Source organism: Balaenoptera physalus (assembly GCF_965194825.1).
Source record: "Balaenoptera physalus genome assembly, chromosome: 16".
Lineage (NCBI taxonomy): Eukaryota > Metazoa > Chordata > Mammalia > Artiodactyla > Balaenopteridae > Balaenoptera > Balaenoptera physalus.
In genome coordinates, this window is record NC_138898.1 from 62845451 (window position 1) to 62916699 (window position 71249).

Here is a 71249-nt window from a genome sequence, read left to right on the forward strand (position 1 = left end):
ACCTCTGCCAGTGATTGGGTTAAGCGTGAAAACTGGAATCCTCAAGCCAATGACACCAGGGAGAGTTTGCTAAAGGGCTTCTGGGAAATCTCTTCTTGTTCCAAAAAAAAGACCTAGAAAAAAGACAGTTCCTTCTTACCTGATTAAACCAGGGGATGGATGGCAACATTTTCTACTAGCCAGAGAGTACTGAAGGCTTTGCAGGCCATGTGAATTGTGTGGTAACTCTGCCACTATAGCGTGAAGCCATCCATACCCCGTATCTAAACAAACAGGCGCGTCTGTGTTCCAACAAAACCTTCTTTATGGACACTGACATTTCAATTGCATATAATTTTCATGTGTCACCAACTACTATTTTTCTTGTCACTTTTTTGGGGGGGAAATTGGGACTAAAATAGTCTAGATCAGAGCAGGGACTAAGTTTATCACGATGTACCTGACAACTAGCCCAGTGCTTATGCCATAATTTGTACACAAATGTTTGGTGAATAAATATTTACAAAATCCTTGTGATGAATTGACCCCTTTATCATTATAAATATTTATGTACCCAACATCGAAGCACCTATACAAAGCCAATATTAATAGATGTGAAGGGAGAAATTAGACAGCAATACAGTAACAGTAGGGGGCTTCCATACCCCACTTTCAACAATGGATAGATCATCTAGACAGAAAATCAGTATGGAAACATTGGATTTGAGCTACACTTGAGAGCAAATGGACCTGATAGAACATTCCATCCCACAGCAGCAGGATACACTTTCCTCTCGAGTGTACATGGAACATTCTCCTGGATAAACCATATGTTATGCCACGAATATTTGGTGAATGAATGATAGGTTGATTTCCTGACTGGAAGAAACATAAAACTGAGTGCTCTGGGGTGAACACTATCCACTTGCCACATGGAAAAAAAACAAAAAAATCTAGAAACACGAAGAATATAGACAGCAACCCCTGTGGGGAGACAAGGAAATGTGGGTTCCCGAGATAGAGCGCTCTTACTACTTTGGGCATTCCTTAGGTTAAAATGAAAGCGCTCTCTCTCTGGTTGAATTTTTCTTCCTTCCTTCCTTCCTTCCTTCCTTCCTCTCTCTCTCTTTCTTTCTTTCTTTTTTTCTGGAGAGTGCGCTATTACAATAATCTTATTTTCATCATCACCAAACTCTTTAAAGCAAAAGTCTTATTAAATACAAACTGAAGAACAGGACCGGCTACATAACGTGCGGAGACCATCACAAAATGAAAATGTGGGGCTGTTTTTGTCCAAATATCATTAAGAATTTTAAGACAGGGCTAGCAGATCATTAACCAAGCATGGGGGCCCTTCAAGGTGTTGGCTCCTGTGCCACTGCCACTCATTCGTCCAGGAAGCTGGCCCATGAAAACCGCAGAGGGAGTGGGAAATTGTCCTATGACCAATCGTCAGACATCCCTGGCTCACTGTAAAAGCCACATGTTACGATCTTGAGGAGAAATCAAATGACCCCTTGCCACTCCAGACAGCAGCTTCTTCCTCTAGACACTGGCACCGCTGGGAACATTAGAGTCTGTTGCTCCGGGCAATTTGGTTTTAAACTTTATTTTTCAATGTACAGTTTCAGATTATACAAAACATAGAAAATGGACTACTTTAAAGGCACATTAAGTAGAAAGTATCTAACTACCCTAAAATCACATTTGTCCCCCGACCAAGATTCAAACTTAATCTCTACGCCTTTCCCTAGCATCTCCCCATCACCACTGCCCCCCAGTATACAAAACTATCCAACTTGCTGTATTGCAAGTAACCTTTCAACTATTAGCAAGTTTAGTAATTCCCACCCAGGCAGATTTTAAATGATGCTACAGTTTCTATTCAAGCTACCGTGTTTAGTGTGCTTACGTATGGGCTTGGGGGTCTAGGTTTCTTCATCACCAGTGAATATAGAGCATCCTAGGACTTCAGCCTGATTAGGGATGCGCACAGGCACACAACCTATAGCACAGAGTGTGTGGCAAGGTGGGGGGATGTCTCCAATTTCCCTGTATTCGGGTATGCGCAACATTCACGCAGAGCAACAAATCAAGCATTCTCCAAACTCATTTGAACAGAGACCCGAAGTAATTTTAATGCAAGTAACAAAAATGAGTTAGTCTGTCTCCATCCATAGCCCCATCCATGAACGAATTACAGTACTTTATAAAAATGTCCTAAAATATGCAAACTATAGTTCCCTCAAATGCAGTTGTTACCAGTAATATATTTGGTCCTAATATTTGCTTCTTGGATGTCTTAGCTAATTGTCTTTGTTGTTGTCTGTGAATAACTGATCATAAGCACCAAGTAAGGGCTGAACCTACTGACGGGTAAGAAGGCTGGGTACTTTCTCACTCATGCCATCCCCTCTTTCCCACCTCCCCAGGGCACGTCACACCACAGGCGGAAAGGCAGCACTCCTGTTTCGCAAAAAGCCCCGGCATCACAGATGGACGTGGGCACTGAATGCTAAACGGTAGTGGAGACCAGCCAGGAAAATCCACGGGTCATTTCAGATACCCACTCCTGAAGTTTTTTGGGGAAGGAAATTCATGCATTGCTTGGGGATAAGGCTTTCCAGATTTCTGGTTCTAAGGGGTTTTGTTTGTTTCCATTGTGACTACCAGGGAATTATAGAAAAGCCGCCTGAGCAGAAAGCTTGGGGCACTTAGACCCACCTTCCTCCACGAGGTATACGAAGCATCCTGCCAACCCCAGGGGTGTGACCCGCACTCCTACCCAAAACAGGACTAATGACAGTTTTCCATTGAGGCAAGAAGTGACCATTTGTCCTGCCTCTGGCCCCATGTCCCCCTGTACTGTGCTGGTGGCCTCTCTGTGGGAGGGGCCCTGTCTCAGGCAAGATGTCTGGATTTGCTTGCCCCTGTGTTTTCAGAGCCTTGCACTGTGCTTGGAACACAGTAAGCATTTAATATTCTGTTGAAGCCGAATGAATGAATGAGTGAATGGGTAGATGGAGAGAAAACCCAATCCTGCACTAAAGAGGTATCCACGGTGGCCCTAAACGACTCAAAGCAGGCATTTCCCCAGCTCCACTGGAACTGCACTGAGGGCAAACCACTGCCCCACGTAGCAGAAGGTCATTTACATGGTGCCAGTGCTGACATGCGCAGACGGGTCCCAGGCGCACCTCCCCGCAGCAGGCTCACGACACACAAGGGAAAAGACAGTGAGGTGCAAAGAGCTTCTCCCGTAGGCACTTCCCAAGGTCCCCGCATTGCCACACACCTCACAGCACTGAGGACCAGCTCCCCAGAGCCCTACCCCTCAGTACAGTCTCTGAATCCCTGGCAGCACTTACCCAGACCCTAGCAGGCAGCATCCCCCGAGAGGCACTTGTACCCACTGAAGTTTGAGAACCACGGCAATCTGGGACCCTCCCAGGGCTTCGTTCGCTGTCAGGACCCTGGGCCCCTCCAGGGAAGGAAGTGTTCTCCGGGTGTAACGCACACAGCACCGCCGAATCAGTGCCACCTTGCTCGGGCTGAGTGGACTGATATTTAGGCTGCTCTAAATCCTAAATGCTTTTAACAGGCAGGCATAGGGCAGGTTCCCTCCCGCCCACCCCACGGGCCTCTCTTCTGAATCCTTGGTTGTGTTCTCTGCAGCCTTCACTGCTCTTTGTAATTCGTTTTCCTAATTGGTTTTTAATCTGTCTCCTCCGCTAGACAATGAGCCCCACGAGGAGAGAGACTGTCTCGACATGGTTTCCCCTGTGCCTGGCACAAGCATCCCATCATTTATGTTGACAGATGAACGAAGGAATGGTGAATGGTCCTCTGAGGCTCCAGAAATGGGGGTTAGTAGAGGCCAGGCAGTCTTGAAGGCAGGCCAGGGAGAGAAGGAAAAGGCCTTCTGAATTCGGGTAGGGAGGAGGCTGCACCCCCATCCCAGGGTGTCTGGCTATCGGGATCAAGGCCTGGGACTGGAGTTTGGGTGGTCCAGATGTGAGCAGCTGTGCAAGAGACAGTGAAGAATGAATAGCTGATGGAGGCCAAGGTTTGGGCCTCCAGTGGCGTCTAGACCCACCTCCCCACCTCGACACGATGAGATCTTTAACATTTGTGAGGCAGCTCTGCTCACCTGGCCCTGGGACCGTGGCCCTCAATCTTGAGGCACCTGAGCATCACCAAGGAGCTTGTTAGAAATGCAGGTTCCCCGGCCCCATCCCTGAAGACTCTGATTCTGTAGGTCTAGGGAGGGACCGTGATGGCCTGCATTTTACAAGGTGCCCTAGGGGTCACATGCTGAGATTAGGGTGAGCCTAAATCTGAAACCCAGGTTAAAGCTCACCTTCCCTAAGGCAAGCAGGTGAGAAGCCAGCAAGTCTGGGTGGCACTTTCTGGACCCAGCCCATTACAGGAGGGTCGGGGCTCTGGTCTGGATGTAGACAGAACACCAGGGGCTATACCTGTTTCTCATGTAGAACATGGCTAAACATCTGAGGAGGTTTCCTCCCTTACCTGGACCCCCCTCACTCCACCTTCTACCACTAACACAGAGAGATTCAGGAAGGGAAGCTGAGGTGAGGGGGGCTCAGCGTAGCCCAAACCTAGGGGAAGATGTCCCCCGAGACCTGGCTTTCTTGGCCTCTTGTCACATCACATGACATCCCCATGGTTAAGAAAGATCCTGCTGAACACTTTTGGATTTGAGCATTGCTGGATTTTTGGCTTTGTTGTGTTGAGTCTTTCGGATGGGCAGGATTTCTGAATTCCAGCCTTCATAGTCTATTCTCTGATCTCAAGAATGCAAAAATTCTTCTCTTCTTTTGGCTTTTAAAGGAAACAATGTGTTTGCTAGAAAAACCACAAAAAAAATTGATTATATACAAAACGGTTATCTGAACGTGGATTCTGTACGCAGCGAAAGCGACCCAGCTCCTGGGCTCTATTTGCGCTTCCTCAGTATCAGGTACATGAGGCCGCTGATGAAGGTGAAAGCAAATGCCACCCAGGCCAGGATGAAGGAGTAGCCGTAGCTGCCGTCCGAGGTCAGGGCGTACAGTCTTGAGTTGTTCTTGTGAATGTCTTCGCGCCGGTCTGTATAAATGGAAGCTGCAATCATGACACACAGGCCTGTCGGAAGAAAGCCAGGGTCCAAATAAATCACAGACCACAGCATGCACCAGGGACCTGAGGGGACTATGGTCAGAGCTGAAGACAAACTTCAGTTTTTGTTATTAGTAGGTATTTATTTTAGTCTCTTGGAAAGATTACAACTAATATTTTGTAGCAGAATATTGCTGCCTACCCTGTAGCCATTTTGCTTCCCATTCTTGCTAGCTGAACTCAGTGTTGTTTGGGCAGCCAGCTACCCAGCCCAGAGGGTCATAATTGGTCCAAGCCATCGGTCAGCCAGGCAGGAAGTAGTCTGCTTTGCAGGCCACGTACGGTCTCTGTTGCAACTACTCAACTCTGCTGTCGCAGCGTGAAAGCAGCTATAGGTGATACATAAATGAGTGGGCGGGGCTGTGTTCCAATAACATTTTATTTGCGAAAACAGGCAGTGGGCCAGATTTGGCCCATGGGCCATAGTCTGCCAACCCCTCTTGGCAATCCTGTTCCTGTTTACTTGCTATAGTTTATGGTTCCATGTGTCCCAGTTCTGGCCACAGAAAATCCTTCAGTGAAAAATATAATACCCTTGGTGTCCATATGTCCATGGACACCAAGGGGGGAAAACTGCGGTGGGGTGGGGATGGTGGTGTGCTGAATTGGGCGATTGGGATTGACATGTATACACTGATGTGTATAAAATTGATGCCTAATAAGAACCTGCAGTATAAAAAAACAAACAAACAAAACAACTAATACTAAACTTTCATTGGGTTATTTGTATGGAAATATGTTAATATAAATGTTTCAGACATTACATGAAATTTCTAAAAATCTAAAAAAAAGAAAAAGATAATACCCTGAAAAGAGGGAGATGTGGGAGGAGAAAGCATTTTTTTTGTTGCTGTATTTTCCCTTGCTTACTGTTTTAGAAACTGTTAGGCCAGGATGAATGTCTGGAGCTGCAGCAGCCTTTTGGGGGCCATGAGGTCATCACTGACACTCTGAAGATGACAGCATGGAAGGATGGAAGGAGTGGGGCTTCTTGACGATGATGCTGAGCTGCCAAACCAACTCTGACACCTTCCACCTTTAAGCGATTTGTTATATAAAAAAAGTAAAGGTTTTTGTGGCAGAAGTCATTGTTATTGGATTTTTCTCTTACTTGCAGCCAAAAGCATCCTCACTGAATCACCAACACTCACAGATATTAGTGGTAGGATGAGGTTAAGTACCCAGATTTTCCTTGGGGGACCTATGCTTCTCTGTACCAAGACAGCAACTCCTACTTACACTAGAGATCCCAGCTCAGGCTTCATGTCTTCAGGACGCCTTTCTTGACCCCCTAACTAAATCTGAAGTCTGAAGTATAAAACATCCCACCGTGGCACAGCTGCCAACCTCTCCTTTCCAAGTCCTCACCTGCCACACTCCTCCCGGCTTCTACTCATGATTGGCTGGGAAGAGAGTGTTTACTCCAGGAAGTCCATCATTTTACTTACATGACATAAGCTGGATGATGGAGGTTAAAACAAATCTCTCTCCCTGCTTGAGGCGGAAGAGCTGGAGCACGAAGATCAGAAAGGCAATGCAGCAGAGAATGGTGGACAGGATCATGGTGGCCTGGACCGCCTGCACTGTGGAGAATTCTGTGGGGAAAGGGCAAGAGCTCATGACTGAGGACCACAGACCACCCGGGCCCCTGGGGTGCACAGTGACAGCTCCAGAGCAGGGATGATGGGAAGCAAAAGGGCACCAGGCTTTCATCTGCACAGAATGAGCACAAGGGCAGCCAAGGAGTCTTCCTGACACCCCCTCCCTCCAGTGTCCATTTGTGCAATTGACCAGATGATCTCCAACATCCTTATCTGGAAAATGGAGCAAGAACCACCCCCTCTGCAGTCTTCCTGGTGTGGGTATTGCCCCCAAGTGCCTGGCTCATGGTCAGGTTTTTTATTTAAAGTACAAATCCTCAGGTTCCAACCTGGCAGATTCTGGATCAAGAGGCTGGAATGGGATGGGTTGCGTCAGGATTGGGGGTCTGCATCGTATAAAGACCTCCAAAGGGATTCTTGGAGATACAGGGCTCACGGGGCTGAGGGACCTTCTGGAAGTGTTCTGTGGACACAAAATACCCTCTAAGAGAGTGAGCCTTGTGATTGTTATTTAGGAAAAGGGAAAGTGAGGGCTTTTTCAGATTAGCCTTAGTGAGTGGGGCATGAGAGCTTGGGGCTCAGGACCGGGAATTTTCAGGGAAGAAAGGAGCTGGTCTTGGGTGGAGGGCACTGCATGTGGGAAGGACACAGGTGAGGCTATGAAGGGGTCAAGTGCAGGGACTGAAGCCACCTTGTGTTGGTGGTGGTTTTGGTTTTTAACCAGGAAAGAACCAGAAACAGATTCAAAGCCATCAAAAGGCAAGTGCATCTGTTCAGAATTTAATAACATCATTTGGTTTTCAATGTAGTTTTTTTTTTTTTTATGTTTTCTTTCTTTTATGGTAAGTCATACCAGTGTATCACTTACAATAGGCAGATAAAGTTCCCTTTAAAATAAATTTATGTAGGGAAAAAGTGAACTGTTTTAAAGCAGGTGTTGGCATGGTTTTTCTGTAAAGGCCAGACAGTAAATATTCTAGGCTTTGTGGCCATACAGTCCCTTGTTCATTGTCTTATTTTTGGGGTTTTTTGCTTGTTTCTTTTTACAATGCTTTAAAAATATAAAAACCATTCTTAGCTCATTGGACTGAATCTGGCTGGTAGTTTGCCAGCTAGTTATTTTAAAGGAAAATAAGGGAATTCCCTGGTGGTCCAGTGGTTAGGACTCCGCGCTTCCACTGCAGGGGGCCCAGGTTCAACCCCTGGTCAGGGAACTGCAAGCCGCATGGTGCAGCCAAAAAAAAATTTTTTTCAATTTAAAAAAATAAAGAAAAATAAGAGGTAAGAAATGCACATAGGGGATGTTGTATGCAAACGACAGAAGCTTGGAAACATGGCCTCAGAGCACAGCCAGTGCTCCCAGCTGACCAGGCACCCTGGCAACGATGGGGCTCCAACAGGGAAGAATGGCTGTTTCCAGGGTCAAGGGTTAGCACAGCAGAGAAACAGACCCAGAGCGGAGGTGGCGTGGATTGCATTATGTGTTTTAGAATGCAGGCTTCAGAGTTGGTCATGTCTAGACTGGAATCCTTACTCCATCATTTACTCTTGACTTTGTGAACTTGGGTTTCTTCTCTGTGTCTCAGTTTCCCCATCTTAAAACAGGGCCAACAGTCACTTACGTAAAGGACTTAGCCCAATGCCTCCCAGTAAACCTTCAATAAATGATGCCTTCTATTGGTATTTTTGCTTTTATTATGAATGTTGACATTGTTATTGATGGAATAGCGAGACTTTAGGACCCAGTGATCAAGGTCCCTTGCTCTCTAAATAGGATTCCAGGAAAAAATACGTAAAAACAGGATGCTCGTTAAATTTGAATATCAGGTAAACAAAAACAATTTTTTTAGTATAAGTATGTCCCATGTAATATTGGGGACATACTTATACTAAATTATTAGTTGTTTATGTGAGATATCAAATTTAACTGGGCATCCAGTATTTTATCAGGCACTGGGAGCCAAAATGCGTCTTCTATCAGTTCTACAACAGAAAACCAACCCATTCACTCCACAGTGAAGGAGAGGGGTTGGCATGTTTTTAGGTGCGATTTTCTGTATTTGCAAAGCCCTTTTGTCTACTGTGGCTCCTGTACAGGGGCAGGCATGGCAGGTGCATTGCTGTCACCTGCATGTACAGCTGAGGCTACTGAGAGTCTGAGCACTCCCATGACCTGCCCAAGGTAAGGTCACACAGCTCTTAAAGGAGCCAGCTCTCAGGTTTCTGCCCATTAGGCTGCTCAGATGCAGGGAAGTAACACAGATGTCTCTGAGCCTATTTAGAGGTGTGGGGAGAAGATTTTAGATGAGGGCAGAAGCTGAGAAGGGGTGAGGGGGGGAAGCTCTGCTTGGCCAAGAAAGAGAGAAGAGAAGGGTGGGGCCCAGCATTCCTGGAGTTGGTGCCCTCTGGCCTCTGGCTTCCCCACCCCGTCCTGTCCCCGGCTTATGCTGACCCCTGCTCAGCGTGCCCTGAGCAGCAGCCAGGCCCCTCTCTGCACAGGCTGTGATGGAGGGGTGAGGAGTCAGACAACAGAGAAGCCTTTCTCCCAAGGGATCTTTTGTCACTCAGTGCTTTCCCATCAGCTTCACACCCACCTTGAATGGAGTCATCGATTTCTGTACAATTCGTGTTGTTGACGCATACTCTCCAGATATCTGCAAAAAACTCCTCTCCTACCCACCAGGCCTGTAACACGAAATGGAAACACAGGGAAAGGCTGTTCGTTCATCATGAAAACACGGGCCCCTAATCAGGTGAGGCACAGGAGTAAATGAAAATTCGGGACCGGTGCTTCTCAACCTGCGGTGTGCACGCAGGTCACCTGGGGATCTGGTTAGAATGCGGATTCTGATTCAAGAGGTCTGGCATGGGGCCTGAGAGTCTGCATTTCTAACAGGCTCCCAGGTGATGCCCATTCCACTAGTCTGCTGAAAGGGAAGGTCCAGGCCCTCCCAGGACGTGGGCGAGGAGGTGAGGCTCAGCTGGTGGTGATAAGAGCAGCCGGTGGTGAATTCCACCAGAACTGCAGGGGCGATGCCGGAGGGGAGGAGGGAAAGGATGAGATCTAGGGGGGAGAGCCTGTTACGGGTGAAATAATCAGACAAAAGACCCTCCTGCTTTCCATCCAAAGGCTTCCGTTTCTCTCTGTGTTCCTGCCGCTCTTTTGCCCCCAGATGGGCCTCCTTCTGCTTTCCGTCCACCCGAAGACTGGAATCTCCCCCCCACCCCACGCCCATCCAGGCAACAGTCGGTCACTGAGCTCCCACTACGTGCCTAAGGACAGTGCCAAGCGCAATTCCTAACTCACAACGAAGAACCGCATGACTCACCGGCTGGCCAGAATGCCCACCTGTGTCTTCTCAGTAAGGGCCATGGTAACAGAAACACCCACAGGATTAGCTGGTGCTGTGGCTGATGGCTTTTCTGCCCTTAATGTTAATCTATCCCTTTCACTATGTCGGGGACCTTTTCAGGATCCCAAGGGACTAGATGAAAGCAATAGAAAAAGATTCTAAAAGCACATGCAAAACCACTTAATAATGGTAGGTCCCCGGGACTTTAACTTACAGCATCAATGTGGTCCCTGCCCTGGCCACTCATGACAGCTCTTCCAGAACCTCCAGGAACCCAAACCCAATCACTGCACTCCTTACAGGATCCTTACAGGATGTAGAGCCAGGAGCCTCTGGAACGCTTCAAATCCCAGCTCTGCCACTTCCTGCCATGTCAATTCCAGCAGGCTCCCTAAACGCCCTGAGGCCCAGTTTCCTTATCATAAAATAGTGCCAGGAGAGGACCTACCTTGTAGACCTGAGGGGGGGATCAGATGAGATGACGCACATAAAAGGGCCGCGCATACGCACTGCCAGAGTAAGTAATCCCTAAGTGACAGGTGTTGTCCTGGTCCGTGCTGTTGTTATTTTGATGATTAATTGACAGGAGTCTATATGCAGCCAGACTGGATGGTTGCTTGTAGGTGCACTTTTTGGCTTTCTGAGCAGACTTTCTGACTCTAAATGTCTCCACAGTCTGAAACCATCAGGATTGAAGCCAGGCCTTTGGATCAGGGTGTGGGCCATAGGGCATCTCTGGTAAAAAGCTTCATTTCCTGCCAGGAGGGATGTTAATCTATGCCCATAGGTTATTTATCAAATGCTATACGGCTGTGAGCTGGACACTCAAGGAAAGAACTAAATTTTTCATGGGCTCATGGGCAGAATGGGGAAAGTTCCAAGCATGAGCTCTGCTGGGAAGGGCATGGCCGGGTGGGCTGGCAACAAGGGATCCTGTCAGTAAGGAGATGTCAGAGACAGGAGGGGGCAAAGATCACCTGGGATGGGTCATCTGGGAGATCTAGGGCAATGGTCCTCAACCAAGGGTGATTTTGCCTCCCATGGGACACTTGGCAATATCTGAAGACATTTTTGGGCATTACAACTAGGGGCTAGAGTGCTGCTGGCATCACGTGGGTAGAGACCGAGGATGCTGCTAAACATCTACAAAAAGAATGATCCAGCCCCAAATGACAACCGCGCCACGGTTAAGAAAATGACCTGCTGAGAGCTGAATTTAAGCCACATCCTCATAGGGCTTCCTACAGCCAAGGCATCTTGCCAGGCTCTGTGGGGGACTCAGGGATGAGAGGACCAAGGTCCCTGCCCGTCCAGACACATGTGATGCTTCGAACCGCCACACTTAGGCCAAGAGTCCTCAGGCCCGGGCTGAGGAGATGGGTGTGCTTGGTAGGGAGGAGAACCCCAAATTATCATCACCTTGGGGGAGCTCTCAATCCTACTTCTACCGACTCTAGGATCCAGGGGTTCTGGGATGGTCAAAAGGAGAGGGAACTTACGTTGTCGATGGTGGCAATGAAAAGCAACGCCGCAGACGTGATGTGGAAGAGGATGATGAAAGCCAGAAGCACCAACATTTTCACGGGGCACGGTGGCGCACGGAGTAGCGTTTAAAGCCCAGAGGAGATGTGCTACAGAGGGTGAAAGAAATTCAAATTTGTCAGTGACAAAGCACGAGGAAAATGAAAAATAAGCAACTTTTCATGGGGTTTTAGACAATCTTAAACAGCTCTCCCCATCTTTCCTTTGCCTAGAGACTTTACTGGACAAAGTCTGGCAGGAGAAGCTCTTCTCTGTTGCATCCAGATGCCAGATATCCTTTGTGGAGGAGGAGGGGTGAGGACCAATTAAAATCCCTCATTTAGAAAAGCATGGCAAGTCTTCGAAGCAGCACACGGCGGGCACCAGGGCAGGAAAGAGTAGCTGTGTGTGTGCTAAAATGCTGTTCCGGATCCCCCACCCACCAGGCAGTGCCCTGGGGATTTCACAGCACCAGAGTAAGCCCACTGTCTGAGTCGTCATTAACACAGTCCCTGCTGCCCTGCCGCGTAACAAAGCAAACGTGATCAAACAGGAAAATATTTCCTAAGGATCTGACCATTTATAAAATTAATCCCAATGTAAGTTGGTGCAGTCACTATGGAAAACAGTATGGAGGTTCCTGAAAAAGCTAAAAATAGAATTGCCATATGATCCAGCAATCCCAGCCCTGGGCATATATCCACAGAAAATTCTAATTTGAAAAGATACATGCACCCCAATGTTCATAGCAACACTATTCACAATAGCCAAGACACAGAATCGACCTAAATGTCCATTGACAGATGAACGGATAAAGAAGTTGTGGTATATATGTATACATAATGGAATACTACTCAGCCATAAAAAAGAATGAAATAATGCCATTTGCAGCAACATGGATGGACCTAGAGATTAACATACTGAGTGAAGTAAGTCAAAGACAAATATCATATGCTATCACTTAATGTGGAATCTAAAATATGATACAAATGAATTTATTTACAAAACAGAAAGACTCACAGACACAGAAAACAAACTTATGGTTACCAAAGGGGAAAGAGGGTGGGGGAGGGATAAATTAGGAGTTTGAGATTAGCAGATACAAACTACTACATATAAAATAGATAAACAACAAGGTATAGCACAGGGAACTACATTCATTATCCTGTAATAAACCATAGTGGAAAAGAATATGAAAAAGAAAATATATGTATATGTGTGTGTGTGTATATATATATATATATATATATATATATATATATATATATATATATATATATATATATATATATATATATATAACTGAATCACTTTGCTGTACACCAGAAACTAGCACAACACTGTAAATCAACTATACTTCAATAAAAAATTTAAAAATGAATCCCCACTCAAACACCCCTCAATATCTAACCCCATCTGAATAACATCCAACCACAAAAGGCAAACACAATGTGTGACCGACAGCCGCAGTTTCATTTTCCTCTCTCTGCACGTGAAAAGACTGCATTTCCCAGCCTCGCCTGCAGTTAGGTCGGAGCCTTGTGACTAATTCTGGCCAATGGGCTGTAAGCAACATTGGCTTATGTCATTTCCAGGCTGAAGCATTTCCGGGCTGAAGAGCAGGTGTGAGTTCTCCATGCTCCGTCTCCTTGATGAAGTAGCTGGGATGGTGGAGCCGTGATATGTTGAAGCCTTACACTTTGGACAGATACTGTGATTGGGAAATAAGCCTTTGGATGTTAAACCACTGAGATTCCAGGGTAAACTTTTTTAATATATATATTTTTTTAATTTTTATTTATTTATTTATTTTATTTATGGCTGTGTTGGGTCTTCGTTTCTGTGCGAGGGCTTTCTCTAGTTGTGGCAAGCGGGGGCCACTCTTCATCGCGGTGCGCGGGCCTCTCACTATCACGGCCTCTCTTGTTGCGGAGCACAGGCTCCGGACGCGCAGGCTCAGTAGTTGTGGCTTACGGGCCCAGCTGCTCTGCGGCATGTGGGATCCTCCCAGACCAGGGCTCGAACCCGTGTCCCCTGCATTGGCAGGCAGATTCTCAACCACTGTGCCACCAGGGAAGCCCCAGGGTAAACTTTTTTTTACTATGGTTGGACAGTCTTAATCATAGAAAACGGAAAGCGATGACAACGTGACATTGGAAATCTTGCAAAAGAACTAGGGTTGTATCAAGTTGATGAAAGTGACACTGAAGAACCAGTCAAAAGGCACCAAAGGGGTTAATACATGAAGACCTGTCCAAGCTGAACTAGTTAGCAATAAAAGAGGAAAAAGATAAACTTGAATGATGTGGAAGAAGAAGAAAAAGGAGAAGAAGAAGGAGGAGAAGAAGAAGAGGAAGAAAGCAAAGAAAGAAAGCATTCAAAAGAATGCTTTGAATATCAAAGGATAAACAGCGACACTTGGGAAAACTGATGAAGTCTTTGAACATTTTTGCAAAAATGACCATCGTCTTGGTCAAACGACATGCAAATGTCAAGCAAAAATGTCACATCAACCAATCCTGTTGGACGAGTGAATGCTACTAACTCCCCAAATCAACACTTGATTCATTCTTCTTTCATTCCAATAATTTGTGACCAGTTACTATTACTAAAATTTTGTGTAACATAAAATTAAGTTTTAGTTTCACTTTTAAAAACCAAATCAGACCTTGTTTTCACTATTTATGATAACTTTATAGCACCAGTTTTAAGTGGATTGATTTTATTTGTTAACAGTCTCTTTCTCTCCCTCCAAATACTCCACCCCCACACACACATTTTTTCTGAACCATTTGAGAGTAAGTTGCCTATGCCATAATTTACATCTAAATATTTCTGTGTGCATCTCTGAAAAACAAGGACATTCCCGTACATAACCACAGCATGATAATCATAAAAATTTCACATTTTATAATATTTTATCTCACCTACAGTCCATATTCAAATTTCTCCAATAATCTCAGTAACGGCCTTAGCTATGTTTTTGGTCCAGGACAAATCCAAGATAATGCATTGCATTTTGTTATCACATCATATTAGATTCTAATCTAATCTAATCTAATCTAGAATGGTTCCTTAGCCTTTCTTGGCCTTTCCTGGCATTGATATTATGTTAAGAGTACTGACCATTTATTTTGTAGAAAGTCCCTCCATTTGTTTAATGCTTCCTAACGATTAGATTCAGGGTATGCTTTCTTGGCAAGAATACTCCATACTCATGTGTCCTTAGTGTGTCCCACCAGGGGGCATAGGATGTCAGGTTGTCCATTATTGGTGATGTTAACTTTGATTAAGGGGTTAAGGTTCACCAGATTTCTCCATTGTGCATTTTTCCTTTGTAATTAAAAAGTAATCTCTGAGGAGGTATTTTTTAAAGTGTGATAAAATGCACATAATTTTAAAATGTACTATTAATGACAATTAGTACATTCACAATGTTGTACATCCATCACCACTATCTAGTTCCAGAACACTTCCTCACCTTGAAAGGAAACCTTGTACTCATTAAGCAGACACTCCCCATTCCTCCCTCCACTCGGCCCCTGGCAACCACTAATCTGCTTTCCTTCTATGGATTTGCGTATTCCGGATATTTCATAGAAACGGAACGACACAAGATTTGTCCTTTTGTGTCTGCTTTCTTTAATTTAGCAGTGTTTTCAAGGTTCAGCACATGTAGGGAGATATTTTGAGATGATGTAAAGATCTAATCTCTCATCAAAATGTCACCCCAATAGTTTGAGCATCCACTGATATTTCTGAAATAGAATCATTTAAAAATAGACTTTTTGGACAAATACCATACGATACCACTTATATGTGGAATCCAAAATACGACACAAATGAACATATCTATGAAACAGAAACAGACTCACAGACATAGAGAACAGACTTGTGGCTGCCAAGGGGGTTGGTGGGGGATGGAAGGACTGGGAGTATAGGATTAGTAGATGCAAACTATTACGTACAGAATGGATAAACAACAAGGTCCTGCTGTATAGCGCAGGGAACTATATTCAGTATCCTGTGATAAACCATAATGGAAAAGAATATGAAAAAGAATATATATATGTATGTATAACTGAATCACTTTGCTGTACAGCAGAAATTCACACAGCATTGTAAATCAACTATACTTCAATAAATTTTTTTAAGAAAGAATAAAATAGCCTTTTTCTGATACCAACTCTCCCACTTAGAGAGCTGCACTGCACAAAACCCTCCAAACCCTCCACCCTTTCTCTGACCAGGCTCACTCTCACTCGTGGGACGCATTATTCCCTCGTGAGACTGAACAAGGCTCGTGAGCTCACACAGGGGCCCCTCTTTGAGACCCGGGACTCATTAACCACGAGCCAGGAGCCATGTGGCTTCAGAGCTCAGCCTGGGCGGTCCCAGCCGCAATTCTGTGCATCATTTGGAAAAACCCAGTGAATCAGCTCAGAGATTCTTCCAATTCTTTTAAAAAGGACAAATTCCCCTTTGTTTAGGCCTGCATCATTCTTAGCTTCCATGCCATGCTGCCTCCAAATCGATGCGTTTCTGACCCTCACAAAAAAAGGTGCATTACCACACTGAATGCCACGTTACTTTAATATCAGCTGGAATGCCAAAGTGCCAGCATCACAGGCAGTGCCAATAACTACAGGGTGATAATAGCTTTACATATTGTCCAGCTCAGATGACACAAATACGTAAGGAAACATAACTAAAACTTTCTAGAAAAGGAAAGAAAGGCTTTAACTAACTCTTTCCTAAAGTGTGGAATTCAAATGTTATAAGGCATGATTTTGGATGGTGCATTGATATGGCATTAAATAAGTGAACCACTGAACAGTGAACCACTGAACAGTGAACCACGTAGTAAGAAAGTCCCCATCCTAATCCTTCCAAGTCCATCAAGGAAAAAGACCCTGGGGTGCTCGACTGTCTCTAACACTTAGCAATTTTCTTTCAAACAAAAAGAAAAAGCAGAACTCTGGATGGGCCACAGTGCATAGCCAGAATTTAACAACGTTGTTTAGATTCTATTATATTTCTTTTTGAGGTTCTTTCTTTTCATAAGAAGTAATACCATTTATAGTAGTGATAGAAAGTCACCTTTTAAAACAACTTTATTGAAGTTTTAAAAGTCATTTAAGAAAAATATTATGTAAATAAAGGGCAGGTGGTCTTCAAGGTCAGCAAAAATCCTGAAGGTGGTTCTCAAGTGCCTAGTGTCTGGGCAACACTGCTTTCACACCTGGGAGTGATTTCAGTTGGAATTCCAGGCATTAGAAATAAACTCCTGCAGAGAAAAGAGTAAGTTTTTACAAGAGGTCAAGTAAGGTCTTGAGCCCAGTGTAAGAGAAAAGTCTGGAGACATACAAGGGTGGCTATGGCTTGGTTTGAACCATTAGGAGTCCAGGAAAATTAGGGAAAACAGACATGTCACCTACTTAGTACTCTCCCATGTTGGTGTCTGGAATTCAGATATCCAGTGAAAAACAAAATGAGGTAAATCAGTGACAGAACTTTCAGACCTAAGGCATCGCTTGGTAACCTCACCAGAGGCTTTGGAGTCAATTATTCACAAATAGAGAAGACCCCATGAACTTTTAAGAGACTAAAAATGATCCTCTACCCTTGCATCTCTATACCGAAAGAAGTTCCCCTTCATCACTATCCCTGACTCACTCTTCAAGTTCCTTTCCTTTAGTGACCCACTCTTCCCAGCTTCCTGTGCGTTTTTCCAGATATATTTGTTAGGTGGGAACACTTACTCCACACTCTTCAGGTGTCCATGTGGAGGGAGCTGCCCCAGGGGAACACTCCTGGCCTCAGGTCCCGCCCCTCACTCACTCCTTTGATCCTGATTGGAGGGTGCATCAGTGTCCCCTTTCTGGATTGGTGGAGCTCAACCATTGAGAGGCCACCTTGCAGCGCTTTTTCTTTGTCCTTCCCCACACTTCCTCCCTAGACAGCGAGTGGGTGTGTCTGTCCCCCAGAGCCCCAATTTCCCTTGGCTTAGGGGTCCAGGGGCTCATGGGGGACAGGGGTGTGGAGCTAAGAGCCCATCCTCCAGCCCAGCTTTTCTCACTTGATAATATCCCTAGAGATCACTCTTCTCCAGCATATGGATCCACCTCATTCTCGCAATGGTCGCCTGGTGTTCGGTTGGGCGGCTATGCCACCATCTACTCCACTAGGTCCCCACTGATGGCCATGTAGGGCGTTTCCAGACTTTTTGCTACTCCAAACTGCACTGCAGTGAGCATCCTTGCACTTATTTCTTTGCACGCTTGTGTGAGTATTTCTTTTTCTTTTTTTTTTTAATTTATGGGTGTGTTGCGTCTTCGTTTCTGTGCGAGGGCTTTCTCTAGTTGCGGCGAGCGGGGGCCACACTGTTCGTCGCGGTGCGCGGGCCTCTCACTGTCGCGGCCTCTCTTGTTGCGGAGCACAGGCTCCAGACGCGCAGGCTCAGTAGTTGTGGCTCACGGGCCTAGTTGCTCCGCGGCATGTGGGATCTTCCCAGACCAGGGCTCGAACCCGTGTCCCCTGCATTGGCAGGCAGATTCTCAACCACTGCGCCACCAGGGAAGCCCTGTGTTAGTATTTCTGAGGGGCAGATTCCAAGAAGTAGAGGTGCTGGGTCAAAGGATAAGTACATTTAATTTACTTTACTTTTAATTTTTCACTTCAATTCAAACTTAATTTACTGCAAAGCATACTGGACACTGTTAGTGCTGTGCCAGCCTTGATCTGCAGAGGGTTTCCAAAGGCTATAAAGTACGGACCAACTGCTATGTACGGACTGGGTAGGTAGACAAGCCTTGATGTCATGTTTCTCGAGCTCATACCATCCCTTAGCTCCCCCAGAAGTATAATCCTGGCCCATACAGACTAGCCTCTGCCGTCCCCGAGGCTCTTCCCGGCGGGGCTCTCTCCTTCCCGTGTTTTCTCCTGCACTGGGACTCTGGGACTCTCCCTCTCTGGAGACACTGAAGAACAGACAGTTCCCTGGGCTCTAGGTGGTGCATGAAGGCCAGCCCAACGAACCCAGGGTGGCATCACATTCGTCTTTGCCATTCACAGAAATTTCTTTTCCCTTCCAAGAATGTCACACTGAACGCTGATCCCTCCGGCCTCCCCTTGTCCCTGGGGGCTTCAGCGCTCTGCCAGCCAGGTCCGGCCTCGGCTCCTTGGAGCAGAGCTTCCGGAGTACCCTCAGCCGGCTCTCTCGCGCGCTGTCCGGCTCTCGGCTCGAGCAGCCCCTCCTCAGAGAAGCGGCCCTGATCACCCGGTAGCCGCGCCCCTCCGGGACTGTGTATCCCATCAGTAGCTATCCCATCCCCCTGGCTTATTTTCTTTGGAAGATTTTCACTGTCAGAAAGCATCTTATTTGTTCACCTGATTATTATCCATTCCCCCTCTTTCTCTGCTGTGCTGGGTGCACAGAAAGCTATTTGCTGTCATTTCTAGTTCTAGGAATGTAGAACTATAAAGGCTCTGGGAAAACTCAAAGCCCTGATTGTCCAGAGGCAGGAACTGAGGCCAGAAAGGGCCATGACACGCTCAGATCCCACAGCAAAGCGGGAGCAAGAGAAGGACTAGGGGGTCTCCTGGCCCCCACTCCAGTTGCCCTTTTGACCTCAGTGGGAGACCCCTCACAGGGTGCACAGCAACCTTTCAATAGTCAACAACCATTTCCCAAAAGCCTCTGTCACTTTCAAGCACAACTTTCACCGAGCAGTCCAAATCACGTTGTTTTTCCTTTGGTGATTTCTTCAGGGGCTGAGCAGGACATTCTGAGAGGCCACCTGGGTTGGGGTGTTTACCTGTCTGAAGGTGGGAGACTGTACTAGATGAGCTTTAAGTTCCTGTCGAGAAATCAAAGTCTTATGATTTGCAGAACTTCTCTTTTAAAAATATGTTTTGATCTACATAATACATGTGATGATTAAGAAAAAAGAAGGTAATAGAATCAAAGGCATATGATGAAAACCACAGCCTCTGCCCTACCCCAGTCCCGATCCCCGGAAGCAATCTCTCTTAACACTTTCAGCTGTTTATTTTCCCCATAGTGCCATATGTCCAAACAATATTCATACATTTCTCTTCCCTGATTCATCTGTTATAAACATTACTGACTTCCTGCCTAAGGAAGAGTTTCTTTCACCATCATCACTGTCATCTCCCTACTCCCACCATCCCAATACAGTCTTATCACACATCGATAATTCTCATTTACGCTATGACCATGCAAATGTTGCACACTGCAGGGCCAAATAGTGTCCTATGATTGCACTTTTTTCTTAAAAACTCTTCTCTTCCCTAGCATTACTAATTGTCTTTCCCCTGCTCTCTCTGTGGCTCTGTCTATTTTCCCCATTTCTTCAGTTCTTTCCAAACTTCTTATCACTCCAAGACTGCTACTGCAGAACCCCAGATGCAAAGCAATGCACAGTTTCAGTTGCAAGCCTGTAATTAGACTCCTCCTTTGCAGTGTACTGTCTCAAGCCAGTCCCTCTCTTCCAACTCTGTCCTCCCCTGCTCTCTGCCAGGCGCAGCCTCAGCAACTGCTGCTGTCACAGGACAAGCAAGACAAATATTCTTCAGGCAAGACCAGCAAGTCTGCTCCTAACTGTGACCGGGGCACAGGATGCCAGCATAACCTCAAGACATGTAGGAGACAAAGCAGATCCCTGGGGAGGGGGTGTGTTCAGAGGGGGTCATCCCACCTGAAATGAGGCTCCTCATGATTAAAGGTCGAGTTGCAGTTTACACAGCGTCTCTTGTGTTGGATCTTCACGTCAACCCTGTGAAGCTGGCAGGGCAAGGTATCATTATCCCCACTTTACAGATGAAAAACTGAGGCTCACAAAGGCATCACATGATTTGCCAAAGTTCACAGAGTTGGGACTCTAACCTCTGGTTTTCCAACTCCAAATCCAGGACATTTTTGTACTACCCACCTTCCTGCTCCCATGCTTAGAGCCTAATGAAAATCAGGCGAGAGGGCACAGGCAGCATCAAGTCATCTTTGTATGCTTCACCTTTGGCTGGATTTCCCTCAAGCTTTGCACCAGGCAGGGGGGATTTGGGAAGGCAGGGTCTCTCTGCCCTGGCCATTAGCTAAAGTTGAGATATGACTGGGCTAATTAAGAGAAGACTTCATTAAAATCTATGCTTTAGTCATCATTTGTACTAAAAATAGAATTTCTTGCATTTTTAATCCTATTAGCTCACCGGCCCAGCTGAAGCATGTGTTGTCTTTATTTACTCTGAGATTGGTTTGGACTTTGGATAGAGTTTTTCCCTGATCACTGAAAGGATTTATTCAGACACAGTAGAATGAACTCAGTTCTGTTTTCTAAATTTATCACAATGAGCCCCCTTTCCACCCAGAAACTCAGGTGGATCTCGCCACCTTGATTTAGGTGCATTGTAGGAATCATGGTAAAGCATTTTCAGACTGAAGACCTAAATACTCCCTATTCTATAAAATACCCATAACAATAATCACATAAAATAATAGAGAACACAGAATATTAGAACTTAAGATTTCTTTTTAAGGCAGAAGAATCAGTAGCTGGAATAGAAGGAGCAACAAATGGGTTTCCTTGCGCAGGAGCAAGAATCCCCTGGGGCTCAGACCTGGAGCGAGTAGGGAGGGGGGGAGGAGGGGGCGAGGCACTGGGAGGTGTCGGTGGGGCTATGGAAATTCTGCACACAGAATGCAGTGTTCGTGGTTCAGTGAACTTCAAGTTCTAAAGGCTGATGGTTAAAAAAAAAAAGGCTGATGGTTTGGGATAAGGGATGGTACTCCCAGAAATGTCCATCCAGACCTCCGATGACAAATAGGATATGCCAAGAACTGGCATCTCCTCACTGCCTCCTAAGTAGCGGTGCTGTCCTACTACACCTTGGTCCAATGTTTGCTCGAAATGTGTGTGCGCGCGTGTGTGTGTGTGTGTGTGCTGCACATCTAGCACTGGGTGTGGAGAAAGTCCTGCTGGTGACTCACCGGCCCTCCCTCCCCCAGAAGCAACTTTTGATCTGTCATTGATGGTGGGACATCACCAGCAGGGTCTTCCAGGTGAAGAGAAGGCCAAGGGACCTTCCCACGGGTGATGTGAGTGTCCCCTCCTCTCCTTCCCTTCAGAAAAACACAAATCCCCACCATAGGGAGCCCCGGCCCCCGCCTGCTGTTGCGAAAAGGAAGCTGCTTTGGCCACATTCCATTACGTGCAGGGGAGCGAGAGAGTGAACCAGCAGCTGCCCGCGGCTGTTAGGATGACCACTCGACCACCTGATTCTAACCCCACCCTTGGGAGTTCTCCCTACAACTTAAACCACGGCCCATTCTCAGCTGAGTCGGAGCCTCTTCCCGGAATTATAAGCGAAAGGACAATCCTGAGGTCTAGAACCTTTCAAAACAGACCTGAGATGTTTGGTGTCTGAGGTTTCCCCAGCCCAGAAGGGCTCCACCCACGGGCCCCGCTCAGAAGGCCAGGGAGGCTCTGGGCGCTGGGCCCCGGGGAAGGCCAGCTGGTAAGCAGTCTCCCGGGCCCCACGGCCAGAGGGACTCCAAGGCCCACTCTGGAGCTGGCGGTTCTGCCCCAGGCTGGCTGAGACCCCGCCCCTCCACCACATACCACCCACGGCACTCAGAAGGGACAGTGGCTTTGGCCTGTTTTCAGGAAGGCAGAGGTCAGCTCAGCCTCCTTCCTGCCCTGGTATCTGGACACCAACCAGCCCGAACGGCCAGGCGTCCAAGATGCCCTGGGGATGATGGAAGCCCTTCGCCCTGGGTGGCCCAGCTTTGTGCTCACTGGGTCTGGGGCTTCTAGGCACAGAGCCAATGCTTGCCTCTGTCCGGAAATGAACACTGGGATTTGGCAGTGCTCCAGGGCAGAAGCCACTGAGGACGATTCTGCCTGAGTCTTTCAATCCACTGTAATAATAATAACTACTATATCAGCAATAATGATAGCCAACATTTACTGCCTAGTATGTGCCAGGCACATGTATTAACTTATGCATTCCTCACAAAAACACTGTGCTATAGGTGCTATAATTAGCCTCAGTTTATAGGTAAAGAAAATAAGGCTCAGAGAGGTTAAGCAACTTCTCTAAGATCACACAGCTAGTAAAGGCTGGAGCTGGGATTTGAAGTTAGACAATCTGCCATCCGAGAAGCCACCATGTTGCCCACCTTAAATCTGAATTTCTCTTCCCTTTTGGGATCCTGTCATCCTCCAGCCTGATCAGGAGATGGGTCCAAAGTCCTGGGGCCACGTGTGGCTTTGGATGCTGGCCATCGTTACATGTCAGGCAACAAGCGTTCATTGAGCGCCCACCGCTTACCGGTCCCTGGTGACACGCGGGTGAATAAGGCAGGCTCCACGTCCCGTGGGAGCTGCCAGGTACAGAAAGAACAAGGGCGTATAAATAAATAAACATGACGTGATGACATGCGTGCTATGAGAACGTAAAGGAAAGTGTGACTAGCCCCGTGCTGGGGTCGGGGCAGCATCAGAGGCTTCATGGAGGAAGCGACATCTGGGCTGGGTCTCAAACGATGGGCGGTTTGCCAGGCAGAGCCGTGGGGACAGGGTGTTGCAGGCAAAGGGAACGGGACGCTCCGAGGTACAGAAGCATTACCAGTGTGAGCAGGGGGTGAGCTGGGCAGGGCCCGGGGCTGAACCAGAACGCTACGCCGGGTGAGAAGCTCGATGGGGCTTGGAAGTTTGAGTGTTATCCTGGGGGCAGTGGGGAGAGGGGGAAGGCTTTGAAGCAGGAAAGGAATAAGATCTGCCTCTAGAAGAAAAACATCCCACAATCAGGAGGACGGATTAGAAGGAGACGAATTGGGGGAAGCTGTCAGAGAAGCCCTGGTGAGAAAAGAAGAGGGTCCAGATGAAGGTAAAAACTGGGAGGTGAGCAGAAGGGAGGGAGGGAGACTCTTCAGAAGGAGAATCAGCAGGACCCGGGGACGGGTGGGGCGTCGGGCAAAGGATTCTGGGGGCTCAGAGTGGCCGCTGGTTCCACTAACGTGCTTGTCTTAGAGCAGGAGAAGCACATTTGAAGGGTGAGGGAAACAGTTCACCGGTGTTAGAAATGTCTGGTTACCAACGGCGGAGATGCTCCCGGGCAACTGGAAATATGGGCGGCACTGTCACCCAGGAGGAGACAGGAGCTGGGCACAGAAATCCCTGTGTCGTGGGTGTGTGGATGGGAGATACAGCCGCTAGTAACTATGAAACAGCACCAGGGAGAAAGGGCTGGGAGAGAGGAGGGGTCGGGGGAAAACCAAGAGCGGATGGTGGGACCCCAAAGCCGAGAGAGAGAGAGAGACAGAGTAGGAAAAAGGAATCAGGATGGAAAATTCGCTCACTGGCAAACTCGGTAATAACAATTTTAGTGAAGTAAACTAAAGCCCTTCTTTATTTTTCTCCTCTTAGCACCTCTCATGGCCCGATGTTATGTTGTAGTTGTCATTTGGGGGTTAACTTTCCCCCCGGCCACAGTGTCAGGCACCTGGCAGGTTCTGCAGGTCGGTAGTCTCAGCACTTACAACAGTGTCTAGTTTATAGATGGTGCTCAACAAATGTGCTGAATGAATGAAGCAAAGAAGGAAGGAAGGAAAGAAGGGAGGGAGGGAGGGAGGGAGGGAGGAAAAGAGCCAGATTTCAAGGGGCTAAAGCGCTAAGAAGTCAAGAAATGTTAACGAACATTGTAAATCAACTATACTTCATTTTTTAAAAATATTGAAAAATAAATTAAAAAGGAGTCAAGAAATGGAGCCAGACTTTTCCTTCCAGTTTGGCAATACAAGAAGAAAGAAATATTTATCAAGGCTCTGGAGTCCCTTCCCAAAGAGAGAACTCCAGGCCCAGATGGCCTCACTGGTGAATTCTGCCAAACATTTAAGGAAGAATAATACCAACCCTACACACACTCTCCCAGAAAACCGAAGAGGAGGGAGTGGCTCCCAACCCATCCTGTGATCCTACGATCATCCTATGATCACCCTGATCCCCAAACCAGGCGCGGCATTCCACAGACAGGAACGATACGGACCAGTATTCCTTATATGCACACATGCAAAAGGTTTTAACAAAGTGTTATCAGCAAATCGAATCCTCTTATTAAGAAGTGGAATCTATTTCCCCACCCACTGAACCTGGCTGCCCTTGTGATTTCTTTTTATCAATAGAAGGCAGCAAAAGTGCCAATTCTGAGCCCAGGCCTCAGGAAGCCTCACACGCTTCCTGTCTGCTCGGCTACCACGCAAATGAGCCCAGCCTGGCCTGCTGGATGGTAGGAGGTTACATGGAGCATAGATGAGCTTTTCTCCAGCAAGGGCCACCTAAGACCAGCCAGCCCCCAGCTAACCCACCTGCTGGCCACAGAGACGTGAGAGAGACCAGCTGAGCCCAGCCCATATTGCCCACCTACAGAATCATGAACTAAATGTTTTCTCTTTCAAGCCATTACAGCCTCGGAGATACTGCAGGCTCAGTTCCAGACCACTGCAATAAAGCGAATATCACAATAAAGTGAGTCGTGTGACTTTTTTGGTTTCCCAGTGCATATAAAAGTTATGTTTACACTACACTGTAGTCTATGAAGTTTGCAATAGCATTATGTCTAAAAAAACAATGTACATATCTTAATTTTAAAATACTTTACTATAAAAATTGCTAACCGTCATCTGAGCCTTCAGCGAATTGCAGTAGTAACATCAAAGACCACACAGATCACATAACAAATATAATAATAATGAAAAAGTTTGAAATATTGTGAGAATTACCAAAATGTGACAGACATAAAGTGAGCAAATGCTGTCAGAAAAATGGTGCCAGTAGACTTGCTCAAGCAGAGCGGCCACAACCTTTAATTTGTAAAAAACGCAGTATCTGCAAAGCGCAATCAAGAGAAGGGCAATAAAACGAAATGTGCCTGTGCATTTCAGGATGGTTTGTTACACAGCAAGAGCTAACTGATACAGGGGAAACTGCATTGTTAGATTCAGAGTTCCTGAAAGACAGAAACCATGTCTTACTCATCCCCAGTACCCAAGGTTACCCAGCAAACACTTGGTGAATGTCTGCTAGTTTGCACGGCTTTGGCGGAAGACCTAATAACCGCCATTCTGCCAATGACTGCTGTCTGACCCCCTCAATTAAAGAGCTCCCTGCTGGCTGCTGTCATCCAAGGAGCTCCCGATAATTATGCCACCCACTAAACCCACTAAACCCCAGGCCCAGAGAAGGCTGGGACCTGCAGGCACTCAACATGTCATTCAGATTAGGTGGCTGAGGTGAGGCAGGTGTCAGACTCAGGGTGTTTGCCGTCCTCACAGCCATTAGGTTAGGAATGTTCTTCCCTTCACAGAGCATCTCGTATTAGTGACTTTCAAGTAACCCTCAGGAGATCAGTGGCACTCGCTTCAGCAGCCTTTTCATCTTTCCTAAACTGTCATTTCTGTGGGTGAATTTTGCCAGCAAGTTAGGGACTGGGAATCACTGCCTACAACTCAGCCAGACCCAAGGAGCCCCAGGACCAGGAAGCCAGGCCTCCACCTCCAGGTAAGTTAACCCATGAAGGGGACAAAGGCGAGAAGACCAGCAGGAAGTAATACGTGCAAAACACAGAAGAGCACAGACAGAGCCAGACTGGACTGCAGTCTAGCAGCCTAACAACTCAGTGCCTCAGTTTCCTCATCTGTACAATGGGGATGACAATGGTATGCCCACCTCCTAGGACCATTGGGAGATAACACAGTGAAAGTGCTTAGAACAGCAACTGGCACAAAGCAAGTGCTTTGTACATGCACCAATCATGACCAGCATCACGGTCAAGGAGTTTCTTAGAACTGCCACCCCCAGACCTTTCCCCTCCCCACAGAGTTCTCTCCTTGTCCACTGCCACTTTCAGGTGGCAGTCATCAAGTGGAAATAAATCACCCAGCTGTCTCCAGAGGGGAAGAAGGGCAAACAGACAACAGGCAGCTCAAGGCATGTGGACAGTTAGGGGATATTTCAGGCACCACCCTCACTGTGCTTGCGTCAATGTTCCCCCAATCAGCCATTCCTGCACCACCTGCAGAATCTCAGGTATATCCGTGTACCACCTGTGTTACTAGTAGCCTACTCACTTTTTAAACTTACATTTTTATAAAAAGAAACCTTATATCACAACCGAAATGGAAAGTTAGCAGTCGCCTGCCATAAATAGAGGGTGCTGGGAAGAAAGAAATACAAGGAAAACAGAACAATGTTATTCAGTTCCAGCTAGAAACTGCTGCTGCTCAAGACTCTGAGTCCAAGGCCAGCTTCCTTTCCCTTTGCTGAAGCAGGATGTCACGTGTGTTTGGGAAGTTTTATTAAAGACATATTAGCACAAAACTGAGATTTTTCTCCTTGGAGGGTTGGGAGGGAATTTAAAAGAGGATGATTTAAAAGGGATTCTATCTTACTTAATGCTGTGTATCTAGTCCACCTGAAGTATCTGTGATCATTAATTTTCTGTGTCAGCTTGGCTGGGCCACAGAGTTTCTGTGAGGGTGTCTTTGTGGATGAGATGAAGATTTAAATCAGTGGGCTGTGAGTAAAGCAGATTGCCCTCCATAATGTGGGTGGGCCTCATCTGATCAGGTGAAGGTCCAAATAGAACAAAACACTGACATCTCCCTCACCCCCGAGCAGCCTTCGGACTTGAATTGCACCATCAGCTCTTCCCTGGGTCCCCAGCCTACCAGCCTAGCCTGCTGATTTTGGACTTGCTAGCCTTCATAACTGCGTGAGCCAATTCCTTAAAATAAACCTCTCTCTCTCTATAAACACACACACACACACACACACACACACACACACACACACACACACACATCCTATTGGTTCTATTTCTGGGAGAATCCTGCCTAACACAGCATCTCTCCATTGGGGTACCCAGCCCATACAGACTCACTAACCTGAGAGCTGGCAGGTCATGTCCTTTAACTAGGAGTTTGGGGGCAATAACAGGAAGGGATGCCCTCTATTAAACACCCAAGATCAGGCAGATGCTGAGCCAGCTGGGGAGCCATCCCCATGAACTTGAAGTGACACTCTAACATTTCCCCACCAGCATGACCCGGGGGACTGTGAGGTTGCCCTGCTGGAAAGAAAGGCAGGCCCCCAAACCTCTTGCCCTTCTGACTGGGGAACCTCTGATGACGTGCGTCTGCAGCTATGACACAGTCCAGCCGTGGAGCTGGGAAACAGACCCCACACAATGAGAACTGCAGACTCATGCAGTCTTAGCTGAAAGGCGCTGTGTGATCATGCAGAACCACCCCTGCCCCAGCCTCTGCCTGGATTATTTTTATAGCAACCAGTTTCCATTTGTATGGGTCCCAGGAATGGACACCTCACCACTTCCTGACACGGCACCTGATAATTGGGCCCTAAACATTGGAAGAAGGTTTTCCAAACTTCAGTTACTGGCTTACCTCCTTCCTGAGTACCACCGTGAGATTTTACTTCATATTTGTCATTAAATAAACCCACTCTCTAACAGAAATACATGTATTTCAGGAAGAAATATTTTGCTCCTGGGAATGGAGAATCAGCATGACCTGCCACAGAGACTGATCGTGAAAAATAAGAGCCACCCCCCGCAAAAAAGTTCACAAGTTCTGGTTCAATGCTGTTGTCCACCAAAGGGTTGAGTGAAAACCTGCTCTGTCTGGTTAAAGAAGGAAAACTAGAGTCGAAGAGATGTCTTCTCCTTGATGGAATCCCTGGCGGCCAGTGGTTAGGACTCAGTGTTTTCACTGCCATGGACCTGGGTTCAATCCCTGGTCAGGGAACTAAGATCCCACAAGCCATGTGGCATGCCCCCGCCCCCACAAGAAAAAGGAAAAAAAACAACACAGTGTGACAGCCATAAAATGAAATACTACTCAGCAACGAAAAAGGAACAAAAGGAACAACATACTACATGTACAACACCATGGATGATCATAAAACCTTATGCTGAGTGAAAGACGCCAGACACAAAGAGTGCATACTGCCTGTGACATTGTGACTTATAATAAAAAATATAGCTTTAAAAAAAAAAAAAGAAAAAGGAAAACTAGAGTCGAAGAGGTATCTTCCCCTTGACGGAATCACAAGAGCTGAAAGACCATTGAAAAGGGAACCACTTTGTCACTGAGTGATTTAATGTCATTTAATGTCGTATCCAGCAGCACCTAAAATCACTCTAGCATCGTGCAGAAAACAGCCTTACGGAGGGCTCTGCCTTCCACGGATTCCAATTCTCTCTCAGGTGGTCCCCATGTGCCCTTCAGTCCTTCCCACCATCCCCCAGCCTACTCAGGTGGGCCCAGCCTGTCCCAGACCTAGAAGCCTCGCTTAGCCCCAGGGGCCCTGGCCCCCAGCAACCTGCTCCAGATCTATAGGAATTTCACCAGTGGAAGTTTCTTAGGAGCCAGAAACTAGGACAGGACTGGACACTGGATTCAAACCTGGGGAAGCAGAGAAACTGGAGCCCTCATCCACTGCTGCTGGGAGTGTAAAACGGTGCACCCACTTTGCCAAACAGTCTGGCCGGTCCTCAAACGATTAAACATAGAGTTATCATAGGAGCCAGCAATTCCACTCCTGGGTAAATACCCAAGAGAAATGAAAACACTCGCACAGAGAACTATACTCACTATCTTGTAATAACCTATAATGGAAAAGAATCTAAAAAATTATATATATATATATACACACACACACATATATATATATACACAATAACTGAATCACTTTGCTATACACCTGAAACTAACACAACATTGTAAATCAACTGTATTTCAATAAAAATTTTTTAAAAAGGAAATGAAAACACATGAGCAACAGAAACGTACAGGAATGTTTACAGCAGCGTTATTCACAATAGCCAAGAGGTGGAAACCACCAAAATGTCCATCAACTCATGAATGGATAAACCAAACGGGTTATATCCACACAACAGAGTATTATTAGGCCATAAAAAGAAATGAAGTACTGATAGACTCCACAACATGGATGAACCTTGAAGACATTATGCGAAGTCGAAGAAACCAGACCCAAAAGATCACACAGAGTACGATTCCATTTACACCAAATGTCCAGAATAGGCAAATCAATAGAGACAGAAAGCAGATTTGTGGTTAATTAGGGCTGAGGGGGATGGGAAAATAGGAGGATGATCTCTAAAGGGTATGGGGGGGTTCTTTTGGCCGTGGTGAAATGTTCCAAAATTGACCGTGGTGATGGTTGCACGTATCTGTGGATATACTAATATACACTGAACTGTACACTTTTAAAAACTCATTAAGAAAGAGATTTTAAAAAATACAATGAGAGAGCTCTGAGTTCACTGGAGGCTGGTATCTCAACACCCCCAACCCCCTGGGTCTGACACAAGGACACCTAAGAGCCCTCGGTGGCCCCTGAGGTGGGAGGGAGTGTAGAAACCATGGGTCAGGACCCCAGGCCTTGAGTTGGTCTGAGCGAGAAGTCCCGCCCCACCCACCATGGCGCCCAAAGGTGACCATCCCACACCTACAACTGACCACCCACCCCCTAGGGCTGGAACTGAGCCAGCCCCTCACTTTCCAGGACACCCCAAGAGGTGGGGAGCATGTGACCCCATTTCCCAGCCATCTGTCCCGAGCATACAGTAGGTTCCACTCGAGGACATGAGGACAGGGACCACTCACTCAGTCCTGACCCTCACAGAGCGCCCCAAAGAACCAGCGGGACGAGTCAGGACCCCAAGCTGCGCCCTTCCTTCCCCAAGGCGGGGTGGGGGGGAGGGGAAGAAGGCTGAGCTTGCTTCGCCCCCCGACCCAGGGCACCAGGATGTTTGCACGAGCCGTTCCCTGTCTAGAAAGTTCTTAGATCTGGGGGTGAATGGCTCCTTCCCTTCATTCAGCCTCAACTCCAAAGCCCCCTCCTCAGAGAAGCCTTCCCAGACCATCCAAGATAAGTGACCCTGTTTTATTTTCCTTAAATCACTGCACATCATCTGCTGTTTTCTTCTTGACCTCTAGTCCCTTCTTTTGTTCTGTCTCGTCCCTCTAGACTGCAGGCAGGGGCTTATGTCTGTTTTGTCCCTGCTGTGTCCCCAGTGCCCAGGACAGTGCCTGTCACACGGCGGCTCGAGGGATGGTGACCTGTCAGGCGCTCTTCTCCCGACTCAGGCCTCACCCGGAAGGCCCAGAGCAGCGAGGAGGTGACGACCGGGAGAGTGTCCGGTGCGGGGCCCTCACTGGTGATGACGGCTCGGCATCCTCCTATCCCTTGGGATTGTCACGGCCTCCGGCTCGCCTCTGAGCGCAGGAGCACGAAAATTCCGAGGCGCCTCTTCCCCTGCCTGGAAACTGCAGGAAAAGCACCTGGGACAACACAGGTGAGGTTGAGGGGGGCTCAGGCCAGGCTCCGGGACACACCTGGGGCCATGAGCCCAGGGAATGGGGAGCATAACTTGCCAGGCATCTCCAGACTTCTCGAAATTCCTGGGGAGAAGGGGAAGCTGCGAGTCCTTAGCAGCCAATACTCACCGCAGCTGGGGGTGGGCACATCACCCAGGAAAGGGGACCTGGACGGGTCACCAATGGTGTCAACACCACCACCATCATTCTGCCCTGCGTCCCACCTGTACTATTCATGACCCACACTGTCTTTAAACAACGAGTCTCGGACTTTCCTGGTGGCACAGTGGTTAAGAATCTGCCTGCCAATGCGGGGGACACGGGTTCGATCCCTGGTCTGGGAAGATCCCATGCGTGGAGCAACTGAGCCCATGTGCCGCAACTACTGAAGCCCGAGCGCCTAGAGCCTGTGCTTCGCAACAAGAGAAGCCACCGCAATGAGAAGCCCGCGCACCGCAACGAAGAGTAGCCCCCGCTGGCCGCAACTAGAGAAAGCCCACGCGCAGCAACGGAGACCCAATGCAGCCAAAAAAAAAAAACCACGAGTCTCACTTGATTAATTTTTCAATGTGTATTATACCATAAATGGAAAATCAGTATCACTTGCCAAGCGACTGACATTTTACTAATACACTTTAAAAAAAATATGAGCGTATTACAGTTTGTAACCGTGCCTGTATGCTACAGAAATCATCTCCAAATGCCTGTGGGCGTGCAGACCACACTCTGGGCGGGAGGATGATTAAGTCTCTTTTGGGCTCCGGCCTAGAAGAATGTGACCCCGTGTCACGCTGACATAAAGGGACGCTGACCATGCCACTTGGGCCTGATGCCCTCCAGGCAAGACCAACTGCAGGAGGGGGAGGGAGCCGCTGCCCGAGCCCTGAGCCCCTCTCGTCCCCCACTCCACCCCTGCCACCCGTCCCTGGGGTGGGCTAAAAAGCAGGAGGCCGGGAGGACACCCTCTCTCAGCTATTCATGCAACAGATTTATTGAGCACCTACGGCACACTTAGCTCTGTGCTGGATGCTGGTGTCACCCCAGGGAACTCAACAGATCTGGTCCCTCAAACAAAGACCATCAGAAGTAATGGAAGTGATTACCGATTAGACAGAGGGTTCCTGTCCAAAGCAGGGTTCCCAGAACACCCTTCTCCATTCCACACACATGTGAAATACAGGAATCAAGATGGTTTTGCCCAGGGGAGGGGTGGGCGTGAGTTCTGTTCTCTGTGACCAGGCTGTTAAGGGCACAGGACCCTCATGTGGTCCAGCACCCTTAGGACTGACAAAGCTGACTTTGGAGGAAGAACACTGGTGTCCAAGACACCCACTGGCACATCTGCAGCAAAGGCACTTTGTTGGCCCAAAGGGGCAGGATTGTTTCAAGAGGACGCATACATCTGTATTGAAAAAGAGGGATGTTGATGGGATATATCCATCCAATAGAGCAGGGTCTGTGGGGTCCATGAGACTTGGGTTCAATCCTAACCCCAAATTTTTAAGACTCCATTTCTTCATCTATAGGGCAGGGATAGTCCTTACCTCATAGGGTTGTTGTTCATCTTAAATGAGATAGAGGATGTAATGCACATGGCCCAAGCTACTCTGCACCCTATAAATGCTATACTAATAGCAATGGTAAATTATTGCTACTAAGACTGGCAAAATGAAAGTCATTTTCTCCTATTCTCAAACACCAACCTAAAGCACAGTTCCCGACCCAGGTCTTTATGTGTCTCTCTGAATTCTCTTCAAAGGCCCAGACTCCCATTCCCAATGGTCTCCTCGATACCTTTCCAGGGATCTCATAATGGCCCTATTAGCACACCTTAAATGTACCACGTTGCTCCCTCCCCAGACCACCACTTGTCTGTTAACAGCACCCAGACAGGAAACCCATCACGCCTGTGAGGGGGCCACAGAGGGATGTTTCAAGGGGCATGTTCCATGGGGGCTGGAGGGCACACGTCCCGGTTACCTTGCCCCTGAATTACTGCACTGCTGCCACCTAGTCTGTCTACCATGCCCCCCCATCTCCTAAAGTTCCCCACCCCAAAACCTACAAAACTCGCACTGCTTACTGAATTCAGGGAAGACTATTTCATCATTATTGAACTTCATGTACACACGTAACCCATGAATATATTCTCTCTGTTACAAACAAGACCGGAGTCCCGTGGCCCATTCCTTCCTCTCCCCTCTCCCCACGCCAGCCACACTGATCGATTCGGATGTATCCTTCCAGACACTTTTCTTGCATACATGTAATAGGTATGACGCCATAAGAATGCAGCGACGTTTATAAATAGCCTATTTTTCCATATATTGTTTTGCTACTTGCTCTTTTTTTTTTTTAGTTCAATAGTGTCTTATACATTTTTCTATATTGGTACACAGAGATGAACCTCGAGATTTTTTTCTCTGCGATCCAAATTTTTAAAAAAATTTTTATTGAAAATATAGTTGACATACGATATGTTAGTTTCAGGTGTGCTACATAGTGATTTGACATTTGCACACATTTTGAAATAATCTCCATAAGTCTAGTAGTTCAATACATTACATCCCATGGCTTATTTAATAACTGGAGGTTTGTACCTCTTAATCCCCTTCACCTATTTTGCCCCTCCCACCCACCTTGAACCTTGTTCTTTTAAACTTCTGTAACATGACTGATGGATATTAGTTGCTTCTAGGTTATTTCCACTTTTTTCCTTTTTCTCTCTCTTTTTCATCCCAACATTGCTGTGGGAACATCATCATGCCTGCCTCCCTAGCCAGGTTCATTGGGATGTGGAGGGAAGCCCCCTTCACCTTCGCCCTCCCAGCTCTACCCCCCAGCCCTGCCCTCCCTTCCCGCACCTCGCACTGCAGGCTAACTGGACGCCCAAGGCTTCTCAAGCAGGGCTCCTGCCTGCAACCTCTGCCTTTTCTTTCCCTCCCTTCTGCAAACCCGGAATCATCAGTGCCCAGGGAAATTCTAGGGACTCTTCCAAGTCCATCTCCAGTCCTACAGCCTTAAGGAAACTCTTGAACACCACGACATGGGCTTCCCTGAAACCCCATCTCGTGACCCCGGTCCTGGCGTGTACACCCTTGGACCCACCATCCTCTTCGCTGGACTGTAACCTGCTTTGAAGAGAGGGAAATCCCCCTTTGCCTACACAGCTCACTGCCCAGAGTCACTTAACAACAGCCATCAAGATGAAAGTGGGCAAGCCAGCCCCTCCCTCGGCTTTCCTTTGGTTCAAGCAAACCACAAACATCTCAAGCCACTTCCATGTATAATACATCAACATACCGACTCCTCCAATCCCTGCAACAACCGGCCAAGGTCATCCAGGCGGCACGATGACCCTCATCAAAGATGGGGAGGACTCCCTTGGAAACTGAGTGGCGGGTTTGGTCTGAAGCTGAACATCGGGGCCTCTTTGCAGAAGACGAGCTTGGGTGGGGAGCTTACAGTTATTTCAGGTTTAGTCATGTCAAAAGGATGAACATCTCAGCCCCAGTTATGCGATCTCCCAAAAGGCAGTCACTCCTGCACTAAGATTTGTGCCAAATCCAAGGATCACCTGTGCTTATTAATTATATCCTTCCATTATTTTAAAAAATGCTTTAAAGTTTAAAATATCAACTTAAGTTTCGCCCTGCACAGTACTGAAACTATGAGTCTGTGTGCTGTTTGTGTTTTTTTCCCAACTACCAACTGAGAAAAAGACATAATTACTCTTTTTCGTTTCATGTTCAGCTGTGAACTTTTTAAAACGATCTTGGTTACCGCCAGTGATAACACGCTTTGGGAAACGTTCATTAGAATAAGATGAATGAGACTTTGGGTCATATTTATTCACTGCAAAATTTTTAAACTAATTTCATTTTAAGGAAAGAGAGCCCTCCAGAGAAGTTTGTGATCAGAAGCACCAGAAAGAGAAATCTTCAAAGAGAGTTCTCTATCAGGCAAACTTACTTGGTCTTAGGCTACAAGCAGTTTTCACTGAGGGACTTAACTTGTCCCTCTCTGCATCCTGCAGGGTGATAGATGTTTCACATCCAAATTTCTCAGAACAATCTTAACGCCAAATATCACACCGGCGACCGCTCCCTCAGCTCTAGACCCAGGAGTGCTAGGAAGCTTCTAGAAGCTGATGTCATCCAACCTGTCCGAGGAGGGCAGGAAGCTGGGCAATCTCTTCACTTTCAGTTCCCTTTTGGATCAACAGAAACCCAGCCTCCCCAGGAAAGTGAGAGCCCTAGAAATTCAACTATTCAGGTCAACAACTCCTTGTTGAACCCTTGAGATACCATGTGAACAAACCAAGTGTCTTCAGACGGGAAGACGGTCCTCCTCCAGCCTCCGTCTTCCTACTCACCCCCACCCCCAGGATGGACGACATCCCCAGAGCCCGACAGCTGTGGCCGGGAGCGACCCAATGCCAGTGGGAAGTGACCCACTGCCTGAGCATGGCTCCTAGCCCACCTTTCTCCGATCAGCATCCCAGATGGATGACACGTGCCATAAGGGTCCCTGACCCTGGGGACCTGGCCTGGAAACCCACTGACCACTCCCAGCCACCAAGCTCCTCAGCAGTGAGTCCCCAGACCCAGATCTCGTCCAGGTACTGCCGCCAACTTGCTGAGTGACCTCGGGTGAGTCACTCCACCTCTCTGAGCATCCTTAGCTGGCAAACTGGGACTTTCTAAGGCCCTTAGGTCCCTGAAAGTCTTAGTCCATGGCTGCCCTGAATGCAGAGCGCTCTCACCCCTCCCACCCTCTGCCCAAGGCTTGGCTGCCTGGAAGAGTCGCAGTGACCGGAGCAGAGCAGAGCTAGTGCTGCCTTGGGTGTTGGGTTACCAGGCCGGCACTCTCCCTGGGTAGCAGCTCTGCCTTGGATATTTTTAGACTCCCCCCTCGGCCTGTCCCTAACAAGAGCCAGATACATCTGACAACTCGCCCCATGGGTCAGTCCTGCCAAAACTGCACTCTTGGGTCACTCCTGCAGGGAGCCAGACTCCATCGCTCCTGGGGTGAGAAAGGGAGCCTCCTCTTCCCACCACCCCTACCCCTACCCCCATCCTTCCCTGGACAGGATGAAGCCAACATCCAAGGGTCAGGCCCCAGTTCTGTCTAAGGTGCCAGCTGCCCTCGCTCCCTGTTCCAGCTGCTGCTGCCAATCGCCTACGCCCAGTAAGACGTCCCTGGAGCCCATCCTCCTGCACTGGAGTCCTGTCGCCGACCTTTAACTGCCTCTTCTGGAAGGACTCTGCTCCGCAGTCCCGACGCCTGGGACCGCACCGCACCTTTGGGGGATGGCTGCCACCACCCCGTGGCTGGAGAGCCCACCCCCATCCCGCCTTAGCGCCCGAAGCCCATGTCAGAGGCCTCACTTGTCCACAGAGCTGGGCAGCGGCCGCATGTTGCGACACACACACACACACACAGCTATCTGCACCTCCCCAGGACAGTGGCTGCACTCCTGCCTTCCAGACAAATCCCGCCAAGCAGCCAGCAATCTACCGCCACCCCATCTGGCCTGGGAAGGCATTCATGTATTTTTGTCTCGACAGACTTCCCTTCCTGGTCATGTCTGGCAGAGTTTACTATGACAAAGAGGCGGCCTCAGCTGTGCCCCCGTCAACCAGGAAGGCCGCAGAGGGCAGGAGAGTCAGCACGGGCCTGGGATGAGAAATTAGCCTGTTGAGCCTCCCTGTGAATCACCTGTTGCTGGAAAATGGAGAGTCCGTGCGCACACGCTCGTGGTTTCAGCTCCTGCCCTGCAGATATCATGCGCAGGGCAGAGAAAGGAAATCTAGGTGAAACACTCACTTCCATTCCAGAAACAAAGGGCCTTAGACATTACTTGTGTGTGCAGGGGAGTGGCGGGGAGGGCTGGATGGTTGTGCCCTGTATTTACAATCAGCGGCCACAGACCCCTCAGCCCCTCAAGAGCTGTGCCCTAAACTGGGGCCGGGAAGCCAGAAGAGGGCTCGGCCCCTCTCCTCTGGGTGGGGCAGTGCAGTGTCAGCCCCACCCGGCTGGCCCTGCCCTCACCACCCCCCACCGTGGGACACCTCTGCGGCTTCCAACACGAACACCTGTCCCCAGATTTCAGGTGAATCTCAGTTTCCCCACTGGAGGGACAGAGGCGGCTACAGGCTATGCGGCCCACGCCCGGCCTCCCCTCCCCCATTCCTGGCGGGGCTGGAGGCAGCGGATCCAAAAACCCTCAGTGGGAAAACAGGTTCCCCACGCCCCTCCCTCTGCTGTGGCCTTGGTATCTGCCAAGGCCCCCGTGGGTGTCTGGGCCCTGATTTCCCCAGGAGGGTCTCCCCCTGACTCTCCAAAACCCACGGGGGCATCTCTGGGTGGAAAAAAGGGGAGGGCTTGCGGGGAAGCGGACGGAGGTTCAGAGCCTGGCTCTTGGCACTTAACTCGCTCAGGGACCTTCAGAAACTGACCTAAGGTCTCTGACCTGGCTCTCCCCACCTGCAGCCCAGGAGTGGGGATGGGCCGGCGCAGGGGGAGGCTTCCAGGAGCCCTGGAGGGCACGGGGCAGCGCGCTCCATCAGAGGCTGACGGAGAGTCAGCACGGGCCTGGGAAGAGAAATTGGCCAGTTGAGCCTCCCCGTGAATCACCTGTTGCTGGAGAATGGAGAGTCCGTGCGCACACGCTCGTGGTTTCAGCTCCTGCCCTGCAGATATCATGCGCAGGGCAGAGAAAGGAAATCTAGGTGAAACACTCACTTCCATTCCAGAAACAAAGGGCCTTAGACATTACCTGTGTGTGCAGGGGAGTGGCGGGGAGGGCTGGATGGTTGTGCCCTGTATTTACAATCAGCGGCCACAGACCCCTGTGGCAGCTCCAGCAGCTGCGGCAGCTCTGTCAGAGGCTCCATCAGCTTCTCTTCCCTTCCTTGTCCCTTCCAGGCTCCTGGGGAAACCCGGCTCGTGTCCCTTCCTCATCCGCCGTCCACTTCCTTACTGAGGCCAAATTCTGGGGAGAGGTGGCCAGCAACCGTGAGCGGATTCTGGAATTTCTAACTGAATCACACTGAAGCACAGAGGAGGCTGCAGACTCTCTGTTTAATTGTGGTAAAATATACATCACCGGATACTGATCATTTTAACCACTTTTAAGTGTAGAATCCAGTGGCATTAAATACACTTACAGTGTCGTGGAACCATCACCACTCCCTATACCCAAAATGTTTCCATCCTCCCCAGCCCTGTACCCATTAGCAATAACTCCCCATCCCTCTCTGCCAGCCCCGGGTACCTCTGCTCCACTTTCTGTCCCTCTGAATTTGCCTATTCTAAGTGCTTCCTGTCAGTGAAATCATACAATATCGGGGCTACCGGCTTCTTAAGACCCTCTCCAAGCCCGTTACCTTACACCTCACTCTGCCTGGCACTTTTTAGACTGGCCTCTGCATTTCAGACACAACTCAGTTAAAAGATCGCCCCACCTCACCCCACATACACATCTTTGCAGCTCGGGAGGGGGCACTGCCCCTTTTCCCAAACCTGAAACGGGGCTGTCATTCTTGTTCCAAAGCAAGAGGTGGGTCCTGTGGTCTGGAGGGAGGGCTTTGCTCTCTGTGGTCTCCCTCAGGCACAGGTGCCCCCAACTAACCCCCATTTACGAGCTTCCCATGTCAGTCCCAAATTAGGGCCTCCCCGGGGTATATTTAGGACGCTGGATTTGGGGAGAGTGTAGAGTCCTCCTGTATACGAGCTCTAGGCTCCCCCTTCTCCGGACCCATGGGTGGGGCCCTCGTAGCCCCCCAAGCCCAACCGGAGTGGAGCGGGGACAGGCGTCATGCAAGCAGTGCCTCCAGCTCCTCCACTCGTCCAACCTAAGGCAGTTGCTCCCTGCCGCTGGGGGGCGCAACGGAGCCGCGGCCGGGGCCGAGAGGGGCCCCAATGACCCAGCCAGGGCGCAGCGGGTCCCGCGCGCTCCGTGAGGCGGGGGACCGTGCGCCGAGGCGCCGGGGGCCTTCACACGACGAGAGGGGGGCTGCCCGGGACTCCGAGAACCCTGGGAGTGGAGCTGGCGGGGGCGAGGGGAGTCGCCCTGACTCCTCCCCAAACTTTTCCCGCCCGCCTCGACGCAAAAGGCGAAGGAAGCAGTCCGGGGGTGGGGAGGTGGAATTCGGGGTCCCGAGCGAGCTCGGCGCAGGCGGGAAGTCCGCGCCCTCGCAATCTGGCAGAGGAACAGTGGATTTTCGGCAGGGAGGGGCCTCGGCCCCTCCCTGTCCCCCACCAATTGCAGGGACCTCTCTGGGTCCGGTACGTGCAGGGGCTGGCGACCCCGCTGCCCCGTCGCCCGCAGCCCGGAGCCCCCCGCTACCTGCGCGCGCCTCCCGGGCGAGACCCCGACTCACCGGACGCTGGCGGCTGGACAGACAGTCGGGCTGGGGCTCGAGGCGAGGCCGCCGGACTGTTTTGAAGCTCTGGGCTGGGACTGCGCGCCCTCCCTCCTCCCTCTCCGTGGCGCCGAGCCGCCTCCCCACGTCCCCCCTCCTTCCCCGACCCCGCCTCCCGGGTCGTGATGTCAGGAGCCCGGAGAGCAGAGTGGGAGGGGCCGCGGGAAGCGGGTGGGGGACACTGGGGAGAAAGGCCGGAGCCTGGGGAGCGCCCCCAGCCCCAGCCCGCCTCCCTGCGCTTCTTTGGCCAAGTTTAGGGCAGAGCTGGTAGCGCAGTTCGGGGGAAAGGGAGAAATCCGAGCTTCCTCGCAGCTGGAAGGCTCTCCGCGCTGCGCTCGCCCTTACGGGTTTCCAGCTCCCCCTCCTCTCCTGCCCTTCTTCTCCCCCGTTTTTCTCTTCCCTTCCGGTAAGGGTTAAGGACGAGTGTTCTGGAATCCGACTGCCTACTTTAGAACCCCTTCCCTGGCGCTTTTCTTAACTTAGTGATCTCCTTAATTTTGCCTGCCTCAATATCCCCTTCTGGAAGTGGAAGTCACAATAGGACCTCTTTCCTTGGGTTGTTTTAAGACCTGAAAGTGTCATACCTGCGCAGTGCCTGGTACATAGTAAGTGCTCAGTTAATCTTAGCTATGGTTATTTTTATTTTCTGACATAGAGTCCCTGGCCTTGGTAGGAGGTGGCAGGGCAACCAGGGACGCAGTCTTAGGACTCCTCCAGAGTCTGCCTCGCACAAACCACCACCCATATCTTTTGACCCCGCAGTCCTGGAATTTACTGTCCCTGGCAATGACATCAAAAGACAAGGAACTGTCTTTCTCTCCAGCCTCAGTTTCCCCATCTGGGAACTGAGAGGGCTGATCTGCCCTGGAGGTTCTTATGGGATGGGGAAAAAGGCCAGAGGGGCCTGAGCCCCATCTGTGGGACTGTGGAGTAGGGAGGGAGGATTTACTGTATTGAAACACTGAAGCAATTCCAAAACAGGACCACAGCATGTTACAGTATATTTTAAGCTTTTAACTGAACACATTAATGTTATTTGCACACACCCCAAAATGTAAGGCAATGGACTTGTGCCACTAACAAAAGAATTAGAAACCCTTTTAAGAAATGCTAACTTATTGTGCAGTAGCTGGTCTGGCTGGGACGCCATGCTTAAACTTTCTGATGCGTCTTTTTTCAATCCTGTTGGGGAAGTCTGCAGGGGGAGAGCCTCCTTGGGTCTAAATTAGAAATCCTTAGGCGATTTGAGGCCCCTTCCAAAGGGCCACCCCACGCCCCATCTTGAGGTTCCCCAGCTGGCCTAGTGTCTGACCTGCCACATCTCTTTTAATTTTGAAATTCTATGGCTAATCAAGACTTTCATCTCCCAAGCAAGAGATTCTTTGTAGGGCTGGAGAGGGGGTAGGAAGGTGTTCATTTGAACTGAGGTCCCACATAAAAGGGGAGGAGAGTGGGGTCTGGCTGCTGCCGAGGAGGGCCATGCAGGGCCCACCCACCAGCAGGGACAGTGACGCCTGCCTGTCCCATGGCCACCTGGAGGACAGAGAAAACCCAAAAGGCTCTCCCAGAATGGACAGTCCAGGTAGAGGCTGGAGCAGGTAGATTTCTGCCGTTTGCTGAGCCCTCACTCTGTGCCAGTTAGTTTACAACTACTGTCATCAATATAACACAACAGTCCATGAAGGAACTAAGTTTCAGAGAAGCTACCTAAGTAACTCGCCCAAAGGCCCTATTCAAGGGATGGAGTGTGGATTTGAAGTCAGACTGACTGTAGCAAACCCTGCTCTCCTCCTCCCACTATATCCCTATTTACAAAATGCTCACCAGGGTCAAGCCATAATTTCTACCATACCCACTAGCCACCTGAACTAGTATTCACTTAATATTTTTCTTTAAATCAACTCTATTTATTTAACTATATTTATTTTTAAAAAGGAAGCCCTATATCATCACGGTAAACAGGAAACCAATTCCAACCACCAAAAATAGAAGACAAACTTACAAATATAAACACTACCCAGAGAAAACAGTGTGAGTACATTCTAACCAGATACTGTTGCTTGAAAAAGTCCATGAACCTGAGGTTTAGGATCTATTAAAAAGGGAGAGCAGCCAGTGTAAGATGGGTGTTAGACTCACGCTAGCACAGAAGGAGACTTTCTCCTTCTTCTAATCAGAACTATTGCAAGATCACTGGAAAAGGGAATTACTTTCTCACTCCATGATTCAAGGCTGGGCAATGCCTCCTCCTCCAAAAATCACCTCCCATTTGCCTTCTGGTGGGGCATGCCCCACACGAGGAAGAGCCTGGCCAGACACCAAGATGCCTCTCTAGGACCCAGAGAAAGGAATGATTGATTGTATCTCTCATTTGTTTCCAAACCTTCTCCGGAGCCCCACCTACCTGTGCAATTCACCTGCTACTTGCACCTCTTAGTTTTCTCTCTTCAAATATACACCTGTCTCTCCAGGAAGATTGGAGGCAGAAACCTGCCTTATACCCACTGTATCCCCACTCCTGGTGTTTCAGTAATAAGTTTGAATCCTCAGCATGGTGTGGGGGAAAAGTAAGAGTGTGTTCAACTGAGTTCTGGGTCCCAATTCTTCACCCCACTATATAGTAGTATATATCCACACGGCAACTATAATCTCCTGGCTAGGAGAGCATACTTACCCCCTTGGCCTTGAGTTAAGCCATGTGACTGGTTTTGGCCAATGAGATATTAGCAGACTTGACCCATGCAAAGGCTGGGAATGTGCTTGAGCGGTAGGGCTTGCCCTCTTGTGCTTTTGCCATTTGTATAAGCAGAATAAACCTCCACTAGTCCATTGGCCCCAGAAAAATGAGACATGGGAGCAGAGCTTCCCTACATGACCCACGGAACTTCCATATGGGGCTCAGACTGCTCCAGCCAAGCTGCAGACACATGAATAAGAAATGATGTCTATTCTTGCACGTCACTGAGGCATCACGGTTGTCTGTTTCACACCTGTAGCTGGTCGATAAAAGGATCATCTCATATGGGGAGAGAGAACTGTAAGGAAGGCATCTGAAGGCATGGGAGGCCATGGAGAAGGCTGGGGCGTTCGTTCAGGGTTGGAAAGAGAAGTTGGTTGAGAACTCAGTGATCTCTTGTGTGTCCTTTCTGGCTTGAACGTTTTAAGGTTCTGCCAGTTTCTTATAACCTATTCCTGTTGACTCTTTTCTGTTCTCAGAAGGAATGACTTGGGATGTCCATGCCTGGGGGCAAAGCTGATCCCCAACCTCAAGGCAGCCCAGTAGAACTTGGAGTTGTAGCAGAAGAGCTGATGGAGAAGAATATGTGGGCTCTGGTCAAAAAGGATGGAGATCTAAAAGAAAATGTGACCTAAATTCATAGAGCGATGATGGGAGTGGATCAAATATGAATGTGATTCAACCAGCGAAAACTGCTTTTGGTTGGTGGGTCAGTTTCACAGATGACAAGGGTTCTACTAACTTCCATTTAATAACCATTTCCTTTGAAAACAAACTGGTAGATAAGATGGCCCCGTGGGATCTGCCACCTGGTGTTCACAGTCTTGTGTACGCTCCTCCTCCCTTGAGAGTGGGTGGGACGTAATGACTTTTCATGACTAGAATAAAATGAAAAAATGATGGGATGTCACTTCCATGGTTAGGCTATAAAAACTATGACTTCTGTGTCACCAGCACATTCTGTGGCCCTCTAGGCTTGCATGCTTTCATGAAGTACACTACCATGTTAGAGAGACCCACATGGCAAAGGACCAAGGGAATTTCTGGCCAACAGCTGGCCAGGTACAGAGATCTTCAGTCCAACAGCCCCCAAGGACCAGAATGCTGCCAACAACCATGTGATCTTGGAAGCAGATCCTTCCCCAGTTGATCCTTCCCCAGCTGTGGCCGACACCTTGATGACCACACCCTCTGAAGCAGAGGGCCCAGTTAAGCCATGCCCAGCTTCCTGACTCACAAAATCTGTGTTAAATGTGTGTTGCTTTAAGCTGCTAAATTTGAGGGGGGTGGGGTTGGGTTCTATTGTAGACTTTGTATCAGTCAGGATAGGCTAGGTTATGGCATGATAACAAATGATCCCACGATCTTTGTGGCTTGCAACACAAGTATTGATATATCTTGCTCACAATATATGTCCATTATGGGTTGATTTTGACCATGTGTCCGTATCGTCTTTACTTCAGGAGGCAGGCTAGTGGTATATGTCCATTATGGGTTGATTTTGACCATGTGTCCGTATCGTCTTTACTTCAGGAGGCAGGCTAGTGGAGCAGCCTCTATATGGACCATTGCTGGTCTCAGGGAATTAGGAAGATAAGATGATGAACCACTCACTGGCTATTAAAAGCTTCTGCATGCTCACATTTCATTGGCAAAGCAAGTCATGAAGCCAAGCAGCAAAAAAATCTCCCACTAGCCATGTTATCTTGGCAAGTCACTTCACCTCTCAGGGGCCAACACTATCTTTGCATTTTGCTTACCGTGCTAAGTGCTTCTGGGTGTAGGAATATAGCAAGCACGTCTAAAGGCCTGGCAAGCAACATCTTCTCTTGGCTACTCTTCCAGATATGGAGCAGGAGCCTCCAAACCAAAGGCCCTGCCATCAGCACTTCTAGACGGGGCTTAGCTGGTTTCCCATCTTGCCATCGAGAAACATCTGGGAAAGCCCTTAGCGCCTCCTGTATGGAGAGTCAAGAAATCTGAATTCCCAGAGTGGGAGCTGAGAAGTATGCTCTCTTGAGACCATTTCCTCCCTGTCGCCCACCTCCACAGATGGGGTCGGAGGGCAGGATGGAGACAATGGTTTCCAGCAGAGAAACGAGCCCTTGTGTCCTCCCACTTAATGCTTGGAGCTCTGGGTCTCACCGCTTCTCTTTGTCACAGAATTTCCTGCCAGTGCAAGAAGAATTCACAGCACAAATATTGTCCATTTGACTTATGACTGATCACCAAAGACAACAGCCACAGAATTTCCAAACCTCTGGAGATTCCAGCCATGCCCGTGCTGTTTGGGGCTTTCACTTCTTTTTTTCCTCCCCCCGCCTCCCCCCACAAGTGACACAAGTGTACTGTGAGCAGAGCCTGAGGGGTGAGTCTGGGTTTTTCCCATTATAGAAATGTTTGGCATCGAGACCCAACACATCTGGCTGCTTGACTGCAGTTCTCAGTTTGCATCAGGAGTTTTGGCACCATAGGGACAGAGCTTCAGAGCACTCCCAGATTTGAATCTCCCTGAAATACAGTCAGAAAGAGTAACAGGAAGCGGGGAAGTTTGCTCCTACCACCAATGTCATTACCACCCAAACGTCTGGCGCCCAGGATGGCCCATGGGATGTTCTTGGCAAGTCACAGAAGAAAGTCCCCAGGTGTCTCCCAGCACGCAAGGTGGATAGAGGCCAGTTCTCTTGGCCCATCTTCTGAAAAGATGGAGTACAGTTTGGCACCGAGGAGGAGAAGGAGAAGAAAAAATTCCTGTTGTTAATAGTGTCCCAGGGTGCGCTCTTGTTTTCCTGGGATCTTAAGTACAATCATAAATATTATTCCTCCAGTCTATGAGAGCATCCTTTGTACTTTTCTAAATATTTTAAATTTTTCAAAGAAAGATCCTTTCCTTCCTTCCTTTCTGCCAAACAATTGCTCAGGGAAATAATAATTTTCCAATCATTCACTTAAAGTGTACTTACTGGGACTGTTCTGGGTGCCAGGCACTGGGAAAACAGCAGTGAACAAACTCGTGAAAAACACCTTTGCTCTCTGGAACTTACCAGCCACCACTGGTCAGTTCTACTCATTATCCTGCTTGATACTGATACAGGTTTTGTTTTGCTTTGCTTTCTAAGATTCCTGGATATGTTTGTGTATGTGGGTTGTCTCTTAGGCGATAAAACCAGGGAAACAACCCCCTAAGCTGAGTAAACTCTCAGCCCAGCCAGGCAGCTCCAGCCTCAGGACTCAGGCCAGACTCACAAACCCTTAGAATCTTTAGGTATAGGGAAATACGGATGTCTTCTATTTCCAATGGAAGACACACACACACACACACACACACACACACACACACACACACACTACACTCATGGTCTCGCAGTTTAAAATTCAAAGAGTGACGGGGCAGGAGGAGACCCAGAAATTCCTGTCTGTTCTGTGCTTCTGGGCAAGAAGGTATTTAAACCATTCTGGGCATTTCTTGATCTTAAAGTCCTTATAATACCTGAACAGTCTGGAACTCCCTCCTTATATGGGATTAGAATCCTTTTGGACACAGCCCATTTCTGTTTGCTCCCCTGCACGACAGCCCCTGAGAGGTGGTAGCCCTGGATAAGGCAGCCTCAGCCTCCAGCGACCAGCACAGAGGAGGTGCTCAGAGGCAGACCTTTTCTCCCGTCATGTTATTTACAATCTGTAATTATATTTGTTAATTTTTTATGTGTGTGCTTTCTCACTCATTGTCTTCACTCCCCAGTAGAACACAAGGTCCCCAAGAGCAGAGGCTGCCTCTGTCTCGCCGGGACTTTTTCATCCACGTCTGAGCCATAGCAGGTGATCAGTCAGGGTGTCTGTTAGTCTTTAGGGTGCCTTTATGAAAATTAGAAAAAAATACCCCTTCCGAACTCGTTATTCAGAAGAAAAGCATCCTTTTAGTGCATACAGCTTGGTATAAAGATGGCACCTTCCTGCAAAGGAAAAAAAATGCCCCTTCCTCCAAGCAGACACAACCCCAAGCCAGGCGTATGGCTGGATGTCACCCCTTACCTCTGAGCTAGGAACTCTTGTGCCCAAACTATGTGACCAGAGACAGGAGCACAGGAATCAATAAATATTTGATGAATGAATTAACGAATGAAATTCAAGTCTTTGAGGATATGCGGTGTTTTTAAGACATGTCTGCAAATTCTTTGATACTCAGCCCACTGAGAGCTTGCGCTCATCAACTGGTGTCCAGTCGACCAGCAGGAAATGGTGGAAGTGATGCTATGTCACTTTCAAGGGTAGGTCATCAATAGCCAAGCAGGATCAGCCTCATTCTCTGGAGCCAGGTGCTGGGAATGCAAAGGTGAGCAGCGTCCTCGTGGGGTTTACAGCCTGGTGGGGTGGGTTATCATGTGGATGGCCATATAATTTATCATCCAAAGTAAGACATTCTTAAGAGTGAAAGGGGTGCTATTAATAGTTGCAGTGGGAAAATAATCATAAATAGGAACTGTCCCAGGGAAACTGGGGTGCACAAGCACCCTAACAGTAGTGAATTAATGAATTAAGTAATCATTCAGCCAAATGTGACAAGTGTGCTATGAAGGACAAGGAAGCCGGTGCTCTTTGAGCCTGCAGTTACGGGATTTGACCCAGGCAGAGACATCAGGGAGGGCTTCCCTGAGGAGGTGGTGCTGAAGGATAGCTAAGAGTTGGCTTGGCAAAAGGGGAGGGAGGAAGCAGCATGTTCAAAGCAAAAGGGGAGGGAGGAAGCAGCATGTTCAAAGGCCCTGTGGGTGGGAACGTGGTGGGTAGGAAGGTCTGAAAGAAGCCAGTGTGGCTGGGAAGGGAAGCGTGAGGACGAAGTTGGGGAAGGCAGTTGGGCTAAGTTAGGTTGGGGACTTCATTCCAAGAGTGATGGAGCACAGTTGAAGTTTTAAGGCCGTAGTGACATGGTCTGATAGACTGTCATGTGGGAAGGTTGGGGAGGGTGAGCGTGGGCTCAGGCAGAGAAATTAGGAGGTGAGAAATAATAGTAACTTGGAATTCAAGATTCTGCTCACACTTTAGGATGATGCTGGGTCTGGGAGAAGAATAACTCAAAGGAGATTCAGAAGCCCCTTCAGGGAGATGTAAAGGAAATAACCTTATACAGAGGTCTGACGGCTCTGGGGCTCACTTGTAATGGACACCTTTCTTGACCCACTGTGAAGGGCTTGATTTGGTCCATTGGTGTGTCCGAGGGTGCCAATGTTTCCTAAAGAGCTGGGGATGTTTCCTAAAGATACAGGGACCAGTTGGCTCAATTCAGGTATTAAGGAAGGGTCATTGGGCAGCTTCTGTGTGAGCTGTGCTTTGATGGTGGATTCATTGACAAGAAGAGCATCAAAGGGGCAGTGTGGTTCCCTAGGACACCCAGTAACATTTGAAGCCTCAAGTATTTACTTTACTATCTGACTCCCAAAGGGATTTAAGGCAGCTGACCATCGAAGACATGCACACAATAGAGCTGACACAAAAGGAAATAAAAACTACACAGACCGACAAGGAAGCAAATATATGAGCCCAGAGATTTTGAAAGGTGACAGCACATATGAATCACCTGGGAGAACCCATGAGCCATGCAAATTCCTGGGCCGCCCCTTCTAGAAGTGCTGGAACAGTAGGTCTGGGGTGGAACCCAAGAATCTGCATGTTTTTTCAAGTATTTTATTTATTTTTATTTTTTAAAATTTTTAGTTAATTTTTATTGGAGTATAGTTGCTTTACAATGTTGTGTTAGTTTCTGCTGTGCAGCAAAGTGAATCAATTATACAGATACATATATCCTCTCTTTTTTAGATTTCCTTCCCATTTAGACCACCACAGGACACTGAATGGAGTTCCCTGTGCTGTACAGTAGGTTCTCATTAGTTACCTGTTTTATACACAGCAGTATATATATGTCAATCCCAATCTCCCAACACATCCTACCCACCCTTCCCCTCTTGGTAACCATAAGTTTGTTCTCTACATGTGTGACTCTATTTCTGCTTTGCAAATAAGTTCACCTGTACCATTTTTCTAGGAATCTGCATATTTAACAAGCTCTTTCCCCAGCCCCCAACTGCCAAGTGTTTCTGATGCCGGTGGTGTGCGGACCACGTTTTGAGAAACACTGCATTAGTCCTTTAACCAAACGTGATTATAGTCATTGAACACCTAATTTAACATTGGATTTCCTGACACCCTAGGCACGTGTGAGTTGACATCCTTTTGAGAAAGGTTTTCTTGGCTGCTGGAGGGCCATCTTATCTTCCCACAGAGGTGGGCCCCAGGAGAGCATCATTTGAACCACCGTGTCCTGCAGTTGCATCTGTCTGCTGCTAGAGAGCACTTTGTGAGAGTGCTTGGGTGGGTGGGGGACAGATATTGTCACCGAGACAATGTGGAGTACCCACCACTGGAATACCCAGGCCAGGGGTGTGATACTGCTGGGATATACATGGTGAACTTGGCTTTGAGAATGGAGACAAGCTGGTGAGGAAAGGTTTACGTTTTCCAGTCCTGGAACAGCCTAGCTCCTTGCTGGGAGTGATCCTGGGCAGGCAGAGTGGGACCATCCTTGTCTAGCTCCCCCAGGTCTAGACAAACTGGGTCATGTAGGCTGCAACACCTCTGCAAGCCCAGTGTGCTATGCTCAGCTAAGCTTCTGCAGCACCATTAGTTCTGTGTTTCTTGCAATTTCTCCTACTTCTTTATCAATCCTTTCTTGGGTTTCAGTAGCCCCTTCCAGCTTCTCAAATGTTTGAGACCTCTCCTTGGGTACTGAGCAATGAGGAAGGGGACAGTGGATGGTGGGCTGGTTGGCTGATTAGGACAGACTTTCCCTAGGTCATTGCTACTTAGGGCTGGTCCACAGACCAGCATTCTCAGCATCCTTACATCTTCTGTGAAAAATGCAGACTCTTAGCTCCCCGCTACCCAGACTTATTGAATCAGAATCTGCATTTTAACAAAATCCCCAGGTGAATCACATGCATGTTAAAGTTCAGAAGCACTGGTCTCCTTGTTTCTTCAACAACTATTTATCGAGGGCCTCCCAAGCGCCAGGATCTATGCAGTGCTGGGAGATGAATGAAATACAGATGAATGAAAATGACATGGTCCCCAACCCAGTGGAGGGTACAATTTGGTGGAGGAGGTATGAGATAAATAAGTAAAGAAACAAACAAACATGTAATTACAAGTTGTGGCAATGGCTATTAAGGAAGTGAAAAAATATCAGTGATCACGGTATAAAAATGTTGTAAGACAGTCTGAAAACAGACTGGGGGAGGGAGTTGTAGCAGACAGAATAGTCACAGGGCTCAAAAGAGGAAGGCCTCTCTGAAGAGGTATCTTTTAAGCTTGGAAGGTAAATGATCCTTGAGGAAGGAGCTGGAAGATTTTAGAATGCCCAAGTCTTGTCCAGAATCACATGGTGAATTGGAGGCTAGAATGTCAGAGCTCAGGTTGTAAGATTCCTGGAGAAGGAGAAGGCATTGACCATTCATCAGTTGGTTCACCCCCTCCCCACGCAGCTATAGGGGCCTCCCCAACTCACCCCAATTCCGCATTGCACTGCAGAGCCTAAGCCAAGGCTCCCGGGCTTACTCTTTGCTCCAGGATCATGAAAGTCTACCAGACACTGGTCCGATGGCTTAGAAACAGTTATCCCAGGACCTCCTTCATGGCAGATCCCAGATTTGGAGGCCAGAAAAGTGGCAAATGAGCCTTTGGCTAAAGATTAAGTAGGGAGATATTTTGGTTTTTCCTGAAATGGGCTCTAAACATTCCTGCTGTCGGGAAAACTAACCACCTCTCCAACCACTGGCTTCCTATGCATGGCGGGGACCACAGCGTCTGTTGAAGTCTTCCCCTGAGCCCAGCTCCTGAGTCACCCTCCCTCCCTGCCAGCAACGTCAGCATCGCCTGGGAGCTTGCTAGAAATGCAGCATCTTAGGCCCAGCCCAGACCTACTGAATCAGAATCTGCATTTTAACAAGATCCCCAGAAGGTGCACATGAACATTAAACTGAGAAGCCTGGCCCTACACCATGGGGTCACAGAGGGGTCTGTCCGCATGTTGGGCTCCCAGAAGACGACTTAACGGTGGTCAAGTCCACGCAGAGCAGTAGAGCTAATTGCTGGCCTGGAGAATCTGAAGATGCTCAGCTATCCTGCAAAGGCCTGGGAGAGCTGACCATGGGCAGCTAGGGCCTATGGGTTGTCAGGGACCCAGGCTGGTCCTAACTGGTCCAGTTTATACTCCCCAAAGTGAGGGACATACACCCTGGCAGTCCTGGAGATGGTTTCAGGGGATACACGGGCATGTAATTAGTAACACTAAATCATGGATTAAGAATGCTCTTCTCTTTCCAAGGCCCATTCAGTCTCTCTGATGATCACAAGGAGAAAGGCTCATGTGGGTGCTAGGATGCCTTCAGCATCTCTGGATGGAGCTTGGTGATTGACAGGCATTCCAGGATCTGCGCCTCTGTGTTAGTCTGCTCAGGCTGCCATAACAAAGGAACACAGATGGGCAGCTTACACAACAGAAATTGACTGTCTCACAATTCTGGAAGCTGGAAGTCCAAGATCAAGGTGTCGGCAGTGTTAGTCTCTTGTGAGGCTTTTCTCCTTGGCTTTTAGATGGACATCTTCTCCCTGTGTCCTCATACCATCTTCCCTCTGTATGTGTTTCCTAATCTTCTCTTCTTCTAAGAAAACCGAAAGACCTCATTTTTATTTTAATTACCTCTCTTAAGACACCATCTCCAAATAGTCACATTCTGAGGTACTGGGGGTTAAGACTTCAACCTAACCTATATGAATTTGGGGGGAATACAATTTAGCTAGTTGTGGAATTTTCACAAGTTTCTCAACCTCTCTGTACCTCCATTTGCCTATAAAAGAGGATGATGGTACCCACGCTATAGAGAGAGTTGAACAAATTAGTGCACATGAAATGCTTAGAACAATAGTTGGCACCAAGTAGGTCCCACAAGGAAAGATTCAACAATTACCTGTTGCATGAATGTGTCAGGGAAGAGGAAATTTTGCTCTATCCTTCTACATTCTTTTTGCTGGTCTAAGAATTAAACTGGCATGAGACAGATTAACAGGAAAAAAAATCAAACAAATGTTTAATAACATGTATACATGGGAGAGACCCAGAAAAAACATGTTACTCCCCAAAATGGCCAAAGCCCTCACTTGAAATACTGTTTTCAGCTAAAGACAAAAGAAGATGTTTAAGGTGGGGAGAGTCAGTGCTGGGAGGTGACCAGGAAAAGCACAGCAGACAAGAGTACGGTTGCTATGCAAATTCAAGTCATTGCTTTCTCCACTGATAAGAGTTTCTAGAGATTTGGTCATCCTCCTCTTCGAGATGCAGAGAGGGAGACACCCTTACAAACGAAAATTCCCCTTACAAATATAAATGTTTCTTGCAAAAGGGTAACACTTACTTTTCAGAGTTTCCCCCATGTTTGCGTTTTCACAGAAAATAACCAGCTTAAAATAATTAATATGCCAAAGAGACATATTTTATTGGGGCAAATTCTGCTACCCTACAGATGACAGTAATAGCCCTTGGCCCAGCACCTCCCTGGCTCCTGGAAGGATGCCAAGGAATCTTGAGGCTTCTTGAGTAGAGAGCCCCAAACCGAGAGTCAGTGCTGACGTGGTGCTGGAGAGACTGGGAGACGAGCTGTCTCCCTAGAGTTTACTGGCTGGCACCCTCACCGGCCCACACCCTACCCTCGCCCAACCAGTCAGACCACACGGCCCACATGCCAGCCGATGCGTTAGGACGGGCACAGGGCAGGACCCAGCCTGTCCGCCTCCTGTCTTCCCATCCTCCCGCCTCCCAGGTGCCTCAAGTCCAGGTGTTCAAAGGTTCCTCGGGCCACATGGGGATTCCCTGCCCTCGGGTGACTCTGCTTATAATTGTGGGAAGTGACCTCAAAGCCCAAGGATCGAGGTGGAGAAATTCTGCTCCCACAGGGAAGGGAGAACAAGTTGAGTGAGTTCTGATGTGGCCACCTCTTCTACTGTGCCCCAGTTTTCCCCTTTGAAAATAGGACAAAGAATTCCCTCACTGTCTCTCTCCTTGAAGTATTATTCCCTGTGAGGATTCCCTGGGGTTAGACTTAATCCATTGTCCCATTCCTTCATTTAAATGTTATTTATTGAGCACCAACCAAGTGCCTGGGGCTCTGCCAGGGGGGAGGCAGTGGGAGGTGAGACACTCAGAGAAGGGGTCTCGTGGGGCTTATGTCAAGTGAGGGGAGGCAGAGAGAAATAAGCCAACAAGTAAATCAGCAAAATAACCTGAGCTATGATGATGTGCGTCATGAAGAAAACACAACAGGAGGATGTGGTAGACACGGACCAGCTGTGTGGGTCAGGGTTCAGCCAGGTGTTCTTGGAAGGCCTCTCTGAGGACACTTCTGATGGAGGCTGAAATGATGAAAAGAAGCCAATCGTGCAGAGGAAGGTCTGGAGCTGAATGTTCCAAGCAGAGGGAACAGCAAGTGCAAATGTCCTGGGGTGAGAAGGAGTTTGCCTTCTCTGGGGAATAGAAAAGTGATGGTGTCGCAGGAATGTGGCAAGTGTTGCGGAAGTGGTAGGAAATGAGGTCAGACGGACAGGCAGGGGTTTCCGAGGAATATGAGTGTGGCAGGGGCTCCCCAGCCACGGAGGATGTGCACGCTTTGGGCAGAGTCTGGAATGGGCATCGCCTTCCTCCTTCCCTCCTGCTTCCCTGAGCTGGGACTCCCCAGGTTGGAGACGGGATTTGATTGGCTTCAGTTGCGTCACATGCCCACCCCATGGCCAGGAGAAGGCCGGGCACCTTGTTGCACAGCCCCCTCCCCCGGGCCAGGGCGTGGTTCCCAAAAGAGAATGGGTGCTGCTAGCAGAGGAAGGGGGCCTGAACACTGCGCAGGCAAAAACTGCAGGTGTGCGCTGCACTCCACCTCCCAGGTTCTGACCTAGATCCTCATGCTTGTCCCTGCCTCCTGCGCCCCACTCACTGTCATCTCCCCCGCCTGTCCCATCCTCTTTGCACTTTGGAAATGGGGAAACTACGTCTGGGGTGGCAGGAAGCAGTGGGGCTTCTGATTTACCCCACTGTAGGATTCTTCTGCTTCTTTTAGGGAATCCCTCATTCCCCTGCCCCCTGCCCTCTGCAGCCGGATTGCACCCACGTGGGGGTGGCCACATGTAGCAAAATGGATTTTCTCTGTCTTGTGCAACCCATCTAAGCAATTTGCATCACACCTCATGTTACCCCATAGATGGTAAGGCATAGAAAGCTGGTTATGTGCCTGGGTTTGACCAGCTGTGTGACCTTGGGCACGTCACTTAACATCTCTGTGCCTTCATTTTCTCATCTGTAAAATGTGAATAACACTTCTACTACCTACCTCATAGAGTTGTTGAAAGATAAGTGAGTTCATATACTTAAAGCATGTAGAACAATCCTTGGCGTGTATTCCATTTGGGATGGTGATGTATTCATTTCTAAACCACTATGTGCTTTGAAACTCTTTGTCAATTTCTTTCGTTCATTCATTCAGCCAACACTTACTGAGCATTTGCCAGGCCCAGGAACTCACAGCAAACAGACCAGACAAGGTCCCTGTCCTTGAGGAACTTACTTTCTGGGGGCAGAGATAGACCATGAAGAAAAAAACCAACTCAATAAAGAAGACACTTTTAATAGTGATATATGTTGGGGAGAAATAAAACAGAGTGACAGAGACAGTGATGGGAGGGCTGTTTTAGGCAGGGTGATTGGGGAAGGTCTCTGTGAAGGGTAACAGGTAGAAGAGAAGACCGACCAGCCACGAGAATAAAGAGTAAGTGCAAAGGCCCTGGGGAGGAAAACGCTGAGTGTGTCTGAGTAAAGGAGCAGCTGTTGAGACCAGAATGAGCTGGGGGGGGGGGGGCGGGATCAGAGAGGCAGGGACCACACTGATCAGCTCTCACAGGACACGGTAGGAGTTTGAATGTCTTTGGGGCGACGGGAAACCCATGAAAAGTTTCAGCAGGAGAGTGATTGATCCCACCCATGTTTTCCAAAGATTTTCTAGCCCCTGCGAGGAAGATAAATTGCAGGGGCCAGGTTGGAAGGGGAGAGACCAGTTGTGAGGCTTTTGCTGAGGGACCCATCCTCAGGTCCCTGCAGAGCATTTAGACAGGTACCTGGGCAGCCGCCGTCGAAGAGCACGGCTCACCGGCCAGCAGGCTTGTCCTTATTTACAAGGCTGCGTTATTCCAAGACTGAAAGAGAACTCCCTACATCCCGGGTGCCCTGAGCAGACAGCTAGACCTACAGCAGCCCTGCCTGGAACTCTGGTCCTGAATCAGCCCAGGGCCAGTCAGCCCTGCAAGGGCCGCATCCTCTGGTCCTTCCCACCTCCGGGGAGTGCCCAGGGCAGAAATCCGGCCCTGCCCACCCTGGACGTGCCCTGATGACCTCTGCGAAGGGGAAGCCGTTTGTTTAGAAGGAAATGGTGCAGAATGAGGCAGTGGCCACCCTGAAAATAGGGTTGGGGCCTGCTTCCAGGGCTGAGCTGAGAGCACAAGCGCTAAGATTCTAGTGGCAGAGGAATTGGGAGGCCTTCCCGGGGCGGGGGAGGTCTGATTCGGTCAGGCACCTGCTCCACCTTGCCCCATGGAGCCCCCAGGAGTTTTCATTATTACCATTTTTGGAGCAACTGTGCTCAGCAACCAGGGACATGATGGCTTTTTAACCCTCAATCCTGTGAAGGGGGCTCAGGAGGAAATCACGATCCCAAGGAGGGGTCTTCGGGGCTGACCCAGAATGCAAGTTTCCCCTCCCTGTCCCTCATTCCACCTTCATTCTGGCATTTTCTCGCCTCCATTCCATCCAGTGTAAAGGGGGAGAAGACAGGATGTTGGAAATTACAATCGCGTGCCTGCACCTGGCAACCCCTGGGGAGATTTTAAAAGATGCAGCTGCCAGGACCCCCCCTCCAACCACTTCAGTTAGGCTCTGGGTTGGGGCCTGGGCACTGGGGATCCTAACGTGTCACCAGGGTTGAGAACCTCCACTTTAGAAAGTTTCCAATTCTGTGCTTCTCAGCACTGGCTGAGTCCTGACCCTCACAGCCAGGCTTCCCCCAAAGCACCAGGAACACGGGAAACTCCAAGAAGAGAGTGAGGATGAGGTTGGAGGCCTGTTGCCCAAGAGGCCAGGCAGACAGAGCAGCCAGGGAGATGGTGCGACAGGTGGGCAGGGAGCACGGCCCTGCTGGCCCATCCCCGGTTCAGCGCATCTCAGAACTCACGTGGGCACGCGCTCAGGAATGCCATGATCTGCAGGTAGGAGGGGATGGCGTGGGGTTTGGGACAGATCAATACCATTCCATAGAACCCCCCCAAGGCCTTGGAGAGATCTGGGGACCCTGGAAATGTAACCCCCTTCGGGCAGAACGTCGCCTCCTCTTGCACTTCGAAGGTGGGAGCGGGTAGAGGGGACGCTTGCTTGCCCTGCCTGCAGCCCTCCTGACAGAGGCGGCTGGGCCCCTCCAGCCTGTGAGCAAGCAGAGAGCCCAGGCTGACCTTGAACTTGGGCAGCGCAAAGCCCTCAGCACTCAGCTCCTCCCTTCTGTCCTTCTCTCTTTCCTTGAGGGTTTCTAGGATGACCCCTTGTGCCTGGTTAAGCTGTCTACAATCCCACCACCTGTGGGTGGTGTATTGTCTCCCATTTAATATACTGCACCGCCCCCAAGCCCACCCCATCCACTCCCTATCACATCATCCTGTTTTATTTCCACCTGAAGTTGCCTGGTTTATCTACTGGTTTGTTCACTGTCAGTGCCACCAACACCTCCTGCAGCTGTGAGGGCTGGGGCCTTATCAATCTGGTGCCTGATGCAGCTCCTGGGGCAAAGCTGTGGGACTGAATGATGGCGTTACAGGGAGAGCCCCCATGAGGCTCCAGAGGGAGGGGAAGGGGCTACTGGTAAACAGGAAACCCCATAGCTAACTGCCTTCCTGGACGTCCCCTCTGCGTCCTGCCTCAGGCCCCCAGAGCTCAGCCTGGCTCCCCCAGACTTTAGCCGAGCCCTGCCCACTGCCTGCCCCCTGGGGGAAGCTCTGATGGCCCCGATGCTCTCAGGGGTCTGAGCTCAGAGAGACAAAGGGAAGGAGCGTGACGTTCATGGTCCTGCTGGCGCCCAGGGAGGCTTTCTCCTGCTCCGCAGTTCCCGGAACCGGGTGCTTGTCAAATTCGCGGCGAGGGACCAGTTTGATGGCTTATTTTGGATTGCAGGTTCATCCTGGGCCAATACTTTCATAACGTGAGACAATAATCATCACATGCCTGCAGGTTGCAGCTGCGTCTGGAAAGGTCTCTAAACCCTCACTCCCCGTGTTGGGCTCAGCTCTTCAAGGGCGGCGGGAGCACGTTTCGGACCACACTCTGAGCTGCGTGGCTCTGGACGCGCTGAGGACAGGATGCGTGGGTGGCTGTTGGCTGTTCTAAGGCCCCGGAGACCCACCAGGGACTGGGTGTTTCGGTGATGGGGGGCCAGCCAGGTGAGACCCTGGCATACACAGTCCGTGTCCCCGACAGAAGAGAGCCGGGGTGGGAACCAGGAGAAAACCGCAGCAGCAAGGAGGGCAGGGGTGGGGAGGACTCCCCCAGGCCAGGATCTATCTCCTGGGCCCTCCCACAGTTCAGGGGAACTTTCTGCAGGGGGAGAGAACAGTTTTGCCCAGCTCTGCGCTCGTCATCACCACACCATCTTGGTCTGGGGTCCTTACACTTCTCTCGAGATATTCGTTTTATACCTTCTAGCTCAGATGCCAGCCCGAGAGGAATGCACAGTAACGATAGGGCCGAGGGACAGCTGGCTCCGGTCCGCAGGCGGCAGGCCCTGCTGCCAGGGTGGGGTGGCAGGAGATGCAGTCCCGGCCCAGCCTCCGAGGAGATGGCAGCTCTGACGGCCCCACCCTGCCCCTCTCCGAGCTCTCCAGGAGCCGGAGAGGCAGAGGAGAGGCCAGATCGAAACTCTCCCCACTCCTTCGAGCGCAGGCTGACCCTGCGCCCGCAGGCTGGCTGCCACGGTTTCTGGGCAGGGAGCTCAGGAATGCCGCCCCCCCCCCCAGGTCTTGCACACAGTAGGCACTTGGAGTATTTGCGAAGGCCACTGCAGCTGGGCCTGGATGGAACCCTGCCCGGTTCCTGTCACCTCCCTGCTCTCAGCCCCTGGTGACACATTGTTACGATTCCTCCAGGTTTGGAATGTCTCTGTTTACCATCAATGTCAACCTGGCTCGGAGAGTCCAGCTCCGAGAGGCCTGCTGGCTCTAGGGAAGGAGGCGGGGGGCGGGGACGGGGCAGGGTGGCACGGGGCTGAGTGATGGGAGCAGGCCACACGTGGAGCCCCAGGCCCCCTTCACAGTCCCCTGTGTTGGAGACCCCAACACAGGCATGTGGCCACTCTGGGCCCTGGAATCAAGTAACCTGATGGGTGTCAGGCAGCGGGAGTTCCATGCGTCCTCAGAGCTCTCTACCTAGACTCCCAGCCCCTCTCTCGTTGCCCTTTTCAGCAGGACGTGAGGAACGATGGGTCCTCCTCCAAGGAGCAGCCCTCTCCTCTGTGCCTTTGATCACACAGGTCTCTGCACCGGACATGACCTCTCCCACGGCCCATCTTCACCTGTCCAAACCCTCCCTGTCCGTATGAGAGCTCAGCCCTATAGTTAGACAGCTTGGATGTGAATCGGACCGCTACAATTTCTTAGCTGTGTTACCTTGGGGGAGTCACTCAACTTCTCTGTGCCTCTGTTTTCTCATCTGTAAAGTGGAGTATTGGGGGCATTTTTCACATTTGTGGCTGCCCGTCATCTTCCAATTACCTTGTCTTTGGAGAAGTACACATGGTATGAGCCACACTCGTTAATGTAGGAATAGAACTCAGTTTTGCAAACAAACAAACAAACAAACCAAAAAAAACCCCCGAAAAACTCAGTTTTGCAGCCCCTTGTATCTAGGACCCAAACCCTGGATTATAAACCAGATGCAGCCACGTAAGATTTCCATGTGAATAGGGGTGTTCAACGGGGGCACTGTCTGCTTTCGATGCTCATGGTGGCAATGGCAACTGGATCTTTGGAGATGCGATGGCAGGGCTCGTGTGTCTGCAGGAGTTCTGGTGTCAGGGCAGTTGCGTGTTTGTTAAAGTACACCTCCCTCCATAGCATGTGTTATCTGTAGCCATCTACTGTACAAACCCGGTTTTGTTTCCCACCCTGAATATAGAGAACAACCTAATATATTTTTTTTGTCAACACTTTATTGATTTAACCATACAGATTCTGTACATTTTATTGAAGTATAGCTGATTTACAATGTGTTAGTTTCAGGTGTACAGCACAGTGATTCAGTTATACATGTATATACGTATCTATTCTTTTTCAAATTCTTTTTCCTTACAGGTTATTACAAAATATTGAGTATAGTTCCCTGTGCTATACAGTAGGTCCTTGTTGTTTATCTACCTAATATTTTTTTAAGAAAAAGATTTTCTAGTTAAGTTAGCCAGAGTAGATTCTGTTTTATGCAACCAAGACCTTTAATAAGTTCATGGGGTAATATCAACAGCTACCTCACAGGGTTGCTGTGAGGATTAAATACCCCTGCAGCCTTGGTGGGAATTCCAGAGGAAACCAGCCCAGCAACTTGAGTGTCTTCCTTGTATCTGGGGTGTCCAGCTCCATGGTTTGGGGACAGTGTGCTATGCCTGTGTCCCCAAGCACACCTTCCTCACAGACGAGCTGGTTTCCCCAGCCCGAGCCTTTCTTCTCCCTTCAGAAACCCAAGAAACACACCAGGTCCCAGGGTCATTCTGAGCTACACTCACCTCCCAGAGATAAAACCTGGATGTCTGACCCACATGCCCCAGGGTCCCACTCTGAGTCCAGCATTGAAATATGACAGGTCTACCACAGGGATACTGGGACTCCTGCAGCCGGGAGCAACCCCTGTCCCCGTGGGGAGTTTGATGGAAGTTGGGCGGCATGGAGGCTCCTTACCCAGGGGCATGTCCCCAGCCCCTGAAACAGCTGACTAGTAATACTGGAGTAGACCTGGGATCCCTGGGTCCCAGCTAGTTAGTGACTCAGCCAGTCCTAGCTGTGGTTCCCATGCCCTGGGTCACTTCCCCGGCTCAGCAAGCTCAGCCGTTGGGGGATTGGTGGGGGCAGGTCTCAGAACCCACTGCCTTGCAGTCCCAGAACTAATGTCTCCCAACTTTCCACTCATGAGGAGCTGCCCCCACCCAACCACTCTGGGGCAGGGCTGGCTTCCCCAGCATCCTGAGAGTAACCTATTGGTCACTCAAAGAACTGATACAAACCCACATCAGGGGCTGTGCCCATGATGCTGCTTCATTTGCCCCCCCTTTTGCCTACTTTAGTCATCAAGACAGGTCACCTCGAAGAAGACCTCTTTTGCCCAATCGAGTAGGTCCCTGTACTGGAACGAACAGAACCCACACCTCCAATTCAGGTCTACCTGGAACCTCAGAATGTAATCTTATTAGGAAATAGTGTCTTTGCAGTTGTAAGTAATTAGTATTTAAGACGAGGTCACTCTGAAGTAAGGTGAGCCCCAATCCAATGGCTGGTGTCCTTATAAGAAAAGGGAAAGTTTGGACACACACACAGAAAGGGGAAGGCCATGTGATGATGAAAGCAGATTGGAGTGATGCAGCTGCAAGCTGAGGAATGCCAAGGAAGCTGGCCACCCCCAGAGGCTGGGAACAGATTCTCCCTCAGAGCCTCAAAGGAAACCACCCCTGCAGACACCTTGATTTCTGACTTCCACCTTTATTCTCTTCTTATGGGACAATAAATTGCTGTAGCTTTAAGCCACCCAGATTGTGCTAACTTGTTATGGCAGCCTTAGGAGACTAATACGGTTCCTTTTTTATTAATACGGTTATGAGCAGAAAAGAGGGGATGAGAGAGAGAGTGCTAGTGATATTTTTCTGACTTGGGCTCTGTAGGCAAATGAAGATGTCACCCAGCTCTTCCTTCCGTGGTGATTGTAATTGAAAAGTGGCTAGGATACAGTTAGGAAATTTTGATAAGAGACGCAGGGGCCTTCTGAATGGGAAACAATTGAGACACTGTCCAGTGAAAATAAAACGGGAGTCATATATATACTTTTATATTGTCTAGTAGCCACATTTTTAAAAAATGGAGAAACGGATGAGTGTAATCTTAATAATATTTTCTTTAACCTAGTATTTCAAATATTATCATTGCAGCATGCAGTCAAGATAAAACAGATGAATAAAGATATTTTACACCCCCCCCTTTTGTATTACATCTTCAAAACCTGGTGTGTAATGTATGGACACCAAGGGGGGAAAGCGGGCGTGGGGGAAGGGGGGAGGGATGAATGGGGAGATTGGGATTGACATATATACACTAATATGTATAACATAGATAATTAATAAGAACCTGCTGTATAGCACAGGGAACTCCACTTCACTGTACAGTAGAAACTAACACAACATTGTAAAACAACTACACCCCAATTAAATAAATAAATAAATAATAAAAAACAACCTGGTGTGTATTTTACACTTCGAGCCCATCTCAGTTCGCACCAGCCACACTTCAGGCGCTCAGTGGCCACCTCTGGCCTGTGGCCCTGTATTGGACAGTGCAGCTACCACCTTGTTCAGTTCAAAGTTACTCACACCTGCTGAGACATACAGGGCGGTTTGACCAATTCTGGGTGTCCAGGAGGAGAATGAGTCTCACTGAGACATAAAAGAGTCTCCATTCCTTTAATTAAAGAGCCAGCGCCACCCGCTGAGGGGCCTCTGGTGAGCTCTGAGCCTCCACTTCCTCGTCCTGAGACGAGGCTAATTGCACTCTCTCGGGATGCTTATGTGGGGATTAAGATTAGGTGGAACTTGGGTATTGAGCACTAAGGAGCAGAACGCATGTGGTTTATTTGCGGTGGGATTTATGCCTGACCATGCGGAGCAGCCAGAGCGAGAGAAGCGCTAAGGAGAGGTGGCCCTGTGATACCGTCATTCTCCTTCGCAGCTGGTGGCCGAAACACACGTCCGGGAGAGCACTTCCTCATCCACAGAGGCTTTTCTCTTGATGACGAGTGGTGACCGCATGCCGGGACCTTGATGCCGAGGGCTGATCTGGACCTTTAGGGAGCACGTTGTGTGTGAGAGCCCTGCCCGACCTCTCAGGGAGTTGGCAGTACGCGATCCCTTGGCTCAATTTGATTCCTTGTTGTAAACGCAGTGTGTTTTGTCCAGGGGTGAATGGGACAATTCCCTTACCCATTGCTTGTCTACGGGATCACCCCAGCTGCCGGGGGGGCCGGCTGGTAAGTGTGACTGCTTATCTGAGAGCCTTTGTACGTGATCACACACCAGCCCTTTGTGTCATTAGACGTTGGAGCGCTCTGTAGCCAGGCCCCCTCCTCTAAAACCCATCCCACCCCAAAGCCTGTTTCATCCAAACCTGCACAATGAGAGGGGAACAGGAGCCACAGGGACCTGGCAGCTTCAGCTGTAGGTGGGAGGACAGGGAGGGGCTGAGGAGCCCTTGAAGCCCGAAAATGCAAGCGTGGGAGCCTGGACGGGACGGTCCACGAAGAGAAGCCCCATGTACGGCCTTGGTGTTAGAAGACATTTTTCACTGAGTAAGCTGAAGGTGGATTTGTCCATGGTCACTCAGGATAAAACCTGAGCCTTTGGACTCCTGTATGCTAGCGTGCCATCCAGTAATTCCGAGTGCCCAGGGACTAAAGCAACGTTTCTCTAAGTATGGTCCCGGGATCACCCCTGAGGGAATCCCTCAGTGTGTGGCAGGGGTGGGGTGGGTACTGCTTGTTAGAACGTAGATTCCTGGACCTCCCGGAAGACTTAATGAATCACAACCTCTGGGGAAGCAGCTGAGGAGGAATCTGCATTTTAATACTTCCCCAAGTGATTTTTATAGACAATGACATTTCACATACGAAAATGCATAGATTCTGTGTCATTTTTTTTAAAAAAATGAAGTATAGTTGATGTACAATATTATATTAGTTTCAGGTGTAAAACATAGTAATTTGATATTTTTATAGAATATTCTCCATACAAAGTTATTACAAAATATTGACTTCATTCCCTGTGCTGTACACTACATCCTTATCACTTATTTTATACCCAGGAGTTTGTACCTCTTAATTCCTTTCACCTATTGTGCCCCTCCTCCACCTCTCTCCCATCTGGTAACCACTAGTTTGTTCTCTGTACCTGTGGGTCTATTTCTGTTTTGTTATATTCATTTGTTTTGTTTTTTTAGATTCCACATGTAAGTGAAAGCATACAGTATTTATCTTTCTCTGTCTGACTTAATATGACTAAGCATAATACCCTCCAGGTTGATTCTAGTTGTCACAAATGGCAAAACTTCATTCATTTTTTATGACTGAGTAATATTCCATTGTGTATATAAACCATACCTTCTTTATCCATTCATCTGCTGATGGACAGTTGGGTTGTTTCCGTATCTTGGCTATTGTAAATAACGCTGCTATGACCATTGGGCTGCATATATCTTTAAGAATTAGTATTTTCATTTTCTTCAGATAAATAACCAGGAGCGGGATTGCTGGGTCATATGGTAGTTTTAGTTTTAATATTTTGAGAAACCTCCATACTGTTTTCCATAGTGGCTGCACCAAGTTACATTCCTACCAACAGTACACGAGGGCTCCCTTTTCTCCACATCATTACTAACACTTATTACTTCTTGTTTTTTTGATAATAGCCATTCCGAAGGTGTGAGGTGATATCTCATTGTGGTTTTGATTTGCATTTCCCTGATGATTAGGAATGTTGAGCATCTTGTCACGTGCCTGTTGGCCATCTGTATGTCTTTTAGATTCTGTGTAAGTTGCTATGTGACCATGGGTGGTTGCCTTCCAGCGATTCAGTTTCCATGTATGTAAAACAAAGGTGTTGAAGGCAATTTCTGAAGGTCTTTCTAATACTACTTTTTATGGCTACATTTGTTGGGGGGGTGGGGAGGGAAACTCAACGCCCCCCCACCCCGGGGTAGGCAGCCACCCTGAGTATGGGACCAGGCAGCGTGCAGCCAGTGGGGGAAGACCTTTCCAGCAGCTGTTCTGCCTGACAACAGCGGCCATGCGGGAATGTGGGCCCAGGGTGCCAGCACTTCCAATTTTCCGAGAGGGAGCCAGGAGCCAGATTTTTCTAGAAATCTCTCCATTGTAATACTGCATCTAATTTCTAAATTTTAAAGCTTAGTGTGGAAAAACTGGAGATGCTAGTTTGCACTCTTGAATTTTTATGAAGCATTTGGCCCAAAATTGATGGTATGACTGTTTCCAAGCCGTAGGGAGCTTTTCTCATCTGTACCGAGCAAAAGGCCCCCTTTCTCTTTTATCTGAGCAGTTCAACCTGTGACCTTGGGCAAGTGACTTAGCCGCTTTGTGCCTCAGTTTCCTCATCTGTAAAATAGAGATCATAGTTCCTACCTCAAGGGTTGCTGTGAACATTAAACGAGTGAATCTTGTAAAGTGTGCATGGAGTAAGCACTTGGTAAATACTTGCTCTATTATTATTGTTGTTGTTGTCGCTAGCAGCTTGAAGGAGGGGACGTCTGTGTCTCTGGACGTGGCCAATTTAGCCCACTCGGAGTCCCTGGGTTTCCCTGCACCCACCCACCCACCCCCGTCTGGAGGCTCAGCGAGAGGAGACCCTTCTTCCTGACCCACCGCCACAGTAGCATTTGTGGGGAGCCCAGCAAGGCATGCACAGTCCTTGTAAAGATAGAGATTACATCCAGCTTTCGGTGTGATCAGGACACAGCCTTCCCAGACTCTGTGCCCAGAAGTCGTGTTTGCAAAGCGATTGTTCAAGACTAATGATTGGGAGGCTGAACTGTTCAGAGTGGTTCAGGCTAAACAATAGATGAGAGGGCCCCTGGCTTCCTAGAGGAAGGGAAGAAAGGACTGTGAGTGAGTTAGAGGCATGGCAGGGACCAGAGAGTGGGCTTGGCCTGGAGCCCACTGGCCATTGTGGTAAATATAGGAAAATCATCCTTCCACTCTCTTGCTTGACATCATTCAATAACTCCTGGAGCGCTCAGGTTAAGTCCACGTTCCTTAGCATTCAGGACCTTCCTGGACTGCTGTCTCCTTTCCCTTGCCACTTCTGTCCCCCGGCTTTGAACTTGACACTTAGAGCCCCCATCACAAGACACCCCATCTCATGATGCCCACCAGCTTGCACCTCCTGTTCTCTCTGCTTGGAAAGCTCTTCCCCAACCTCTCCACCTGGCTAGGATTCTTGTCCTCCTTACCATGCTTCCTCCAGGAAGCCTTCCGGACCCTCCCCAGTGAGGTCAACACTCTTCTATGATGAGGGGACAGTTTCTGTTCACATGGCCGTTTCCCCCATCTCGGCCATCAGCACTACATGGGGGTACTGTCAGCATGGACCTGGAGGGCCCTGAGGGGCATCTTCCATCCTCTACTCCCCAGTCATCCCCCTTTACCAAAGGTTATCTGAGGATCTCTGTTGTGAGCCAAGCCTGTGAGAGGTACGGGGGAAAGAGGCTCTTCCTGCCTTTGAGGGATGTTATGAGCTGAATTGTGGCACCCCGAATTCCTAACCCCCAGTACCTCAAAGTGTGACTGTATTTGGAGATGGGGTCTTTGAAGAGGTGATTAAGTTAAAATGAGGTCATGTGGGTGGGTCCTAATTCCAATATGACTAGTGTCTTTATGAGAAGAGGAAGTTAGGACATAGACACATACAGAGGGAAGACCATGTGAAGACACAGGGAGAAGACAGCCACCTGCAAGTCAAGGAGAGAGGCCTCAGAAGAAACTAACCCTGATGACCCCTTGATCTTGCACTTCCAGCCTCCAGAACTTGAGAAGATAAATTTCTCTTGTTTAAGCCTCCCAGACTGTGATACTTTGTTGCGGCAGCTCGAACAGACTAATACAAGGGGCTTATAGTTCTGCTTCTGCCTTCATAAAATGGAGATAATAATGGTCCCTACCTCATAAGGTAGTTGGAAGGACTGAATAAATTAAATGCACGTGAAGCAGAAATCGACAAATGCTAGCTTGTTTATTGTTGCTATCACCATCATCATCCAGTCGGGACAGACGGGACTTAGCAGTGAGAAACAGGAGGATGCCACAGCCAGGGAGAACCAAAGGATCCCTGAATTTAAAAATCTGGAAAGGCCACTTGGTGTCCCCCTCCCTTGTTTGATGAATAAGGAAACCCCAAAGAGAGAAGGAACTTGCCTAAGGTCGCATGGTAATGGGAGAGCATCATGACTAGAACAGAGCCTCCAGGCTACACTGTCCTGCTGGTTGTAGGTTTCAATTATTAAGCAAAATTCATGCCAGTTCTTGGTTGCCGGGCTTGCATCAGGCAAGCCCACTCTGGGGTACAGGGTTGACCCTTCCCCGATGAGACACAGGCCTTGAGGAGGAAGCTGTCTGGCCACTGGGGCAAAGGAAACAGCTGCTCCCAGCTTCGCATCTGCTAAGATACTTACTCCAAGGGCCTCTCCATGCATCCAGGAACCAAGAACTCCCGCTCACATGGGAGCTTTGCCCAGGATCTGGGGCTGAGCTGAGAGCCTGAGGGGGCCTCCCTCTAGACAGTGTCTGGGAGCAGGGAGAAAAGGGGACCTCATGGGCTGACCTTGAGCTGGTCCAAGCCACAAGGATGCAGAAGGCAGGCAGGGCCCCGTCCTTCCTCCGGCCAGTGGCTGCCCCTGAGCCAACAGAGTGTCCTGCTGGCCTCCTGTTTGCAAGAGCTGAGCCCTGCAGTGTGGGAGTGACGGCTGCTTTCCAGGCCACCTCCAGACAGACCGTCAGCTGCCTGCCAGCCAGGTGCCAAGCTGCAGCCCCAGAAGCCCCTCGGTGACTAGGAGACTCAGGCTGCAGAAACCCTCAAGTCCCCAACTCTGAAGTTATCGTGTGCTGCCCCTACTTCCCCATCACCCATCCTCAGCTTGAATCCCTCTGAGGATGGGAAACTCACCACTCGACCAAGCATTGTATCCCACTGTTGCAGAGTTCTAAATCAGTGCTATCCAACAGAAATATAACATGAGTACATTCATATTATTTTAAAAAGCAATAATAATAATAATAATAATTTTAATCATATATTTCCTTTAACTCAATACATCCAAATATGATATCAGCATGTAATCAACATTAAACAATTTAGTGAGATGTTTTATATTCTTTTTTTTTTTTGCACCAAGTCCTGGAAATCCAGTGTGTATTTTACACTTCACCATTTCTCGGTCGGACTAGCTACTTCCATGCTCCATGGCCACGTGGGGCTAGTGGCTATAGGACTGGACAGTGCAGCTCTCAACCCTGGAGTTTTTTCTTATGCTGAATTCAAATCCAACACCCTGGCATTTTTTATTTATTTATTTATTACTATTTTATTTATTTATTTATTTTATTTTTGTCTGCGTTGGGTCTTTGTTGCGGTGCACGGGCTTCTCATTACGGTGGCTTCTCTTTTTGCGGGGCATGGGCTCTAGGCACGTGGACTTCAGTAGTTGTGGCGTGCGGGCTTCAGTAGTTGTGGCGTGCGGGCTTCAGTAGTTGTGGCTCGCGGGCTCTAGAGCGCAGGGTCAGTAGTTGTGGCGCATGGGCTTAGTTGCTCCATGGCATGTGGGATCTTCCCGGACCAGGGCTCGAACCCGTGTCCCCTGCCTTGGCAGGCGGATTCTTAACCACTGCGCCACCAGGGAAGTCCCCACCCTGCCATTTTTACACATTGGCTTTTGTTTTGTCCACCGTGCTTACAGACTTATCAGCTATTGGTTAATAATTAGTAACTACAAGGGAGCCGCAAGAGGGAGGAAATATGGGGATATATATAAATGTATAGCTGATTCACTACGTTATAAAGCAGAAACTAACACACCATTGTAAAGCAATTATACTCCAATAAAGATGTTTAAAAAAGAAAGAAAAAAAAGAATTAGTAACTACAAATAAACAACTTTGCTATGCTCTTAACTCTGTGCCAGCCAGTGAGCCGAATACCTTATGTGGATTCCATTTAAAACCCACACAGCCCGCAGTGCCATTCTTCAAATGAAGACAGGGGAGATCAAAAAGTTCACACAGCTAGCAAATGAGAAAACCAGGACGTGGCCCGAAGCCTGTGGTCCATTCTCTCAGCCTCTAACACTGTGCTGTTCAATATGGTAGCTGCCAACCATTTGTAACTATTGAGCACTTGAAATGTGGCTGGCTGGAGCAGAGGTGCACTGCACAAGCATCCCTTAGAGATGTGGCAGGTTCAGTTCCAGACCATCACAATAAAGCGAGTCACACAAATTTTTGGTTTCCTAGTGCATGTAAAAATTATATTTACATGACACTGTACTCTATGAAGTGTGCAATGGCATATGTCTAAAAAAGCAATTTAATACCTTAGTTTAAAACACACTTTATTGCTAAAAAAAATGTTAACCATCATCTGAGCCTTCAGTGAATTGTGGGAGTAACATCAAAGATCATCCATCACAGATCACCATAACAAATAAAATTGTAATGAAAAAGTTTGAAGCATTGTAAGAATTACCAAAATGTGACAAAGAGACAAAAAGTGAGCAAATGCTGTTGGAAAAGTGGCATCAAATTTGCTTACCGCAGGGTGGCCCCAACCCTTCAATCTGTTAAACACACACACACACACGCAATAACTGCAAAGCACAATAAAATGAGGTATGCCTATAAGTGTAAAATACACACCAGATTTCTAAGGCTTAGTACCAAAAATCAGTAAATAATTTTTATCTTGATTACATGTTGAAATGACACTATTTTGGTTAAGAAAAATACATTATTAAAATAATTTCACCTGTTTCTTTTTGCTTTTTTAAAAGTGGCTATCGAAAATTTTAAATTTCATATGCGGCTGGCATTATATTTTATTAGACAGTGCTGCCCTCACCTATTTCCTTCTGGGCTAAATATTCTCCCTGCCTTCAACCGTTCACGCATGACGTCATTTCTAACCCCTTCCAGGAGGTGCCCCTTTTGATCAGTGCTTCTAGGAGTGAACACTGTCTGGCTTCTAGGAGTGAACACTGACTGTTCTCCTGTGATTTGCTTGTTCGCATCCTTTGCCGGGTTTGGGTTTGAGTGGTTTTTCCTTTTGTCCCACTGTTAGACCTCTTTGTAATTAGAGGTATTTATATATACTTGTTGCAATGTTGCAAATATTTTCTCCCCATCATTGTCAGTCTTTCAACTTTTTCTGTTGTATCTTTGACTATACAGGCTCTGTTTTCATGCAGCCAATCCACAAACAGTTTCCTTTTGGGGTTTCTGGATTTTGCGTCACGCTAAGGAAGATTTTGCCCACTCCCAAATGTCTGAAAAAGTATTATCTTGCATTTTCTTCCACTACATTCACTTTTTAATACTTTCTTATTTCATCCAACTGGTGTCTGTTTCTGTCTGTGATATGTGGAAGGGATCTGATTTAGTTTTCCCCTAAATGTGTAGCCAATTGTCCAATTTAGTGAACAATTCATTCTTTCCCCACCACTTTGAAATGCCATTTAAAAAATCATCTTTAGGCTCTGTTTTCCCTCTGTTGCTTGGCAACTCAGCCACCAGCAGGTCCAAACTTACATCTGACCAGCTCAAGAAGCTCAGTATTGGGCGATTGGGATTGACATGTATACACTGATGTGTATAAAATTGATGACTAATAAGAATCTGATGTATAAAAAAATAAATAAAATTAAATTAAAAAATTAAAAAAAAAAAAAAAGAAGCTCAGTAAATAGAGGTCTCCTCTTCTCCACCTGTCCCAGGAAAACCCCAGGGCGGACTCTCAGTGGGCAGCTTGAACCAGCACGGCAGCGGGGAGTGCGCTGACTGGCCAGGGCTGACCCACTTGTCTCCTTCTGGAAGAGGGGGGTACGGTCACTTGAGAAAGTGGGGAAGGCGTTTCCTCAAAGGGCAATTGGAATGCTGGTCAGACAAACAGCTGTCTACCGCAGTGTATACCCTCCTAGCCTGTCCCTGGGTGACCCACTGCTCCCGCTCTGTAGGCATTTGGGAAGAGGGGTCCTCAATCCCCTCTGTTCTAGCCTGCTTCCCCCTCAAAAGACCAGCTAGGGTTGTGTCTGCCCCAGGAATTCAGATCTGACTCCAGGTGCCCTTGTAGGGGGATTCCCGGTGGCCTGGGAAATCAGCCCAGCAAGGCTGGGGAGGACTGTCCTGCCCACTCCTACCCCAGGACCCTTGGCCAGATTTCACCTCCCTGCCAAAGGAGGGAGAGCTGGGGGGCGGGCTTGGAGGAGGAAGGAAGGATGCCCGCGGGACGTAGCTGCTGTTTACAAACAGAAAGTGCTCCTTCCTGCCCGCCCCTGAGAATGGGGCTGTCTGGGCTGGCTCGGACAATGGAGCTCCTGCAGGGAGGGTCCCCAAAATGCCTCTTCTGGTCTCCCTCCGAAGGCCACCAGGGAACAGCCTGAGAATCCAGAGACTAGGCTCTTCTGTGAAGAGGTTTTGCAGCACAAACCAGAATATTGACCTTGGGGAGCTGATGCCCATGTTTCTATATAAGGTGCCCCAGCCCTCGCACCTCAGCCACAAGGCGGCACTGCAAGCCCCTCCCTCTCGCTCTAAGCCTGCGGGGAGCGGGGTGTGATTTGTGGTGGAGTGAATGGAGGAGGCCTGAACCCCAGTTCTCTTTTGGTGGCTCCCCATCTCCATCAGCCCTTCCAAAGCCCCCCATAATAATAATACACTGACCAGAACAATAGTAAATGAAAACACCATAGCAAGCAAGAATAAATGTCTCTTTAGAAAACTTGGCTGCATTGTTCGACATGGAATAGAACAACTAAAGGAAAGCAGGCTGCTTGCCACATACAGCGAGGATGGCTGTGTTCAAAGCTCAGCTCTGCCGCTCACTGGCTGTGACCTGGGCAACGTTAAACATTCGTGCCTTTGTCAACACCTCTGTATAATGTGGCTGAGGACACTCCTCCCCACACCTTACAAAGTCATTACGAGGATTCAAGAAACAAATAACTGCAATAAATGCCCAATAACAGCAGCAACGTGTTCAGTGATTGTAGCACCTGGATCAGGGAAATGAGTGGCAGCCACATTGTAAAGGAGAGGAGGGAGAAATTGGGAAAACTCTCTGAAGTTGTGCAGTGCTATTTGAAAGTGGACTTAGATTAGTTGTGATGGATACTGTAAAGCCTCAAGGGCAACCAGTAAATTTTTTTAAAATATAATTGATCGACTAACAGAGGAGAAGAAATAGAATCATATAAAACATTTAAAAGCAGAAGGCATAAAGAGAGGGGAAGATGTTTTTTAAAAAGGAACAAGTATGCTGAATACAGTTATAAACATGGTAGATATCAATGCAACTATATCATTATATTAAATGTGAATGGTATAAATACACCAATGAAAAAACAGAGACTGTCAGAGTAGAATGAAAAAACAAGACTCAACCACATGTCTACAAGAAACCCACTTTAAATATGAACGAGTGGGAGCACTAGCAGAAGGTGAAAGGCCGTGGAGCCAAACTGCCCAGGATTGATTGGGCTGCTGCTTTAAACTTGCTGAGACTCAGTTTTTCCTTCTGTAAAATGGGGACAGTATTAGTTATGATTGTGTAGAGGTGTTGTGAGAATTCAATGAGTTAATTCATATAAAGCATTTAGAATAGTGACTGGCACACAGTAAGCACAATAAGAGCATGCTGTTTTTGTTGTTGTTGTTGTTATTATCAAGTGTAGCTTCAGGACAAGTTGCTCAGCTCTTAACTTCCAATCAGCTTTTCACTTCCAAGCTTTCCCTAAATAGAAACTCTAGAACCACCTCTTTTTCCTTGAGTTTTAAGCCAAGATCACCTACATAATTTTCAAGGTCCAGTGCAAAAT

General features: G+C 48.5%; 1 protein-coding gene and 1 long non-coding RNA gene across 7 annotated transcripts; both read right to left on the reverse strand.

The window, feature by feature from the left end:
- Positions 1–1563: 1563 nt before the first annotated feature.
- On the reverse strand, positions 1564–39593 carry EMP2 (epithelial membrane protein 2). Of its 3 annotated transcripts, none has more exons than XM_082432526.1 (6): positions 39458–39579; positions 37852–38067; positions 11611–11742; positions 9353–9443; positions 6606–6752; positions 1564–5124 (listed from the first exon to the last, which is right to left on the reverse strand). In XM_082432526.1, exons 3-6 carry the CDS (start codon positions 11686–11688, stop codon positions 4937–4939), a joined length of 504 nt encoding a protein of 167 aa, XP_082288652.1. In that variant the 5' UTR covers positions 11689–11742; positions 37852–38067; positions 39458–39579; the 3' UTR covers positions 1564–4936. The 3 variants fall into 3 exon arrangements, with proteins under 3 accessions (XP_082288652.1, XP_082288651.1, XP_082288653.1); XM_082432527.1 differs by lacking the exon at positions 37852–38067 and adding an exon at positions 6028–6193 and having other exon boundaries at positions 5011–5124; positions 39458–39593; XM_082432525.1 differs by lacking the exon at positions 37852–38067 and having other exon boundaries at positions 39458–39593.
- An 899-nt stretch (positions 39594–40492) lies between these two features.
- Positions 40493–46114, reverse strand: LOC309645149. Of its 4 annotated transcripts, none has more exons than XR_014254771.1 (3): positions 45200–46114; positions 43997–44932; positions 40493–43114 (listed from the first exon to the last, which is right to left on the reverse strand). It is a non-coding gene; the product is annotated as an uncharacterized lncRNA (long non-coding RNA). The 4 variants fall into 4 exon arrangements; XR_014254772.1 differs by having other exon boundaries at positions 43997–44194; positions 44798–46114; XR_014254773.1 differs by having other exon boundaries at positions 43997–44194; positions 44281–46114.
- Between the last annotated feature and the right edge of the window lie 25135 nt (positions 46115–71249).

Excerpts from the sequence above, each read along its gene's own strand:
- EMP2 (XM_082432525.1), bottom strand. The coding sequence starts at position 11,688 with ATGTTGGTGCTTCTGGCTTTCATCATCCTCTTCCACATCACGTCTGCG. Across the intron at positions 9,444-11,610 it reads TCATTGCCACCATCGACAAC|GCCTGGTGGGTAGGAGAGGA; the intron begins GTAAGTTCCCTC and ends TTCGTGTTACAG. Across the intron at positions 6,753-9,352 it reads AATCGATGACTCCATTCAAG|AATTCTCCACAGTGCAGGCG; the intron begins GTGGGTGTGAAG and ends CTTTCCCCACAG.